The 72,089-nt window shown below is 34.5% G+C and overlaps 5 protein-coding genes across 5 annotated transcripts; 2 read left to right on the top strand and 3 right to left on the bottom strand.

The window, feature by feature from the left end:
- The first annotated feature begins 7,681 nt into the window (after positions 1 to 7,681).
- Positions 7,682 to 14,826, top strand: LOC139843255 (nuclear transport factor 2-like). The gene is made up of 9 exons (XM_071833324.1): positions 7,682 to 7,928; positions 8,028 to 8,162; positions 10,224 to 10,530; positions 11,451 to 11,821; positions 12,696 to 12,888; positions 13,355 to 13,476; positions 13,565 to 13,630; positions 13,806 to 13,887; positions 14,474 to 14,826. Exons 1-9 carry the CDS (start codon positions 7,890 to 7,892, stop codon positions 14,572 to 14,574), a joined length of 1,416 nt encoding a protein of 471 aa, XP_071689425.1. The 5' UTR covers positions 7,682 to 7,889; the 3' UTR covers positions 14,575 to 14,826.
- Positions 14,827 to 15,209: 383 nt separating this feature from the next.
- On the bottom strand, positions 15,210 to 18,701 carry LOC139841368 (uncharacterized). Its single transcript, XM_071831590.1, has 2 exons — positions 16,049 to 18,701; positions 15,210 to 15,804 (listed from the first exon to the last, which is right to left on the bottom strand). Exons 1-2 carry the CDS (start codon positions 18,699 to 18,701, stop codon positions 15,392 to 15,394), a joined length of 3,066 nt encoding a protein of 1,021 aa, XP_071687691.1. The 3' UTR covers positions 15,210 to 15,391.
- An 18,464-nt stretch (positions 18,702 to 37,165) lies between these two features.
- Positions 37,166 to 44,422, top strand: LOC139843952 (photosystem II reaction center Psb28 protein-like). The gene is made up of 3 exons (XM_071834137.1): positions 37,166 to 37,272; positions 42,850 to 42,886; positions 43,788 to 44,422. The coding sequence occupies exons 1-3, from the start codon at positions 37,231 to 37,233 to the stop codon at positions 44,246 to 44,248; spliced, it is 540 nt and encodes a 179-aa protein (XP_071690238.1). The 5' UTR covers positions 37,166 to 37,230; the 3' UTR covers positions 44,249 to 44,422.
- Positions 44,423 to 44,656: 234 nt separating this feature from the next.
- Positions 44,657 to 47,007, bottom strand: LOC139841367 (subtilisin-like protease SBT1.2). The gene has a single exon (XM_071831588.1). It carries the CDS (start codon positions 47,005 to 47,007, stop codon positions 44,698 to 44,700), a length of 2,310 nt encoding a protein of 769 aa, XP_071687689.1. The 3' UTR covers positions 44,657 to 44,697.
- Positions 47,008 to 52,423: 5,416 nt separating this feature from the next.
- LOC139843251 (NADH dehydrogenase [ubiquinone] 1 alpha subcomplex subunit 9, mitochondrial-like) lies at positions 52,424 to 56,759 on the bottom strand. Its single transcript, XM_071833320.1, has 13 exons — positions 56,600 to 56,759; positions 56,415 to 56,511; positions 55,692 to 55,756; positions 55,385 to 55,470; positions 55,202 to 55,286; positions 55,046 to 55,116; positions 54,737 to 54,868; positions 54,518 to 54,633; positions 54,300 to 54,423; positions 54,118 to 54,186; positions 53,675 to 53,795; positions 53,361 to 53,563; positions 52,424 to 52,673 (listed from the first exon to the last, which is right to left on the bottom strand). Exons 1-12 carry the CDS (start codon positions 56,682 to 56,684, stop codon positions 53,424 to 53,426), a joined length of 1,191 nt encoding a protein of 396 aa, XP_071689421.1. The 5' UTR covers positions 56,685 to 56,759; the 3' UTR covers positions 52,424 to 52,673; positions 53,361 to 53,423.
- Between the last annotated feature and the right edge of the window lie 15,330 nt (positions 56,760 to 72,089).

Genomic DNA, 72,089 nt, shown 5'->3' with positions numbered 1-72,089 from the left:
AGTGAAGTGGGGGATAGACAGATTACGGGTCCGGAGATTATACAAGAAACTACCGAGAAGATCATCCAAATTTAACAACGGTTGAAAACCGCCCAAAGTCGACAAAAGAGCTACGCTGACATTAAAAGAAAAGATATAGAATTTGAAATTGGAGAGATGGCCATGCTTAAAGTTGCACCTTGGAAAGGCGTTGTTCGATTTGGTAAACGAGGGAAATTAAATCCAAGGTATATTGGACCATTCAAGATTATTGATCGTGTCGGACCAGTAGCTTACCGACTTGAGTTACCTCAACAACTCGCGGCTGTACATAACACTTTCCACGTCTCGAATTTGAATAAATGTTTTGCTAAAGAAGATCTCACTATTCCGTTAGATGAAATCCAAATCAACGAAAAACTCCAATTCATCGAAGAACCCGTCGAAATAATGGATCGTGAGGTTAAAAGACTTAAGCAAAACAAGATACCAATTGTTAAGGTTTGATGGAATGCTCGTAGAGGACCCGAGTTCACCTGGGAGCGTGAAGATCAGATGAAGACGAAATACCCGCATCTATTTCCAGAAGATTCGTCAACACCTTCAACAGTTTAAAATTTCGGGACGAAATTTATTTAACGGGTAGGTACTGTAGTGACCCGAACTTTTCCATGTTTATATATATTAATTGAGATTGATATTTACATAATTAAATGTTTCCAACATGTTAAGCAATCAGACTTGTTAAGACTTGATTAATTGAAATATGTTTCATATAGACAATTGACCACCCAAGTTGACCGGCGATTCACGAACGTTAAAACTTGTAAAAACGACATGACGATATATATATGGATATACATATGGTTAACATGAGATTATGATAAGTAAGTATCTTCATAAGTATATTAACAATGAGTTATATACATATAAACAAGACTACTAACTTAAGGATTTCGAAACGAGACATATATGTAACGATTATCGTTGTAACGACATTTAAATGTATATATATCATATTAAGATATATTAATATATCATAATATCATGATAATATAATAATTTAACATCTAATTAGATATAATAAACAATGGGTTAATAACATTAATTGAGACCGTTAACTTAAAGGTTTCAAAACAACACTTACATGTAACGACTAACGATGACTTAACGACTCAGTTAAAATGTATATACATGTAGTGTATTTAGATGTATTAAAATACTTTTGGAAGACTTCAAGACATATATCAAAACACTCATACTTAACGAAAATGGTTACAGTTACTTTCCCATTCTTTTCTTTCATCAAGAATTCTAGTCGTATTCTTACCCGTATTATACACAGCTTCAAAACGTACTTACTATGGGTATATACCAATAGGAACTAGCATGGGATTCCACTCTTGATTATGTCATGTATGACTAATCAATTTTAACTTCTACCATGAGCTAGTCAACTAACTAGAACTCCTTTTAACCCCACTCACCACTCACCAATTACCACTCATCATTCACTCCATTTCACTTCCAATTCTCTTTCTAATTCTCTCTCAACACACACACACTATTATGAATGTATTTTTCCAGTAGTTAATCATCATCTTCATCAAAAATCACTTCAAGAATCAAGCTATAATCATCATAGGAAGAACACTTCAAGAACACTTCAAAAATCCCTTCAAGTTTACTAATTTACTTCCAAGCTTTCTAATCCATTCCAAGTAATCATCTAAGATCAAGAAACCTTTGTTATATACAGTAGGTTATCTTTCTTATTCAAGGTAATATTCATATTCAAACTTTGATTCAATTTCTATAACTATAAACTATCTTAATTCGAGTAAAAATCTTACTTGAACTTATTTTTGTGTCATGATCCTACTTCAAGAACTTTCAAGCCATCCAAGATCCTTTGAAGCTAGATCATTTCTTGTCACTTCCAGTAGTTTTACCTACTAAACTTGAGGTAGTAATGATGTTCATAACATCATTCGATTCATATATATAAAACTATCTTATTCGAAGGTTTAAACTCGTAATCACTAGAACATAGTTTAGTTAATTCTAAACTTGTTCGCAAACAAAAGTTAATCATTCTAACTTGACTTTTAAAATTAACTAAACACATGTTCTATATCTATATGATATGCTAACTTAATGATTTAAAACCCTAAAACACGAAAAACACCGTAAAACCGGATTTACGCCGTCGTAGTAACACCGCGGGCTGTTTTGGGTTAGTTAATTAAAAACTATGATAAACTTTGATTTAAAAGTTGTTATTCTGAGAAAATGATTTTTATTATGAACATGAAACTATATCAAAAAATTATAGTTAAACTCAAAGTGGAAGTATGTTTTCTAAAATGGTCATCTAGACGTCGTTCTTTCGACTGAAATGACTACCTTTACAAAAACGACTTGTAACTTATTTTTCCGACTATAAACCTATAATTTTTATGTTTAGATTCATAAAATAGAGTTCAATATGAAACCATAGTAATTTGATTCACTCAAAACGGATTTAAAATGAAGAAGTTATGGGTAAAACAAGATTGGATAATTTTTCTCATTTTAGCTACGTGAAAATTGGTAACAAATCTATTCAACCATAACTTAATCAACTTGTATTTTATATTATGTAATCTTGAGATACCATAGACACGTATACAATGTTTCGACCTATCATGTCGACACATCTATATATATTTCGGAACAACCATAGACACTCTATATGTGAATGTTGGAGTTAGCTATACAGGGTTGAGGTTAATTCCAAAATATATATAGTTTGAGTTGTGATCAATACTGAGATACGTATACACTGGGTCGTGGATTGATTCAAGATAATATTTATTGATTTATTTCTGTACATCTAACTGTGGACAACTAGTTGTAGGTTACTAACGAGGACAGCTGACTTAATAAACTTAAAACATCAAAATATATTAAAAGTGTTGTAAAAATATATTTTGAACATACTTTAATATATATGTATATATTGTTATAGGTTCGTGAATCAACAGTGGACAAGTCTTACTTCTCGACGAAGTAAAAATCTGTGAAAGTGAGTTATAGTCCCACTTTTAAAATCTAATATTTTTGGGATGAGAATACATGCAGGTTTTATAAATGATTTACAAAATAGACACAAGTACGTGAAACTACATTCTATGGTTGAATTATCGAAATCGAATATGCCCCTTTTTATTAAGTCTGGTAATCTAAGAATTAGGGAACAGACACCCTAATTGACGCGAATCCTAAAGATAGATCTATTGGGCCTAACAAACCCCATCCAAAGTACCGGATGCTTTAGTACTTCGAAATTTATATCATATCCGAAGGGTGTCCCGGAATGATGGGGATATTCTTATATATGCATCTTGTTAATGTCGGTTACCAGGTGTTCACCATATGAATGATTTTTATCTCTATGTATGGGATGTGTATTGAAATATGAAATCTTGTGGTCTATTGTTACGATTTGATATATATAGGTTAAACCTATAACTCACCAACATTTTTGTTGACGTTTAAAGCATGTTTATTCTCAGGTGAATATTAAGAGCTTCCGCTGTTGCATACTAAAATAAGGACAAGATTTGGAGTCCATGTTTGTATGATATTGTGTAAAAATTGCATTCAAGAAACTGATTTCGATGTAACATATTTGTATTGTAAACCATTATGTAATGGTCGTGTGTAAACAAGATATTTTAGATTATCATTATTTGATAATCTACGTAAAGCTTTTTAAACCTTTATTTATGAAATAAAGGTTATGGTTTGTTTTAAAAATGAATGCAGTCTTTGAAAAACGTCTCATATAGAGGTCAAAACCTCGCAACGAAATCAATTAATATGGAACGTTTTTAATCAATAAGAACGGGACATTTCATTACATACTAGGCACGAGTACTTAAACTTATATATGTGTGGGTTATACAACGGCATAAACATTCCCTTTAGCTCGGTAACATTTAATCATTGGTTTTTGAACCGTGAACGCGAATCTTAGATATGGATCCATAGGGTTTGACATCCCCACTCGGGCTAGTAGCGCTAGCATTTAACGGGTGTTTAATACTTCGTAGACATACGCACTTGCCAAGTGTACTTTCAGGGGGTATAAACGTTAAGTTAGTTACCAAGTGCCCACGGTTAACATATACTTTATCATACTGTTTTGAAACGCTCTTTGTAGCACTGAAATCTCGTGGCCTACCTTACTTATAGCTCACCAACCTTTGTGTTGACGTTTTTAAGCATGTTTTTCTCAGGTGTTTGAGGTTAGCTTCCGCTGTGTACTAGTCGGGCTGTAGACACCCGCTGCTTAGAGTTGTCATCGCATGAACTACTTTACCTTGCATTCAAACTTTAGTACTTTTGAACTATGACTTGTAATGACCATTGTGGTCACATACACTTATTATTTGCTTCTACTTAGTGAAGCATGCTTTTGAAATGTAAAACATTTGATGTCGGTTATGACATCACCTTTTTATCGTGAATGCAACTTCTTTAATTACAGCATATAGTACTTAACCTTGTAATGATCCTGTTGTTGATGATTCGTACACGATGGTTTTGTACGGGGCATCACATTAACCATCTCAATTATATCAATCGACATAATATCATGAGTAGGGAATCGAATCAGGGAAAAGGAAAGAAAAATAAATAAATATAAAGATAAATAAGTCAATAATATAATAGTAACTATATCAATCAAGGAGAATTTAACAGGAACGGAATAATACAGCTGCCATACTTGTTGGATTTTTATATCGACAGTTTCTTCAGAGTGGTATATCGTACTCCATTGTAAATTAGTGGTTGATAAAAGTTCATCGAAAAATCCCAAATTTTTAAATTAAATTCCTTTATTTATTTCAGTCATTATGGTATAAAATTTGATCATTAATTTATTAAATAGAAATTACATCAACTGTCCCTCTCGATTATGGTTAAAATATAAAAAGTGTTAAAATTTAATAACTAGATCCTAAATACATTTTTAGTAAGTCAAAAATTTATAGAACTCATTTTCGGATCACCGTTTATTTTAAAATTATATATGTTTGAATTTAACTTGCTTAATATCAATCGGAACATCAACGAATATTACAATCGTTTAATATTTATTTTTAATATACTTTATTTATATATATAAATATATTTTAAATAATAATTATTATAATATCTTATTTTTATTTTATTAATCTTAATAACAACATCATATAATACTTCAAGTTATATTTCAAATTATTATTTACATATATACACACATATCTTATTTACAATTAATTGTTCGTGAATCGTCGGAACTGGTCGAAGGTCAAATGATTACATGAATGTAGTTTCAAACTTTCGAGACTCAACATTATAGATTTTTTTTTTTTTGCTTATCACATCGGAAACATATAAAGATTAAAGTTTAAATTTGGTCGGAAATTTCCGGGTCATCACATTATGACCGAGTGACCATTTTTAAAAAGGGTAATGATTTTTCCAACATCGAAATTACTTTATCCACCACAATTATGCATTATTTAATTGTACAGTACAATTTGTTAATGCATTGTTTATAGTAGAAGGCGTATATATCAATCCCCTTTTAAAAAGGGGAGGGATATATCGAAATTAAGAGGAGTGATATGTACACAACTCTATTATTATATTATTACTACCATGATTATGGTTATTAATATTATTGTGAAAAGGATACAAATTACTATTACTTTCATTAATATTAGTACTCGTATCATTTTTATTTTTATTATTATTATTATTATTATTATTATTATTGTTATTATTATTATTATTATTATAATAATAATAATAATAATAATTATTATTATTATTAATTATTATTATTATTATTATTATTATTATTATTATTATTATTATTATTTTTATTATTATTATTATTATTATTAATTAATATTATCAAAATTATTACCATTATTATTACATCATACATTTTATTAAAAACTACTACTATTATTATTATTATTATTATTATTAATATTAGTATTAGTATTATCATTATTGTTATCATTTCAAATATTTTCTTGTATTATTAAAATACTGTTTTAAACAAACAAATGATTTTTATATATATAAATATATTTATTACATATAACATAACAAAATTAATGCTTTTACATTATAAAATGAATATAAGTTATTAATACAAAAACTATATCACTAACAATAATTAAATTTTATCCGATTACAAATATACGTTTTAATATAAATATACAAATGATATAGGTTCGTGAATCCAAGGCCAACCCTATATTTGTTCAATGACGTCATATGTATTTTTACTACAAAATACAGTATGGTGAGTTTCATTTGCTCCCTTTTTAAATGCTTTTGCAATATATATTTTTGGGACTGAGAATACATGCGCTGTTTTTATAAATGTTTGACGAAATAGACACAAGTACTCGAAAATTACATTATATGGTTGGATTATCGAATCGAATATCACCCTTTTAGCTTGGTAGCCTAAGAATTATGGAACAGACACCCTAATTGACGTGAATCCTAAAGGTAGATCTACGGGCCCTAACTCCCCCCATACTGGAAAATGGTATGCTTTAGTACTTCGAGTTATTAATACAGATGGATTTTTGTTTTGGGGATATTCTATATGCATTATGTTAACGTCGGTTACCAGGTGTTCAATCCATATGAATGATTTTTAAACATTTGCGAGTGTATGATTATTAAATAAAGAAAATCTTATGGTCTATTAAAATGATGAATGATTATGATAAACTAATGAACTCACCAACCTTTTGGTTGACATTTTAAAGCATGTTTATTCTCAGGTATGAAAGAAATCTTTCGCTGTGCATTTGCTCATTTTAGAGATATTACTTGGAGTCATTCATGACATATTTCAAAAGACGTTGCATTCGAGTCGTTGAGTTCATCAAGATTATTATTAAGTCAATTATAGTTGGATATATTATGAAATGGTATGCATGCCGTCAACTTTCGATGTAATGAAAGATTGTCTTTTCAAAAACGAATGTAATGTTTGTAAAATGTATCATATAGAGGTCAAGTACCTCGCGATGTAATCAATTGTAATGTATTCGTCCGGATGGATTAGGACGGGTCATTAGATTTATCAACTTTGACCATAAATATTTTTATTTGTGTTATATATTATTTGATAAAAGTTATATAAATAAATTCGCGTTCAAAAACCCAATTCATTCATATATATTTTATCAAATATTATATAACACACATAAAGATAATTACGATCAAAGTTAACAACAAAAAACTTTGAAAGTTAAATGTAAACACTTATAGTGAGATTAGAGGGAGCGAGTACAATTTATGTTGACACATATACTTTTTTAATTTAGTGACAACTTTTATGACCGAGTGACCATTTTTAAAAAGGGTAATGATTTTTCCAACATCGAAATTACTTTATCCACCAAACTTATACATTATTTAATTGTACAGTACAATTTGTTAATGCATTGTTTATAGTAGAAGGCGGATATATCAATCCCCTTTTAAAAAGGGGAGGGATATATCGAAATTAAGAGGAGTAATATGTTCATAACTCATTTTTATTATGTACAAAATCGCTTTATACTATCATACAATCCAATACTATAAAACATGATAGTTGTGTAAAAAAAAAAAAAAAAAAATGAGTTGTGCTCAAAAATCCTCCGTACACTTAAATCCCCAAATACAAATTACATTCTCCAAAAACCTGATTTCTATCAATCAATTTTATCAATTACACGAAACAATATATATACACTTCTACAGTATATGTTTACACTCTAAAAACCTAACTTACGCCTTAGGGTTTTAGGTTTTAATAGCATCGTCTCTTTTATCCGATTAATTATTAGTTATAAATTATGTCGAATTCGTACTCATCTTCTGTTACTGCATCTCAGGTATTATAAATTACAAGTTAATCATATATATGTAATTAAAATTTGAAAGTATTGATAGTGATTTAAATTGTTAATTTGTTTGTTTATAAATTTGTGTAGGTTGGTTCATACTTTGTTCAGCAATACTATCATGTGCTTCAACAACAACCTGAATTTGTTCATCAGTTTTATGCTGATTCAAGTTCTATTGTTAGAGTTGATGGTGAATCTACTGAAACTGCATCTGCTATATTTGTGAGTCTATTTTCAGCTAAATATTCTTTAAATTGTAGCATCAAGATATATGCTGATTCAAAATTAGTGTAAAATTGAATCTTGCTGATACTAACTTTTTTTTTCTCTCTCCTAGTTTAGTGGTGTTTGGATGTGTGTTTAAGGTGTTTCGAGTGTTGATGGTTGATAAAGTTTTGATTTTTAGTGTTTTGGTAATTTGTAGAAACTGATACGGTTCTGATTGATATCATGTAAAGTTGCTTTGGTTTGCTAGGGTTTGACAATCTGTTTATGAGTATTTAAGTTGTAGTGAACATGTTGTATGTTTATGTTATGTGCTGGTTGCAATGTGTAAGCTGCAGTTCTTGAGTTGTTAAAGTATTACAATGATATTTTGTTAGATATTTGTACATGCATCATTTGCGTTATACTAATATGATGAGTTGATGGAAGTTAGGATATTCTTTTTTTATATGTGTTGCGATAGCTCAAGTTCATTGTGTCACAAAGTGATTAGTGTTAGATAATTAGTTTCACATTCCTTTACAATGCTTAATTTGATTTTATAAATATTAGGACCAATAAAATCTAATTTACGCAAAACTAGCGAAGGCTTGCAATTATGTCTGGTTGTTTGTGTATTTACGGTTGTTTGTGTACGTATTGGTGTCTGGTTGTTTGTATGCGTGCATCTATGTTCGCATTATGTATGTCTATATTTGTATGTTGTATGTATGTTTTTGCATGTATGTCTATGTTTGTATGTTGTATGTATGTATGTATGTATGTGTAGGTAGGTATGCCCGTATGTATGTATGTGTTTTGTCTCTATATGTATGTGTGCTTGTATGTACGTAGGTATGGTCGTTTTATATATGTTTTACGTATGTTTAGGTACGATTATATGTACGTATGTATGTAGGTGTTTGCATGTAGATATGTATGCTTAGGTGTGTATCTAGTTCACTTTTAGCATGTTTTGGCTGTATGTATGTTTGTTTATGTTTGTATGTATGGTTGTATGCGTATGTAGTTATGCCCGTATGTTTGTATGTGTGTAGATGTTAAGTATGCATGGGTGCTTGTTTGTACGTAGGTATGTTCTATTTTTTGTATGCTTTACGTTTGTAGATTTAGATGCTTAGGTATGTTTAAGTTTGTTCGCATGTGGTCATATATATCTTTTTGTTCTTTTGTGTAGGTTTCCTTGATATGCCTTGAGCTCCGCTCATCAAATTTTTTATTTTTTTTTCTTTTTACGGCTCTTTTAAGTAAGGCAACAGCAAGCGCCGATTTGTTGGCGACTTGACGGCCGCTTAAAGCCTAAATTGAATCCCAGGCATGATCTAAATCCCATGAAAATTTGATTATACCATTTTCATGGCGTGTTTTCCATTTTATTTTATTATTATTATTATTATTATTATTATTTATTTATTATTATTATTATTATTATTAAAAAAATTATTTATTTATTTATTTATTTATTTTTTTTTTTTGGCCGGAGGTCCGTTGGAAGCAATCTCTTTACCCGTCGAACAGAGAGAGCTCTTGGAGTGTGTCACTCGGGGTGGAGAAATGACTTCTCTTTATTCAAGGATAGAGGAAGGATTGTCTACGTCTCACCTCCCCCATACCCCACACATGTGGGATTGGGTTTTGTTGTTGTTGTTGTTGTTGTAGCGAAGGCTTGCAATTAATAATGATCTTCACTGATAAATTTAATAAGTTATTTATCATTATAATCAAATGATTTGTTATTTTCATTCTTGCTAGGGTAATTATCAATTAAAAAACACACATTCAAACATCTCCCAACTGTATTTAATGATTTTACACTTTTCTGTACGCCTCTTTTTCATTTCTCTTTTGCTTCATGATGCTTCTTTGAAGTTTAATTTTAATCTTTTGCATTGAATAATGTGCTTAATCCATGTCGCTTATGTTTTTTTGTTTTACTATTGCACTTAGGTTTAACAAAAAGGTTTTACTCTAAATTTTGGTTAAAATTTTTTCATGCTTGTTGTTTGTTAGCATTGAGATACTAATATCTAGAATATTGTATTTGTTTTCTTTTTGTAGCAAATACACAATCTTATCCAATCACTACAATATAGTGGTATCGAGATCAAGACAATAAATTCTCTTGAATCGTGGAACCAAGGCATAATTGTGGTGGTTTCGGGTGTTGTCAGATCGAAGCTTTTCAGTGGCCGGAGAATGTTTCTTCAGACGTTTTTTCTTGCTCCACAAGAGAAGGGCTACTTTGTGTTGAATGACATCTTTCACTTTGTAAATGAGGAGGCTACACATCATCATCCGCCACCTGTGGCCCACGAGACCAAAGTTGACTCTCAGCCAATTAGTTCTGCTCCTTCTGAGTTACTAGGTATGACTTATTTGGTTATATGCTATTTACCATTATATGGATTCATATTATGTTAAACGGCGTGGGATTATTGTATGGCGTAGGGTTTTTTTTTGTAAAAGTTAACAGCTTTTTGAATGTCTATTCATGATTAGTAGTATCTTTATACCCGTGCAATGAAGCGGGGTAGCACGGTTAGAGTTTTAGGTGATTCGTAGTGAGCAATGGATAATGATTTTGAAAATATAAACCATAAAGTCATAAATTGTCAATCTAAATCTTAAGAAAACAGATAATGACAACAAGTAATAAACGTGTAGATCCCACGACTAAACAAAATTAAACAAGTACAGAGAAACATGTGGATTAGCAGAAGTGGAGACCAAGAAATATTTTATGAGGGATTAAAGAAAAAAGCAAGCAATGCTTTCCATATCAGTAAAATGACTAGATGTAATCTTATATATTACTAATTGATATCGAATTTCAGTTTTAAATATCTCTTGTCCAATTATCATTCTAAAGCAGACAATAACGATCCCCGTGTTAGATATGGAAGTAATGTAGTTATATTATCTCATTAACAACCTATTATCTATGCAAAACAATTACTTAGAAAGTTCGATGCATAAAAATACTTATTATACGATCTCCAACCCGTTTCATTATAAGGTAGTTATTCAAATTTATTGATTTGGAACATTGGGTATGCAATATAAACTCAATCCGACCCATTTTTTATGTATGGGATGAAATTGCCACCTTTTGTTATGTGCATATGTAAACCTAGTTATATTTTATATGCATGGTATGCATTGATTGCTTTGCTTAATACACGTGTGATGTAAAATCAACAAATGCTTTCTCATCAATTTGGATTTTGGGAAAATAATTTTTTGTTTTAGTAAATTTTGGGCTCATATTAGAAATGTTCGTTGTAGTCGGTGAAGACGCATTGGAGGTTGAAACAGGGGAAAATATTAATTCGTTACACTTGGAAGGAAATGAAGTTAATTACTACAATACCCTCGAAGAAACTCAACATTTACAGGAGCAGCAAGAAGAATACGAGAGTGAAGAGTATGATGAAGAACCAGCGTTAGAAGAACATCACAACACGAATGACTATGTACAAGAACAAGAACAAGAACAAGAACAAGAACAAGAACAAGAACCTATTTATCAAAACACAGTCAATGATGAATATGTTCAAGAGCCCGTGTATCAAAACACAAGAGAATATGCTCAAGAACCAGTTCCCGCTGTGGAAGAGCCTATTGCAGAGCCTGTGAAGTTCACATATGCTTCTATCGTACGTGTTAATCTTAAAAATTGCTATTTTTTCAATTTTAATAATTTAGGAGTCCTTTATGCATTGAAAGTACTACCTGTACAACACTTGTTCAACATGTTATTACTAAGGGGTGTTTGGGTGGGCTTATTATTATAGCTTATTTGCTTATCTTAACACAATAAACTTAGATTTTAGTGTTCGGATAAGTAAATTTTGCCTAGCTTTTTAGTGGAGAATTTGATGAAGTCTAAATAAGCTCAAAATTTATAGCTTATTTGCTATATAAGCAATGAACTCCCAAACTAAGCCCATCCAAATGTCCCCTATGCTATTTGTGTATTTTATGATGTGACTGATTAGAGATGGAAGATAATTTGAACGTTGACTCATTCTTAATATAAATGTGTTGAAATTTCTACCTCATATTGTGTCTATTTTGTATCTAAATATAAGCCGTTGGGATAGTTTTGTGCATGGTTTTTTAGTTGCTGTGATTAATTTTGTACCAGGACAAAATTGATTAATAATAAAATTACACATTATTTCTAATTTGGTCTATGTGATTGAAATTGGTTTTACTAAGCTACGTAGTTTCAATATCAGTTTTTTAGTCTACTAATCGAACTAGAAATGAAGTATATTTTGCATTGCTTTTTGTCGCATTTGCCCAAACCATAATCTTAATATTTTTTAAAAATCATCAGCAAATATATAACGAGTATTTCAATAATTCAGTCGGGCAACAGAATTTATTGTTTTGCTTTATCGGTGTCTATCATCTGCTTCTATTTTATACTTGCTTCTAGTATAACATATTTTTTGTTTTGCTATATATGTTCTTCATTTGGTTCTAACACGTTCATATTCTTCTGTGTTTGTTGAATATCAAAAGTTACAATTGAAAGGGAAGACGTCTTCATCGGTTCCCGCTCAGCCGCCACCTGTTACTAAGAATGTCACACCTGCCGCTACCGAATGGCATCATACTCCTGAACCCGTTGCTCAGCCGCCGCCACCTGCTTCTTACGTCTCCGAATCAACAACTACTACTCAGGTCCCACACGAATCATTCGCTACTGAAGAAGGTGAACAAACTTACCTCTCATTATCTAACCTTTTGTGTTTTGTGTCTTTCATACTTTTATATGCAATTTAAAAGATCTACTCCCTCAGTCCCAATTTAATTGTCCAGTTTAAGAAATTTCATTATCACACAGTACTTTTTGTAAACTTTGCAGTTTTGTACTTTTTTGTGAACTTTACAGTTTTGCCTCTTACTTATTACCTACATTTTTGTTTACATGCATAAATGAGGTATAAAAGAACTTTACATCATTATTTTTTTTTTCTTTTTTGGAAGTGTACAATTAATTTGGGACAACTAAAAGGATTACTGGACTATTAATATTGGACTATTAATATGGGACGGTGGTAGTATATTTGAAGGCCCAGTGGCCCACTAAAGATGTAAGAACTACATACATTTATCTTTGTTTTTTACGCGGCTTTTCGAAAAACTAATAATTGTTTGTACTTGTATTGTTTTTTTAGTTGATTCAAAGTCAGTTTATGTGAGGAACTTGCCAACTACTGTTACTAGCATTGAAATTTTCGATGAGTTCCAGAATTTTGGTAAAATCAAGGAAGATGGTGTATTCTTGAAGAATCGCAAGGTTATTGTCTTTTCTTTTATCCCATCACCTTTTTTTTTTGCCAAATTAAATCAAAGGCATAACATTAAATTAAATTAAATAATTACAGGACTCTGGTGTTTGCTTTGCATTTGTCGAGTTTGAGGACTTTAAGGGTGTTCAGAAAGCAATTGAGGTTTGTGCTCAATATACTTGTATCTTAAGAATGTGTAGTTTACAAAGCCTGTTGAAAGTATGATTCAGATGATTTTTCTTTTGGTATCGTCTATGTTATATTAAATTCCCCATTCCCCCAAGCTTAATAGCGTGCGTTTTTTTTTATTTTTTTTTTTATTTTTTGTGTGTTATAGGCATCTCCAATTCAGTTAGCTGGAAGGCAAGTATACATTGAAGAGAGGAGAGCCAACAGCAGTGGTAGTACACGCGGTGGAAGTATGTACCCGTTTCCGTTATACGCGGATTTATTTTTTCTGCTATTGCAGTTTTTTTTTTTTTTTTTTTTTGGACATCAGTTTGGGATCACCCAGTGGGGACTTAACCACCCACGCGTTCATCTCCCATAATTGCATAACCCGCCCCCAACTACTGCCCTAGAGGAAACCCGGACCAATCCGAGGGCATGTCCGGTAAAACCCCCATCCCCGCTGCCTTTGCACTCTAAGCGAAAAGCGACCTGGGTGGATACTTCAGGTCAGGGATAACATTGAGTGCAATATTGCAGCTCAACGGAGTCGAACTCCTGACCTTAGGTAAAAAATTTTGTATTTATTTATGTGTAATGTTTGATTCATTTAATACTAAAAGTCAACGTCGGTCAATGCTTGATTCGTCACGACCCCGTTACAACCTTGATATTAGATATTCAGTTATTAATTTTCATTACATATTGTCCTGTTTGCTTCATATCTGACACTTTCGAGCTTAAATATATTTGAAAATCAGATCTCTTTTTGTTAAACATTTAAACATAATGATATTATTATGCAAGTGTTGACATGTTGGTGGTTAATTTGAGCAGGAGGAGGAAGAGGAGGTGGAAGAGGACGAGGTGATGCGCCAAGAGGAGGACGTTACGGTGGTGCTTCTTACGCCAGAGGCAATGGCAATGGCTTTCGTTAAAGATGAGACAATGCTACTCTTTACTTGCTACAAGAACAAAATGACCGAGTTGTTGGTGGGTTCGTTTTTTTGCGTTTTTTGTGATAATGATTTTGGTTTTGGTTTATAAACAAAATGTTTGTATTGTGAATCTATGATGCATGCTAAAGAATTAATATCCGGTTATAGATACCGTGCAAGCGGTATTCATCTCTTGATTGCTCCAACTTTCATTGTAAGAGATGCATGTTTTTGATCATGTTGGTTTCACCATTTCTTGCTTACAACTACAAAGCTCTAAAACATAAAGTTAACCTATAAATTTCATTTAGCCACTACTATTAACACATTGTTCTTATAGCTGTAAATAGTTGCAACTTTGCCCCAAACCTATTTTCAGTAAGAATAAAGTAAAATTCAAATGTAACTAGAAGTCTGAAGAGTTGTCTTGTACAGTTGTACTATTTGCCTTTGCCTAATTGCAGAGTTAGATATGATTAGAATTACTGTTATTACAATAGTAATCTGGCTTTCAATTTTAACAATTTAGGATCTGCCTTTGTCCCTGGTTAATTATCTAACTTAACTCCTCACATTAGAGATAAAACTAAAGTTTTCTAAATTCATGTATTTCCATTTAAAACAAAATCTGAACTCATTTACTTATAAGAATGAGGTGGTATGATTACATTATTTTCAGTAAGAATCAACATACTTTTCTACACATAATTAACAAAAAAACTTACAAAATATGCATAATAACTACACATAATTAACAGAAAATCGCGCTCCAGCTGCACAAATTCTTCTCAGTACCATTCCGTTTCTTCAAACCCATTTACAGCAAATCGTTTACAGGCGACGTACTAAAAACAGGTTTATCTTTATCGTTACTTGTGGGGACTGTGTTGCTATTCCCGCTACTTTTTCTTCTCGGTCTCGCTTCCTCGAGCATGCTTATAACATCTCTCATCGAGGGTCGATCTTTCGGAAGCTTTGCAGTACAAATTAATGCTATTCTGAGTACTAACAACATCTCTTCTTCTACATGTTTGCAGTTTCCTACATTTTGATCTACTACTTCCGTTAACGGTTTGTTATCTCTAATTTTTCTCCGAACCCATTCTACTATGTCAACCGAATCACCAAATTCAGGTTCGATCGGATGTTTTCCAGTTATCAGTTCCATTAAAACCACCCCGTAACTGTATATATCACTCTTTTCATCGACCTTTAACGTGTATCCGTATTCTGCAATCAAAATAAGTAATTCTTAGTTAACCCGAAAAATTTAAACAAAATGTACTTTAGGTATATATAAAATTTGGCAGTTGTACTTTTATTTGGGTCAACAGGTACAAATCCAGTTACCAGGTGACCTGAATAACAGGTTTTAACAGTACAACTGACAAAAAGTACATTACCCCAAACAAACATTTTTAAAACGTAACGACTAGTTCAAGTAGTAACTAGATCTATCAATTTACAAACTTACCCGGGGCGATGTAACCATAAGATCCAGCAACCATCGAAACGGTCTCATTTTTCTTGACCATCATCCGAGCCAGCCCGAAATCCGCGATTCGGGCCTCCAAGTTCCCGTCTAACAAAATGTTATTCGGCTTCACATCACGATGGATCACTGGCGGGTAACAATCATGATGTAAATACGACAGCCCTTGAGCGACACCAACAGCAATATTATATCTCAAAACCCAATCAACCAACAACCTCCCAGGCCCATGTAATGCTTCGCCTAAACTCCCATTACTCATATACTCGTAAACAATCATCGCATTCGTATTATTATGAAGATACCCCAACAATCTAACAATGTTTCGATGTCGTAGTTTCCCCAACACGTTAACTTCACCGACGAAATCACCCGCACTGCTTCCCAATTCGATGTCGTTTTTAGTGCTCCATAGCTTTTTAACCGCCACGATAGTGTTCGTTCGCGCGATTTCAGCTTTGTAAACAACTCCAGTAGCTCCCATTCCAATCACATTTGATTCTTTTACGCAGTTCAGAATATCGTTACTGTTGAAATTCAGTTTCTGAAATGACATTAAACGCCACGGCCATTCGCCTTTTCCCATCTCGAATCTCTTTTCGAAACAACCCCCATTCGTATACCATTTACAGTACAACGTTTTACCTGCGAAAGCTGCCATTAAAACGGCTAACACGACAGACATACCGATCACCCAGCCGGTGATCATGTGTCTCGTGTGCAAACGCTTGTGTCGTGAATTGTGACTCGTGCTGCCTGTGCACGGAGGTAGTACGTTACCGCATAGACCATTGTTTCCGACTAGATCACTCGGGTTTATCGTTCTAAGCATCCCGTTTTCGGGAACCGGGCCTTGAAGTCGGTTGTAGGATACGTTTAACGACTCCAGAGCCGGCGAGTTCCCGAAGCTTTCGGGGATTTCTCCGGTTAAGGAGTTGCTGGAAAGATCTAAAACCGCGAGGGTGCCCATCATGGCGATGGGCACCGGGATTTCGCCGGTTAGTTGGTTACTTTTGAGGTTTAAGTAAACTAACTTTTGGCAGGAAGCAATACTAGAGGGAACGGTCCCGGTGAATTGGTTAGAAGATAGATCGAGGATCGAAAGAGAAGGACAGTCTTGAAATTGATTGGGGATTTTCCCGATCAGATTGTTTCCCGAAACGAGAAAGTTTTGAAGGTTCGGGATCAAGAGAATTGAAGATGGAAGTGACGATTGGAGTTGATTTCGGGAGAAATCGATGAACGAAAGGGAAGTCGATAAGGAAATGTCGTTCGGGATTTGACCTGTTAGGTTGTTGTTTGCTAGTTCGAGTCGTTGAAGTTTTTCAAGACTACCGAATCCGACTGGAATTACACCCGAAATGAAGTTGTTTTGCATACGAACGCGTACTAACGAATTACATGTTGATAGTCCGGTTGGAATCGGACCCGAAAACTTGTTATTGAAGAGAATAAGTTTCGTTAGATTACCTTGATGACATATGCTATCGGGGATTCGTCCTGTGAAAGAATTCGATGATAGATCAACCCATTCGAGAGGCGAGTTTAACCCGAGGTCATCGGGAAGAGACCCCGAAAAGGAATTGTTCCATAACTCGAGAACTCTGAGTTGACTCAGTTTACTAATTCCCGAAGGAACCGAACCCGTGAGTTTATTTGACATCACATTGAAGAGCTGTAAGCTCTTCAATTCTGATATCTCAGCTGGGATCTCGCCGGATAACAAGTTATCCGAGAGATCCAGCTGAGTCAAAGAAGTCAACTTCCTAATCTCGGAAGGAATCTTTCCTTCGAGATTGTTCTTATACAAGAACATTGCTTCCAACGCTTTTAAATTCCAGAGCTCCTGGGGAATTGAACCCCCGAGATTCCCATACGCAAGATCAAGATACTTCAAACTCGTCAAATTCCCGAACTCTACCGGAATAGCACCCGAAAACTCGTTATACCCGAGAATAATACTCTCCAAAGACGAAAGCTCCCCGATTTCTCTTGGTATCGGGCCCGTTAGATTATTCCCCGAAAGCCCGAGAAACTTTAACTTCCCCAAACTCCTGAACGACACCGGAATTGACCCTACGAAGAAGTTACCTCGTAAATCCAACGTCTCTAACACCGTATTGTTCGCAAGATCCTCGGGAATATCACCTGAAAAGTTGTTACTCGAGGCGTTAAGTAAAGTCAGCCCGATCGCCATTCCTAAACCTTTAGGAAAAGAGTCAACAAAATAATTCTGACTCAAATCAACTGTTTGAAGCTTCGTAAGGTTCGAAAATGATCTAGGCAACGGTGTAGCGAACCCATTACAACATAAGTTTAATGAAGTAAGACTCCGAAGATTTTGAATTTCATCCGAAATTCGCCCACTTAAATTCCTTTTCGAAAGATCAAGTTTTTCGATTTCTCCAATTGAATTACACACAATTCCAGTCCAATTACAATGTGAATTGTGTTCTTCAGTGATCTTCCAATCTTTAAGTTGATCTAAAGGATCAATAAGATGAGATTTAATCAATAACATAATCGAAGCTTCATCATTAACTTCCACCACCTTTGCAAACACTAAAGAACAGCAGAACAAGAACAAGAACAAGAATAAGAACAATTGAGATTGAGATTTATGTTTATATGACATAATGATAAATGCTGTTCTGTTTCTTGAATGTGTTGTGTTATGTTTTTTGTTGTGTTGATAAATTTGTGTCAAGTTTCAGTCATTTTTGGATCTAGATTGAGAAAATGAATGGAAGTGATCAAGTGATGATATAATTATATGTAAGTAGCAGTTAAGCAGATAACATGGGGAAGTTTGATAATTTTGTATATATTTTATTTTGATATTTTATTAATAAAAAAATATGAACTGAAGGAAATGGGACAGTCTGGGTAATTTTTGGAAGGATTTAATAATCATCCGACATGAACATGGGAGAGAATGTGTTTTCTTCTTACTTTCATTTGTCAACTTATTTGCAGATATACATCATTATTATCCTAGCATTACATAAATTATATACTCCAAATATACAGTTTATTAAGTTGCATTTTAGGAATTAAAGTGTTATAGTTATACTAGCTTAATCAAATAAATTTTAAAGATAACTCAAACACGTACAACAATGACACATATTTTTAACGAATGATGATAATTGCATCTTTAATTTGCCAAACTCAATATGCATTAAATGCTTGTACAATACAAGTATTCAATACATACAAGTCTATTCTCTCCGAATGTTGAAAAAGACGCGAACGGAATCGAGACGGTCGAGACCTTAAAACGTCGAGACGGGAGTTGAGACGGATGAGACAGGTCGAGAGGGGGTTCGAGACAGACGAGACGGGTGGAGACGGACGAGAAAGGTCGAGAGTCGAGACGGGGTCGGGACCTTAAAGCCAAAAAAAATTTCCATTAACCAGTTTATACCTATAATCGCTATTATTGTTATTATAATACAAAAAATTAACTTTAAACTACGTCAATTTTGATCGATTTAACCGACTTCTGACCGGCGTTGACTCGACCTTTCTGGCATTTGACCTGAATTTTGACCGTTGACCAGATCGAGACAGGATAGTCACCAAAACTTCGTAACGGGCGTCAAAACAGAGACGTCGTTTACAACATTGATTCTCTTAGAGTGCAAAATATTTAAAAAATCATTAGATACCCATAAACCTTTTTTTTTTTTTTTTTTTTTTTTTTTTTTTTTTTACCAAAAGTGAAATTTCATAAAAAAACAATTACCCGTTTCTAAATTCCTCGTCGCTAATCTCTAATATATTCTATTCTATTATTACTAATAACAATGAAAGCTATCGATGCCGTTTTGCAAATTAAACATTCAAACATTGAAATTTTGAATAGCCGCGAGAAATAAGGTTCGTCCTATTTCCCAACTGTCTTATTAATCCTTGGTCAAACATTGTAGCCAGTTAAAAATAAAGAATTTAAAATTTGGGCCAAGGCCCAATGACCTAAACACTAGTTAATAATATTACAAGATGAGCTTGTGATTGATGGTTATCATAGTGGTAAAATCATATAAGTCCAAATTTTACTCGAAACCCATTTTATTAAAATGTTCATAAAATGAATAGGATACATATGTGTCATCTTCGATTTTATCATGTTTCATATGTCTCCACTAAGTTAGACACATATGTGTATAATTAATCCATTATTATGTAACACGGATGATAAAAAATGAATAGGATAATTGACAAGGTTTTTCAAACAGAGTTCAGGGGTTCAAACCCGATCAGGGCTGAGAAAGAAATTGTCTTAATAAAAATGTATATGTATATTGTATGAGCTTTTTAACTAAAACAAAAATGTATTATTCTTCTTATTTTGCTTTGAAATGATGGCAAATTGTGGGTATACTTTGTAGTTTCTTATGAGTGAAGGGATGTACAAAAGTACAACACAATCTAAGCTTATAAAATCGTACTTAAATAAAGTTGAATCCTTAAAAACATTAATTCAATTCAAAAAGAAAACATTCTTAAAAGCTTCTTTAGGCTTAAATCCTAAGTTAGAACAAAGATTCATGATTTATGAGTCAAAAACACTTGATACCAACCCCACATTTATTAAGATGTAATATTAATTCTTTAAATTATATATTACACTAACAAATAATATGATTAAGTTTTTTGTTCTTCAACAGACGCTAAGCAGCAACAATTTGCGAGCTTTGTTTTTATACTATTTTTTCTTCTTATTATGATATTATTGACATGTTATACCATTTTATAATAAATATTCACATTTTTACTTTTTCTATATACATATAATGTTTTCATGTTAATAGTATATGTGAAAGTATTTTTATATCTTGTATAATAAAATATTTAATTTAAAGTTATTTAAGACATATGTGCATTTGTTCATAGAATGCATGGATTCTTGAAAAAAAAAAAAGGCATGATGTAGAATAAAGAAACTACGGGTGATGGGTATATATCATGAATTTTTGATGGATGCAAAATACATGTAAAATGCATAATATCACATGCTATCATGTGATTATGTATTTAATTAATAAAATAAAAAAGAGTGGAGTGTCACTTTGAGGCATCAAAAGGTTATGCCCATGTGAAAAGGCCATCTTTCACCACCTCCCTTCATCCTATTATTAGTGAGAGAAATTGTTATAGTTAGTGTAACCCAAATCATATATATTTAATATGTATGATTATATAAAATTATGTTATGTATATACGCATGTGTGTACATAACATATACATGTGTATGATAAGAAAAATAATCCTAATTATTTACACCTCTTATGATATGAGCAACCATTAAGGACGGAGGTTAAATTAGGTAACTGCCGGGTTTATATTTAAACATGTAAACGAATGAGATTTTTCTGTTAATATTTTCAAGAATGGCGAGTTTATATTAATTTGTGGATATAAGTACACTAAAGATCAATGTTTATAATAAGAACTATACAAGACTATCATATCATTAGGATCAATTTTTTTAGAAAGGCAAGCAATATTATTAAAAATAAACTCAAGGTACATGTACAACAAGGGGAAAAAAAAACCCAAGAAACTTAAACCGCACTAAATACAAGAAGCTAAATAATAAGGATGCTAAGATGGTGTCCTAAACTATTAAGCTTCATATAAGAACTATACAAGACCATCATATCATTAGGATCAATGTATATTAATTTGATGTCACACGATAAATGATTATAAGATACGAATGATTTTTAGATGGTAGTTTTAAGTAATTAGAGATAATTAAAAAAAACTGACATAACACTAATAGAAGTAGATAGTGGATGTATTTATATTTTAACTAACAAAATTGGAGATTGCGATTAATAGAAGAAGATGTAGTCACATGGGTATCACAACATACAGGATTAAGTTCCTACCCATCAAACCACCAAGATTAGATTTGCATAATTGTAGAGAGATAAAAGGGTTTTGAGTAGTGATCACTAGTGACCCACATGCTTACATTTTTAAAGGCATAACTCAGTATATTTGCACATATACATACAAATATATGAATATAGGAACCATCATTAAGATCTATGAGTAGATTAACTATATATAAGTTTTAATTAAAGCATGAGATTGGTACATATACTATAGCAATATTGAACTCTTTTTACACTTATGCATATCTCCTTGGCGATATTTGGTAGATCACTAAGCGTGCCTTCAATGAATTGTATCTTAACTTAATTTAGCGCCGAATGTTTACTCATTTAATATTCAGTGAGTTTGTTTGTAACATCTTATTAAATCATATTGAACAATATAACGATGTGTGTTGAACAATTTAGAATTGAAATGCTCTCTTAACTATTTCGTACATCCGTTTTCTTTAAAATATCCAGAATACTTATCAAACGATTATATTAATTTATTTATTATTTTTAACTGCAAACACACACGCACACATAATTACAAATAGTTCACCACGAAACTCCTCGAACTATAACTTTAATGTTGATGAGTTTTTTTTTCTGAACAACATGTAAGGAGTCACTGACGGAGCCCCCACATTGCATTAGGGTACTACCCACCCAATCACATCCGTGGCACTTTTCGGGGAAAAATCGCATTGGAATAAACCCCCTTCGAGGATCAAACCTGCGCCGAATTCCACCAAATAGCCAGAAATAATCGAGGTATCGTCCGGGCAAGGCCTACTTGGTTAACTGCTTTTTAGTTTTATTTATTCATATATAAGTTTAATACATTGATTTTACATCTTAATAAAGTTCAACTTAATAATGATCATACAGTTTATAATCAAGTTTTATCAGAATCTTTAGATTATTCAGATTTTGAATGAACAACACTTGATTATTATGTTTAATTAAACGCACCCAAAATCTAAATTAGGGCTGAAATATTAGTATACAACTTTGACTTGCCGTTTATAGTGTTCACGGTTTCTTGATGATCTAACTTAAGTGGTCTACTTTTAACTTTCTCACCTTATAAGTTTCAGCATACATGTGGCAAAGCTTGAGCCGGACCGGGCCCTAGAAAAACACACCTCTAAATGGTATTAAAATATATGGCCGAGCCCACTAGGCTATGCTTTATACGGAAATTGATCAAAATACACTTTTTTTAATGCCTTCAGACAAAATACACTTTTTAAAAAAAAAATTGTCTTTGTACACCATTCAGTAGACGGGTACATTCTTACCATGAAGCATACTTCGACAAGTTTCAGCAAGATGACGATTCTTACGTTCTGCCACTCCATTCTGTTGTGGAGTATTAGGGCAAGTTAATTGCCTTCTGATCTTGTGCTTCTCAAGATAGATATTGAACTCGGTTGATAAATATTCTCCTCCATTATCTGTGCGTAAGCACCAGATCTTAGTATTGAGCTCACTTTCTACCTTGTTCTTGAACTCTTTGAACTTCAGAAAAGTCTCCGACTTCTCCTTCATGAAGTAAACTCACACATATCTTGAGAAGTCATCAATGAATGTCACCATATACTTCATACCTCCAAGTGATGTTTGTTTTACTGGGCCGAAGACATCTGAGTGTATGAGCTCTAGTGGTGTCTTGGACTGATGCGCTGACTCCTTGAATGGCAATTGGTGAGCTTTGCCAAATTGACATCCAGCACATATTGTATCTGTTCGGATATTAATTTGAGGAAGCCCATTTACTATGTGTTTTACCATCATCTCCTTTAACTTGTTGTAGCCCACATGCCCAAGACGTTCATGCCAAAGATCAGCCGTCTCATTCTTTCGAGTCTTATCCACATATGCTGTTTCAGCAGATAGTACATAGACCGACTCTATTCTTCTTCCTTGCATAATTGGATTGCCAACCACCTTCACTCTCTTGAATACGGACACATCTTCTGGTCCAAAGAGCACATAGTTCCCTTCTGCTGTTAATTGTGGTACTGACAGTAAATTCTTCTTTAGGCCAGGGACAAGATACACCTTCTCGAGTTGGAGCTTATGAGAGTCGCCTTCATTTGGAATTATTGTCTTTCCAATGTGAGAAATAGACAACCTTGAATTATCGGCTGTCAACACGACTCTCTTTCCTTTGTAATCATCCATTTCTTGCAGCTTCGTCTCATCATTGGTCATATGATTTGAGCATCCAGAATCGATGATCCAATCATCTTTGTAGTTTATTGTTGACTTTAAGGTTGCTGCAAGAGCTTGATCATCCATGCCAGCTTCAACAGAAAATCCAGCTTCTGCATCCCATGTTTCCCCATTAATGGTTGCTTCAAATGTGACCTCTTTTTTCTCATCTCTTGCAGTGGCCACATTTCCTTCAAAAGTTCGCCTTTTGGGGAATTTACAATCTCGAGCAAAATGACCCTTCTTGCCACAATTGAAGCATTCACCATTCTTTCTCTTATCATTTTCTCCATGTTGTTGGCGATGATCTCTTCTTTGAGCTCCCCCTGAAGCGTTGCCTTTTGATTTTGGGTGACCCTTCCACCCATATGTCTTACTTTCTTTCATTGCCTCTTGTTTTCGAGATGTTGCTTTCTTCTTATTGGTGAAGAGTGCATCTTCTCCGTCTTTTATGGTTACTTCATTCATCTGCTTGGCTAATTCCTCTTGATTAGCCAATAAATTCTCCAGCTCTATTAATGATGGTTGAGTAGGTCATCCTCTTACAGCGGCTATAAATCCATTATACTCGGATCTTAAGCCATGGATGATAATTCTCTTCATCCTTGCATCACTCACTTTCTCTTCAGGAGCAAGTTGAGATATCTCACGACAAATAGATTTCACCTTGGTGAAATACTGAGAAATAGATAGACTTCCTTGTGAGATACCTGCGAGCTCATTTTCCAAGAGCTGGAGGCGTGCTTCATTCTTCTTTGAAAACAATTTTTCAAAAGTTTCCCAAGCTGCCTTTGGTGTTTTCTCGTCACGGATGTGCTCCAATAGATCCTCCTCGATTGTAGTCTTCAATATAAATAAAGCCTTCCCGGCCTTGATGTTCCATTTTCTCAAGGCTTCAGCATTTTCTTTCGGTGGAGGCGTTGTGTCACTGCCAGCAACTATTTTCCATAAATCCTGTCCTTGTAGGTAGGATTCTATACAAGTCCGCCAATAACCATAGTTGTGGTTATTAAGACTCTTGATTCCACTGCTCGTACTTGCAAGATCTGCCATCATGACGTCCAACGTCTAATAAGCTTGGTCCCAGACCGATGAGCTTTCACAGTTCCTAACTGTGCTCCGACAGAATCTCCCTTAGAGCCTTGGTGAAAACAAGTCGATGTAAACGTCCAACGTTTAACGATTTCCTCCACTAGAAATGGTCCCGAACGACCCGCTCTGATACCAATTGTTGGGAGCTTCGACGAGCCCAACACACCCACTATTGAGGACCTAGGTTATACTCACTCACTATACCAACACTTTGACGTTGGTTAGCCTTTAATTTTATGAATTCTTAGTGCACAATAATACTTAGGCGACAGTGTCGACCATATATCGTTCAGGCGGTATAACCGACCATGTATCACTTAGGCGGCAGAGCCGACCATATAATAAGAACAACACAAGTGCACTAAGAACTTAAACACAAACTAAGGCTTAACCGGGAAACTTAACAAAGAACACTTATATTAAATTACAATTACAATATTACTTACAAGCTTTCTCTTCTCTACTTTCGCTAACTCACACTCTTCTTCTCTTCTTCACAACTCACTTCTTATTTCACTCTCACAACTTCACACAACACAAATGAAATCTCCTCCCATATTTATACTACTACATGGAACATTCTAGAACCTAGATATTTCCATGGATATATAAATATCTAGATATTTCTACAACCTACAAATATCTAGATATTTTCTTATACATATTAATATCTAGATATTTTACCCATATACATTTACTAATTCCATATTATTCTAAATTTGCATTGTATTTTAACAGTCCCCCTCAATGCAAATTTTCTTCCAACGATGTCTTGCAGACCATTCCAAGTGCTTCTCTGAATTTTGTAAACTTCGGTTTACTTAGGCTCTTGGTGAATATATCTGCAACCTGTTCATCTGTCTTTGTTGGCATCATCTTGATCTCTCCTTCAAGGACCTTCTCACGAACATAGTGATAGTGCACTTCTATATGTTTTGTTCTCGCATGAAAGACTGAATTTTCTGCTAGACGAATAGCTGATAGGTTATCGCAGAAAAGCTTTACTTGATAATCTGTTGATTGATGAAGATCTTCCGTTAGTTGCTTCAACCACATAATTTCTTGTGTTGCTGATGCTGCCGATCGATATTCTGCTTCAGTGCTTGACAAGGATACTGTTGGTTGCCTCTTGCTGCACCATGATATTACTCCCGATCCAAGACTAAACATGTATCCAGTTGTTGACCGTCGTGTATCATAGTATCCAGCGTAATCGGCGTCACAATATCCAGTTACGTGACATTCTTTTGTTTTCTTGTATAAAATACCAAAGTTAATAGTGCCTTTAACATACCTTAAGATGTGTCGTACAACATCAAGGTGAGGCTTCTTCGGATTGCTCATGTATCGACTAACCACTCCAACTGCATAAGATATATCTGGCCGGCTTAGTGTGAGATAAATAAGACTTCCGACCATCTTTCGATACATGGTAACATCTTGAAGACTTTTTCCTTCATCTGCTCGTAGTTTTGTATTCGGATCCATCGGAGTTGAGATAGGTTTGCAATTAAGCATTCCGTACTTTTGTAAAAGATCTCGCGCATATTTCTGTTGTCCCAGAAATAATCCTTCTCTTTTCTGCTCTATTTCGAGTCCAAGAAAATGTTTGAGTTCTCCAAGCTCCTTCATATGAAATCTGATAGACAGATTCTCTCTTGTCCTTTGGATCTCCTCATAGTGATCTCCCGTGATGATTAAGTCATCCACATATACTAGCACTATGGCTAGTTTTTCTTGATCTTGTTTCACAAATAAACTAGAATCTGAAGGAGAAACTGTGAAACCACTTTGTACCAAGAACTCGCCAATCTTCCCGTACCAAGCTCTTGGAGCCTGCTTCAAGCCGTATAGTGCTTTCTTTAATTTGCAGACATGCTCGGGATGGATTTTGTTCTCAAAGCCTCTTGGTTGATCCATATAAATGTCTTTGTCAAGTTCTCCATGTAAGAAAGCGTTCTTGACATCCATCTGCCACAGCTTCCAAGATTTGCTAGCGGCTAAAGCTAGTAGAGCTCGAATTGTTGTGATCTTCGCCACTGGACTAAACGTTTCTTCATAATCCAGCCCATATTGTTGAGAAAAACCTCTAGCAACAAGTCGAGCTTTATACCTTTCAATGGAGCCATCTGATCGAGTCTTCACCTTGTAAACCCATTTACAAGATATTGATTTTACATCTTTTGGCTTTGGAACTAAACTCCATGTCTGGTTTTCTTTTAGTGCATTAATTTCTTCTTCCATCGCTTTCTGCCATTCTTGACTTTGTGCTGCTTCTTCATAAGTGGAAGGCTCAATAGGTATTGATTCATCCACATGAACAGCATTGGCATACCTCGGATTAGGTTGCCTCGGCCTTGTTGATCTCCTTAATTCTTGTGCATGCTCCTCGACTTCCATTTGGCTTGGACGAACCTCTTCGGATGTAGATTGATGTACCTCAGTTTTCCATAGACTCGTTTCCTTAGAGTACGATCCATCTCCTTCTTTAATTGGATCCGATATGTGCTCTTTATGTTCTTCTTTCTCTTTTGGAACTTCTTCTAATTCATGAGATTCTGGAAGCTCTATCTTTTGAGGTGACCACCATGAAGAAGCTTCATCAAATACCACATTTCTTGAAGTATGACACTTTCCAGTATTTGGATCACAACATCTCTATCCTTTTCTTGATTCATCATAACCGACAAAAATGCACCGAATTGTCTTCTTATCAAATTTGCTTCGTAGATGATCTGGTACGAAGACGTAACATACACATCCAAAAACCTTGAGATGGTTGACGGTTGGCTTGATCTTCCATAATCTTTCATATGGTGAAATATATCCCAACTTTGTTTGTGGGAGTCTGTTAATCACGTATGAAGCCGTCCTCATACATTCGGCCCAAAATCTTCCTGGTACATTCTTACCATGAAGCATACTTCGACAAGTTTCAGCAAGATGACGATTCTTACGTTCTGCCACTCCATTCTGTTGTGGAGTATTAGGGCAAGTTAATTGCCTTCTGATCTTGTGCTTCTCAAGATAGATATTGAACTCGGTTGATAAATATTCTCCTCCATTATCTGTGCGTAAGCACCAGATCTTAGTATTGAGCTCACTTTCTACCTTGTTCTTGAACTCTTTGAACTTCAGAAAAGTCTCCGACTTCTCCTTCATGAAGTAAACCCACACATATCTTGAGAAGTCATCAATGAATGTCACCATATACTTCATACCTCCAAGTGATGTTTGTTTTACTGGGCCGAAGACATCTGAGTGTATGAGCTCTAGTGGTGTCTTGGACTGATGCGCTGACTCCTTGAATGGCAATTGGTGAGCTTTGCCAAATTGACATCCAGCACATATTGTATCTGTTCGGATATTAATTTGAGGAAGCCCATTTACTATGTGTTTTACCATCATCTCCTTTAACTTGTTGTAGCCCACATGCCCAAGACGTTCATGCCAAAGATCAGCCGTCTCATTCTTTCGAGTCTTATCCACATATGCTGTTTCAGCAGATAGTACATAGACCGACTCTATTCTTCTTCCTTGCATAATTGGATTGCCAACCACCTTCACTCTCTTGAATACGGACACATCTTCTGGTCCAAAGAGCACATAGTTCCCTTCTGCTGTTAATTGTGGTACTGACAGTAAATTCTTCTTTAGGCCAGGGACAAGATACACCTTCTCGAGTTGGAGCTTATGAGAGTCGCCTTCATTTGGAATTATTGTCTTTCCAATGTGAGAAATAGACAACCTTGAATTATCGGCTGTCAACACGACTCTCTTTCCTTTGTAATCATCCATTTCTTGCAGCTTCGTCTCATCATTGGTCATATGATTTGAGCATCCAGAATCGATGATCCAATCATCTTTGTAGTTTATTGTTGACTTTAAGGTTGCTGCAAGAGCTTGATCATCCATGCCAGCTTCAACAGAAAATCCAGCTTCTGCATCCCATGTTTCCCCATTAATGGTTGCTTCAAATGTGACCTCTTTTTTCTCATCTCTTGCAGTGGCCACATTTCCTTCAAAAGTTCGCCTTTTGGGGAATTTACAATCTCGAGCAAAATGACCCTTCTTGCCACAATTGAAGCATTCACCATTCTTTCTCTTATCATTTTCTCCATGTTGTTGGCGATGATCTCTTCTTTGAGCTCCCCCTGAAGCGTTGCCTTTTGATTTTGGGTGACCCTTCCACCCATATGTCTTACTTTCTTTCATTGCCTCTTGTTTTCGAGATGTTGCTTTCTTCTTATTGGTGAAGAGTGCATCTTCTCCGTCTTTTATGGTTACTTCATTCATCTGCTTGGCTAATTCCTCTTGATTAGCCAATAAATTCTCCAGCTCTATTAATGATGGTTGAGTAGGTCATCCTCTTACAGCGGCTATAAATCCATTATACTCGGATCTTAAGCCATGGATGATAATTCTCTTCATCCTTGCATCACTCACTTTCTCTTCAGGAGCAAGTTGAGATATCTCACGACAAATAGATTTCACCTTGGTGAAATACTGAGAAATAGATAGACTTCCTTGTGAGATACCTGCGAGCTCATTTTCCAAGAGAGCTGGAGGCGTGCTTCATTCTTCTTTGAAAACAATTTTTCAAAAGTTTCCCAAGCTGCCTTTGGTGTTTTCTCGTCACGGATGTGCTCCAATAGATCCTCCTCGATTGTAGTCTTCAATATAAATAAAGCCTTCCCGGCCTTGATGTTCCATTTTCTCAAGGCTTCAGCATTTTCTTTCGGTGGAGGCGTTGTGTCACTGCCAGCAACTATTTCCCATAAATCTTGTCCTTGTAGGTAGGATTCTATACAAGTCCGCCAATAACCATAGTTGTGGTTATTAAGACTCTTGATTCCACTGCTCGTACTTGCAAGATCTGCCATCATGACGTCCAACGTCTAATAAGCTTGGTCCCAGACCGATGAGCTTTCACAATTCCTAACTGTGCTCCGACAGAATCTCCCTTAGAGCCTTGGTGAAAACAAGTCGATGTAAACGTCCAACGTTTAACGATTTCCTCCACTAGAAATGGTCCCGAACGACCCGCTCTGATACCAATTGTTGGAAGCTTCGACGAGCCCAACACACCCACTATTGAGGACCTAGGTTATACTCACTCACTATACCAACACTTTGACGTTGGTTAGCCTTTAATTTTATGAATTCTTAGTGCACAATAATACTTAGGCGACAGTGTCGACCATATATCGTTCAGGCGGTATAACCGACCATGTATCACTTAGGCGGCAGAGCCGACCATATAATAAGAACAACACAAGTGCACTAAGAACTTAAACACAAACTAAGGCTTAACCGGAAAACTTAACAAAGAACACTTATATTAAATTACAATTACAATATTACTTACAAGCTTTCTCTTCTCTACTTTCGCTAACTCACACTCTTCTTCTCTTCTTCACAACTCACTTCTTATTTCACTCTCACAACTTCACACAACACAAATGAAATCTCCTCCCATATTTATACTACTACATGGAACATTCTAGAACCTAGATATTTCCATGGATATATAAATATCTAGATATTTCTACAACCTACAAATATCTAGATTTTTCTTTTACATTTCAATTTCTAGATTTTTTTCTCATATTCTAATATCTAGATATTTTCTTATACATATTAATATCTAGATATTTTACCCATATACATTTACTAATTTCATATTATTTTAAATTTGCATTGTATTTTAACACCCATTGCAGGCCCAAATAACACTTTTGATGACTCCTACATTAATTTTTTTTTATTACCTTATCATATCAACCAGGAAAGGTGTGGCCGCACGTTGCTGCGGCTGTAGCGGCGATAATTGTTGTTTTCCAGTTATTAATGTTTATGTTGCTTGTTTGTTGTTGTCTTTCATGTGTAGCGTGATATATTTACATTGACAAAAATAGCTACAACACTGATAATTTCACTTATCGTGTTGCCTTTGAAACGCGAAAGGTAGTTTCATAAAGTATTTAAAAAAGTTGGGCAGACTTACATGCTTGAATAGTGTTTGCAGTCACTAAGTAGTTTGATACATTCTATTTACATAGTTGTGCTAGGAGGTTGCCATAATTTCTTCTGGATCAGCTGCCAAATAATTTTCTAGTGTTAGATTTAAAAAAGAAAAAAAAAAGAAATTCAAAGTGAAGTTAAAATGAGAATATGGGATGGATGGTGTATAAGCTACCCGTGTTGTAACAAGAATTCTTTTTTCTTTTTATAACTTCAGCCGCATCATAACCCTTTTTTTCAGTGCATGTTAGCCAGATATCTAAGATTGTAAAGGTACTAGATGAGGGATCTTTTTTGTCATTGGATGTTTAATATTGTCTTTTGTAGTAGTTTGTTGGTGAAAGTGTTCAGTTGATGGGGGCTTGTTTGCTGGCTCGATATCTGTAATCGTTAAATTGTTGTTTTATTTTTGTTTTTGTTGTGTGCTTGAGTGGTGATTGCTATATGCCTTTGTATACATGTTTTCTGGGACATGATTGTTGAGGTTGGTTCGGTAACCGGGACTTGTGGATCTGCTAGTATGTTGGTGATTGGAAAAATTGTCGATTTACGTGGAATTGGAAAATGTGGCAGGTGCTTCAACGGGTGGTGGGATCACGTATTGGTCAGTGTATTCCGTATCTGTCACTAATTTTTGGCACTCGACTCGAACAATGTTATCTGTGCCAGGTGGAAAGAATGTTAACCATGCAGTTGCTGATTCATCTGAGACTGGTGCTCTAAAACTGTAACCGAGTTTTTTATGTTTTTATTAGATATAGTATATCTGTTGATGGGTCAGTGTCAGTGTTGGAGGAGATGTAACCTGTGTTTGTAGTTTTTTTGAGGACCACCGGCTCGACATTAAAATGTTGGGAATTCGCTTTTTTTTTTTTTGTTGTTGTTGCAATTATTGTAAAACCACCCTCTGCTCAAAGGATATATAGACAATAGTTCCCTAGCAAGTGAATTAGTCAAACTGATGGGATAGTGATAGTTAGTAATATGTTTTGAGAAACTATGTTGTATCATATATGAATTAGAGTACCTTGTATTTCTCTGGATTTTGTTGCAACATACAGCGTGGCTAGTAAAAACATTATCCTCATATGTTCCTATCTATCACTAATGTCGGGTTGGCTGCAAATTTGATGTGGTACCTGTACAAGAAAATAACATATGTATAATGGGTCAAAAAGGAAACGTCTATTAATTATTAGTGATAACGAAATGTAGTTCAAGTGTATGTTACTGAGATGTAATAGATAATAGTTTGTAAATAATGTGCATTCTCGTTTAGTATCTGATCAAGGTCTCCAACAAGATACTACACATGCTACAAATGGAACATCAACTTCCATTCAAGTTCAACCAATTCATGCCTGAAACTCTGCTAAAAAAAAAAAGAATTCATGCCTGGAACTCTTTTCAAAAAAAAGAATTCATGCCTGGAACTACCTTATTGCAGTTTTCAAAAACTTGACTTAAATTATACTGTAATACCCAACCAATTCGATACATATATACCTAAGTCATTCTCCAGTTCCTTCACTATTTTAACATAACCATGCGTGAAGTACGCGAAATTATTGATTATAACAGCTTATATACAATAAAGCATACCTCAAAATCAGTCCGTTGACCACCAGATACTTCTAGGGTTTCGAAACCTAACGAATCGAGCTTCGATCGAGTCCAAATCAACCTATTGTCAGCTGCATTATCTTCATCTTCCGAATCCGTACCATTTCGTAAAGGCAAATCTTCATCTCGATCCATATCGATATCCAAATCATCAACATCCTAAAACACCCAACGATATGATTCGTTAGCTGGTGGATTTAAAATTGTCAAAACCCTTACTTTAGCGTGCAAGTGAAAAAAGTGTCCACGGAGACCAAATAGAAACATACATTTGATAACAAAAAACACAAATGCATACAACATTATACTATACACTAACTAATTATGTACAAACACCCACCAACCACGTCCTGCCACGTCATCAATTTCACTGTTATACTTTATCAGTACTGTAGCAGTACTGTAGCATTTTTTTTTGTGGGCAAAATAGACTCAAATTTAATTTAATTTGCAATATACTAATTATGGACAAACAACCACCAATCACGCCCCGCCACGTCATCAATTTCACTGTTATACTGTAGCAGTAGTGTAGCATTTTTTTTTTTTTTTTTTTTTTTTTGGCAAAATAGACTCAAATTTGATTTGAAACATATTTCCGGAACCATGATACAATCCTCTCTTGATGGTACTCAACTACAAATGTCAATAAACAAACCGGGGTTTAAAAAAAGGTTAATGGTCGGTTAATTAAACTTTTTAAAAAATAGTTAATAATCGGTTAGTTGGCCGTTTTTAAAAAAAAGGTTAGCATCAGTTAATTGAACTTCGGTTAGTTGGTCGTTTTTAAAAAAAAGGTTAGCATCGGTTAATTGAACTTTTTAAAAAATGGTTAACGGTAAGTTAATTGAATGTTTATAAAAAGGTTAACGGTCGGTTGATTGAACATTTAAAAAATAATTGGATGTATTCGAAAGTGGTATACTAATACAACCCTATCGTAATATAAGCCTAAAAAAATATAGGTAAAAAGGGTTATATTTTTATTTTTCATCACCTTTTTCAATATACTACATATTATTTGATTTTTTATCTTTTAAAAAACCAACTAAAATTATATGGACCATAAGGTTTTGACAAATAAGTAATTTGTTTAGAAGCCTCAAAACTTAAGCATTGCAACCCAGACTGTAACATATATCAAGTTGTTTATGTATTTTTCATTTATATAGTAGAATATTACCAAAACAGTTGTCAGCCATTGCGTACTTGGAAAGAGTGGACAACGTTTTGATGACTTTCAGGCAGAAAACTGTCTAACGATATAGTAGCGTTAAAATGACACAAATCCGCCGCGAAGCGCGGACCACAAATCTAGTTATACAACCAATAATCAGCAACAACATAATAACAACTGACCATAACACAAATGCAACGATGGAAAAGAATAAGGTTAATAGAGTGAAGTGAAAAACATACATTAAAGTAAAGAGCAATAGGCAACTAAAGGAACCTTCAACAACTAAAAAGCACAGATCACAACATGAAAATAAAATATGAAGAGAAACACTAATCATATGACATAAATCGTTGTTAAAAACAATTAATTTCAGAAATTTACCTTAAAGTTAACATCAATCAGCAAACAAACGAACCTGTATTAATAAGAATTACAGCATGCGGATGAAACCCTAAGTGAGACAGTAACAATATAACATTATTGGTTTGGAAAAGGTAATTTATTTGCAAAAAAATTATGCAAATTATGTGAATTTGAAGAAAAGGTAGTAGGAAGCGTTAGTCTTTCAAGTAGAAACAAATTTAAAAAATAAAAAATTCTAGAACAAATCCACCGGGCTGGACTGCTTTTTTTAGGGAGGTCAGGGTCTTAAAAACATAATTTCGGTTCCTCAATCGCCGTTTAAAAAAAAAAAAAAGGAAGGACACGTGGTTTAAACATTTTGCAAAAGGACGCGTGGAACTTTGGGTATTAATTTAATAAAGAGTAAATCATAGTCCTTGTAATATATTCAATATATATTGTTAGTCCTTTTAATTATAATATTATACTGCTAGTCCCTATAGTTTGATAAATGCACGTCACTAGTCCAATAGCTAACGTTAATTTAATTGTTCTGTCTAATAAATACATGTGCTAAACAGATGATGGGCAGGTAATATTATTTAAAAAGCGTCGGAGTATATTAAAAGCCGTAGGAGATGTGTATCTACTCTCATCTCTATAATTTTTCTATCTCCTTTCTCTAAAGCTGTATTCTCGAGTTTTTTTTAGGAAAGAAAGTAGTAGAGTGGAAAGGGTTTTGAGAGGATAGTGTATGAGGTTTTTTCCCTCATTATAATCATCTCAATTTTGAGATGATTGGAGTGGAAAACAATTTACATCTATAAATAAATGACTATTACTCATATTTATTAACTCTATTGTAACTTTTTGACTTTCACGTTTTTTTTCCTCCTCCGATCTTGAGAGGTAACATACATAAAAATATTCATGGAAATTAATATATTTATATGATTTACTAATATTACTCCGTAATATATATGTTGACTGGTGTACATGTATACTCGTAGCATGTAGCATATACATGATATAGATGATGCTGCCACATGATATAGACGATGTTTTGCTTTGTAAATTAATTTAGTTGTGAATGTAAGAATCGAGTACATTGTTAAGCTTTCTTATATTGTATATATAAACACATATATGGAGTATATATTTGCATCATGTTGAATTCGTATAGTATATATTTAGTTGTGTTTGATTAGTGTATCTGCTCATGTTTTTAGTTTTTATTATTATTTTAAAATTGAAATTGAATTGAAATGCTATCAGCTTTACAATTAACGATAATTTATATTTTCTAGTATAAAAGTTATAGTTGAAATATCATATATAAATAAATAATTCAATCTTTTTTCTTTCAATTTCCTTCTAACTCAAAAATACACTTAATCTATTTCATACTACATTACTTTCCATCCTTATTATCTCCTTCCCTCTCCACCCCACTCTTTTCCACTTAAAAAAACTCGAGAACACAGCGTAAGACAAATTTAGAGTTTTTAAATTTAGATAATTTAGTAGGAGATGAGAGCAGATGCATATCTCCACAGATATTATATAACACCTACTAAATAACATATAAAACGAGATTATTAATAACACAAGACGAGCAAAATTTGTGCGCGTATTAGTATATAGCTATAACTATAACAACTTTAAAAGTTGTCGTTGGAAACAACTCATTATGGGAAAATTATGTCGTTCATAATACATATAAATTAAAAAATAATAAGTTGTTTCGCCTAATCATCACAAGATAAATTAGTGGTTGGAGTTCTGACATCTTTGCAAGATGTCTCGAGTTCGAATTTTGTGGTGAACAAAGAAGAGTTGGAAACATACAGAGAATATTCTTTACGGGTTGCATAAAGAGATGAAAATGGATCGGATATGGATCAAGTGATGTCATATCAATATCCAGAGCCATTCAATTTTTTTTTAAAATCCATATCCATATTCATTTAAATACATTTTATCAATTCATATTCATATCTGTTGGATTAAACGGGTAACGGATATACGTTTGATGTTAATAAAATATCCATATTACGAAATGAAATCATCAAAATACTTTTAACATATAAAAATCTAATGTAATTTAATAAACTTTATACACAAATGTGTAATCGTTGTCATCAATTAAGCAAAATATGTTACCGTTAGTTAGTAATATCACGTCAATTATTCAATGTGAAATGCTCATGTGTTTTATTAATAATAACAAATTCATATACGTATAACCATGGTAAATAATACAAGTTCATAAACCCATTTTCTCTAGCAAGTGACTAGCACTTTTAGACGTGTCGAAACGAGACAAGAATATTAAGGTCGTTTGTTAAACAAGTCTTCAACGGTCAATCTCAAACTGGTCATTATATTTGAAGTATACCAACGCCTAACAAAAATTCGAAGACAAACACCTCACTACAGGCGTTTGTGAGACGTTTGTCTTGTCATCTCATGGTGGTTTGGGATTGAAACACATCATTATCTCTAGGCTTACAACCCCTTATTCATCATTGTCATGTCATAGCCATGACCCGAAAAAAAACTTGTTTATCCATTTTACGTTACTGTCACGATTATGGTCTAACAAAGTGTCAAGGTACACTGACTCCTCTACTAATAATTATGTTTCTGGAAAATAAAATTCTCTTATCCCTACAACTGAATGGATACCATTTGCACATATCACCAATTTACACTGCACCAACAATCATACTACCATATAAATCTCCTCTGTTTTCTCATTAATATCTAGAAGGACACAACTTTACATTTCAATGGCAACTCTACAAACTATGGCTTTTTCATCACCACACATTGATGGGAAAATGGTCACAACGGGCAAACTACAAAGCGGAAACAAACCCGTTTGACAAGCATTTCCCGACCCGTATGAACCCGTGAGGAAACTAACAAATAAGGTATACCACAATCACCACAAATCAGCCCCAATTCTGTCCCAAATCAGCAAATACGAAATAACAAAGCACACACAATACACACGAGACTTTTTACGTGGAAAACCCCGCAAAATCGAGAGTAAAAACCACGGGACTCGTAAGCCACTTAAATTCCACTATCATCAACAAGGAGAGCAATACAATAATCCTTCTCTAGATCAACTAGAGGTATACAACATCATCATACTCTTGAACAACAATAATCAACAAGTATATGAAGAAATTAAAGACAAAAAAGTAATAACATCGCCCAAAATTCTGCTACTGTTTGACCTGCTGTAACTTGAGCTACAGACCTCTTTAGACGAATTCAACGGTTGAAAACCTTGGCACTGATGTCAGGAAGACACAGCCCAAATTTGATGAAGATCCAACGGTTAGATCTCCGGGGATCCTCTCTTTTCTGTCCTGCTGTCACTGTAGACGGAAATGGAGTTTTTTTCACTCTTTTTCTTGATCTCAATCTGATCTCTCTCTCTCTCGTATCAATTGAAGATAGCTGGACACAATTCAAAATAATGCCCTCAAATGTTTGACCAAGTCAACAAACCATTTGGGCCTAAATTGTTGGGCTTTAGACTTTGGGTTAAAGCTTCATCATATTGGAAACCCACTAATAAACCCAACAAATCTCCCCCTTTCCAATTATGAGGAAGAGTTCGCCATCCCGGCGATCGAGCAACATACCTTGAGCTTCTCACTTGCTAAAGCCTTTGTAAACATGTCGGAACCATTATCATCGGTGTGAAATTTATCAAGTTCAAACGAACCATCTTCAAGACGTTCTCTAATCCAATGATACCGCACATCTATATGTTTTGTCCGCTTATGATACATAGAATTTCTAGCCAAATGAATAACACTCTCATTATCACAAAGAACCACATATCGTGATTGCTTAAACCCAAGGTCTTGTAGAAATCTTTTCATCCACAGTAGTTCTTTGCACGCTTCTGTTGCTGCCATATACTCAGCCTCGGTTGTGGACAATGCAACACACTTTTGTAACCTTGATTGCCATGAAACTGCTCCCCCTGCGAAAGTCATCAAATATCCAGAAGTGGATTTCATGTTATCTTTGTTTCCTGCCATATTTGAGTCTGTATAACCAACAAGCATCGGCTTTCCATTTCCAAATGTGATACCCAGCTTTGAAGTACCTCGTAAGTATCTCATAATCCATTTAACTGCTTCCCAATGCTTCTTACCCGGATTTGACATAAACCTACTAACAACACCTACCGCATGAGCTATATCAGGCCTAGTACACACCATAGCATACATCAAGCTACCAACCGCTGAAGCATATGGAACTTTATCCATCTCCTCAACATCCTCCTTTGAAGTAGGGCAATCTCTATCTGTTATCTTAAAGTTGTTAGTAAGAGGAGAACTAACCACTTTAGCATTCTCCATGTTGAATCTACTAAGCACCTTTTCAATGTATTGCTCTTGTGATATATGTAACGTCTTAGCACCTCTATCTCTAAAAATCCAAATGCCAAGAATCTGTTTTGCTGGTCCTAAGTCTTTCATAGCAAAAGACTTGCTCAATTCTCGCTTCAACTGCGCAATTCTTTTCATATTTTTACCAACAATCAACATATCATCAACGTATAACAACAATATAATGAAATTATCATCACCAAACCTCTGAAAGAAAACACAATGATCTGAAGTTGTCTTTCGGTAGCCTTGCTTTCCTATAACCGACTCAAACTTCTTATACCACTGTCTCGGTGCTTGCTTCAACCCATATAGACTTTTCTGAAGTCTACAAACATAATTTTATTTACCTTTAACCCGAAAACCTTCAGGATGCATCATGTAGATTTCCTTATCCAAATCACCGTGAAGAAAAGCAGTCTTGACATCCATCTGTTCAACCTCAAGATCAAGACTAGCAGCTAACCCAAGAACCACTCGAATAGATCCCATCTTCACGACCGGAGAGAAAATCTCATCAAAATCAATACCTCTTTTCTGGCTAAATCCTTTAACAACTAACCTAGCTTTGTACCTTGGTTGTGAAGTAAGCTCATCAGTCTTCACTTTGAATACCCATTTGTTTCTCAAAGCTCTCTTGCCTTTAGGTAACTTCACCAGCTCATAAGTATTGTTCTCATGCAAAGAATTCATCTCATCTTGCATAGCTTCACCCCACTCTTTCTTATGCTCATCTTTCATTGCTTCTGAATAACATTCTGGCTCTCCCCCCATCAGTAACTAATACATACTCATCAGCAGAATATCTAACAGAAGGATGACGGTCTCGGGTAGACCGCCTAAGTGGGACAAATGGGGGCACATCTAGTACTGGAATCTTTACCTGCTCCGGAGCATCACCAACATCAGTACCATGGTCATCATTCTGAACATCATCTCCAACATGTTGTGGAGTAACTGAATCCAAATCAACAAGATCAGTACTAGGATGAGGAACTGAATCTGTCTTCTCAACATCTTTTAACATCTGATCTTCTGTAAAAACAACATCTCGACTTCGTACAAGTTTCTTCTGAACTGGATCATATAACCTGTACCCAAAATCATCTTCACCATAGCCGAGGAATACACATGGCTCAGTCTTCATATCAAGCTTTGACCTCTCATCTTTGGGAACATGAACAAAAGCTTTACATCCAAAAACTCATAAATGACGGTAAGAAACATCTTTGCCGCTCCAAACCCTGTTAGGAACATCAAAATGCAAAGGAACACAAGGGGTTAGATTAATAATATGAACTGCCGTATTTAAAGCCTCACCCCAAAAGGAATCGGACAACCCTGCATGTGAAAGCAAACATCTAACTCTCTCAACCAAAGTTCTGTTCATCCTCTCTGCTAAGCCATTCAACTGAGGTGTCTTTGGTGGAGTCTTTTGATGTCGAATACCATTCTCCTTACAATAAGCATCAAATCTGCCAATGTATTCACCGCCATTATCAGTCCGAATACACTTGAGTTTCTTCCCCGTTTGCCTTTCAACTAGTGTATGAAATTCCTTAAACTTTTCAAATACTTGATCCTTTGACTTTAAGGTATAAACCCACACCTTCCTGAAATGATCATCGATGAATGTAACAAAGTAGGAACATCCACTAAGTGTCCTAGTCTTCATAGGCCCACAAACATCCGAATGAACTAGATCAAGTATGTTCTCCATTCGAAAAGGAGAATGACTCTTAAACGCAACTCTGGTCTGTTTCCCTGCCAAACAGTGAGAACACTTACTCAAATTAATATCACTAACACCCGACAACACATTCTTCTTAAACAAGATAGACATCCCCTTTTCACTCATGTGGCCAAGTCTTTTATGCCACAACTCAGTAGAATCAACATTGTCCACTGCGTTAACAATGTTCTGGATGATCTTTGGACGCGTGATGTATAATCTTGAGTCTTTCTTGCCTCTTCCCACTATCATAGAACCAAGAGTTAGTTTCCAAATACCATTACCAAAACCGTTATAATAACCATCATCATCAAGAATGCCTGTTGAAATAACATCAAGTCTCATATCCGGAACATGTTTTACATTATGCAAAACTAACTCCATTCCCGTGTCAAATTTCAAACAAACATCTCCAATACCAACGATCTTTGATAACCCGGCATTACCCATCCTAGCAAATCCATAGTCACCTGGAGTGTAAGATGAGAAGTGATCTCTACAAATTGCAACATGACATGTAGCACCACTATCAACAATCCAACTCGTGTCATCATGAGTAAGATTGATCATATCATAATCAATACAAACAAAGAACTCATCTGTGATAGCGTTAACTTCAACCTTATCATCATCACCACCATCACTTTTCTTTTGTTTATTCTTGTCATATGCCTTTTTCTTCTCATTCTTAAACTTTGGACAATACCACTTTGTGTGCCCCTTTTCATGACAATTATAACACTCAACATTAGCAAATTTGCCTTTGCGTGAGCTGCTACGATGATTGCCTCTTTTACCCTGACCTCTACTATGACTTCTCCCCCGCGTTTCTGTGACCAAGATATCTGACTGTGAAGAGGAACCTTGTGACTTTCTTCTCATCTCTTCATTCAAAATACTACCCTTAGCCAATTCCATGGTGATAGTACCATTCGGTGCAGAGTTGGACAAAGATGTCCTAAAAGTCTCCCAAGAGTCCGGTAATGTACCAAGTAACCAGAGACCCTGAATCTCATCCTCAAACTTGATACCCATACCTGCAAGCTGATTTATAATGCCCTGATATGCATTTAGGTGATCTGTAATAGGAGTCCCATCATGGTACTTCAAAGCCATCATCTGCTTAATTAAGAACAACTTGTTATTCCCAGTCTTTCGTTCATATAACTGCTCAAGCTTTTTCCATAAGGCTTTAGCATCAGTCTCCCCAGTAATATGGTTCACTACATTATCATCAACCCACTGCCGAATATACCCACATACCTGTCTATGCAAAATTTTCCATTGAGCATCAGATTTTTCCTCAGGTTTATCCTTAGTAAAAACAGGCAAATAATAATCTTTCACATAAAGAAGATCCTCCATTTTACCTTTCCAAACATGATAATTTGAACCATTTAAACTAATCATCTTACTTGTATTAGCTTCCATCTTTCACACAAGTCAAATCAAATAACCTAGCTCTAGATACCAATTTGATGGGAAAATGGTCACAACGGGCAAACTACAAAGCAGAAACAAACCCGTTTGACAATCATTTCCCGACCCGTATGAACCCGTGAGGAAACTAACAAATAAGGTATACCACAATCACCACAAATCAGCCCCAATTCTGTCCCAAATCAGCAAATACGAAATAACAAAGCACACACAATACACACGAGACATTTTACGTGGAAAACCCCTCAAAATCGAGAGTAAAAACCACGGGACTCGTAAGCCACTTAAATTCCACTATCATCAACAAGGAGAGCAATACAATAATCCTTCTCTAGATCAACTAGAGGTATACAACATCATCATACTCTTGAACAACAATAATCAACAAGTATATGAAGAAATTAAAGACAAAAGAGTAATAACATCGCCCAAAATTCTGCTACTGTTCGACCTGCTGTAACTTGAGCTACAGACCTCTTTAGACGAATTCAACGGTTGAAAACCTTGGCACTGATGTCAGGAAGACACAGCCCAAATTTGATGAAGATCCAACGGTTAGATCTCCGGGGATCGTCTCTTTTCTGTCCTGCTGTCACTGTAGACGGAAATGGAGTTTTTTTCACTCTTTTTCTTGATCTCAATCTGATCTCTCTCTCTCTCTCTCTCGTATCAATTGAAGATAGCTGGACACAATTCAAAATAATGCCCTCAAATGTTTGACCAAGTCAACAAACCATTTGGGCCTAAATTGTTGGGCTTTAGACTTTGGGTTAAAGCTTCATCATATTGGAAACCCACTAATAAACCCAACACACATTTCTCATTCTTCTCAAAAACCAACTTGTTTTCTTTCAGGTACTTACTTTTTATTTATGAACCTTCTCAATGCTTCATCTTTTAGCACAAATATGTAGTAATTCAAATCCCCAGATCTTGAATATGTTGTGACATGAAGAATTTTATAATATGCTCTTAATATATTTATACAACAACAACAACAAAACCCAATACCACATAAGTGGTGTATGGGGGAGGTGAGATGTAGACAATCCTTCCCCTATCCAAGAATAAAGACAAGTCATTTCTTCACCCAAAGTGAAAACACTCTCAAAAGTAGAGAAAGTCATCCCTATCTCTATTCGACGGATAGAGAGATTGCTTCCGAGTGGACCTCCGGCCAATAAGTAGGAAAAAAGTTTTTTAAAAAAAAAAAAAAAATTAAGACGCCATGAAAATGGTAAAATCAAATTTCCATGGGTTTTAAATCCTGCCTGAAATATAATAATATATTTATACTTATTATTTATTATTGTAATGATAATGTAAAAATGATCCAGTTTTCATTGTATTTGTAGCATAGTTTTAAACAATCAAAAACTAGTGTCACTGCTATGAGCCATAGATTGTTACTTACATTCTAAAGGATCACATTACATTATACATTATACATACAAATAATAAAAGGACTGTTTTTAATAGAAAAGCAAAAAGAGAGTAACTTTCACCTTTTTGTTATCTTTTTTTGATGAAAAGAAGATTTTTTTTTATTATTTTTTTATTTTTTATTTTTTTATGTATTTTGTCACTACTTTCTTCTGAAACATGTAAAATGGAAGTTAATGCTAGAACTTAAATCTCTATTTGAAATGTAGACAATGTGTATATATGTGTGAACTGCAAGTATATGTTATGTTGACCTTATATTAGTAGAGTATTTGATGTTATGTTCATTGTTGGTTACTATGTATGATATCAGGAATTGTTAGTCACAATTCACGTTCCACATTCGTTGGTCAAGCAATAACCATTACAATCTCGCATCAAACTCATAGGCAGCTAAAAACGTCCCACGCGTTTTCACTAACTATACAAATGGTAAAACCATCAATTCAGTTCATACCAGGTAGAGATGAACAAACAATACCAGATGTCAAACTAACAAAATCAAGAGATGGGACCAACGGTATGGCGATTTTCAAGTTTGATGAACCATCAGTCTTTGATTCATCTGGTGAAGTTGGAGACATTACTGGATTTTTCATGATTGATGAAGAAGGGACTCTGCAATCAGTTGATGTTAGTGCGAAATTCGTTAATGGAAGACCTGCAGGGATCGAAGCTAAGTATGTGATGCGTACTCCACGAGATTGGGACAGGTTTATGAGGTTTATGGAGCGATACGCTAATGTCAATGGCTTGCAGTTCGTCAAAAGTTAAAAAGACAATGTATATATTACTTCGTTTTCGTTCAATCTTGATGCGAACATTGTCTTCTTGTTTACTGTCATTAGGTTATTCGAAATGTGACATACATGATATATCATTTTAGTTGGATAGGTAAACCTAATGTGGTTTGTGTGTATGATTCAACACAGATTTTTGTTTCATTCAGCACCATTTGTCATTTAGAAGTTGCAAACAAACGCACTGAATTTTAACTATTCAGTATTCAGCGTTGAATCATTCCATCAAGATTCCATTAAGAGGTAATCAGGCAAACATTTAACCCCTTGTAGATGTTAAATTGAGTATATTGGCATCTTCAAGAACAACATGAGTGGAATGAAATAAAACATTCTTTATATTAAATCTATGAGTCTTTATCAAATGATAAAGAATACAAATTTCAATGAAATACAAACATCATTAGTTCTAAGCTCCTACATTTAATTATGAGTTGTGACTAAAACAGGACTTCTGATCTTGATTTTGTTATCCTTAAAGTTCATCCAAGTCAACTGTCCTTCAGCAAACGTAGACCGTTTAGACCCTGCCGATTTTCTCAAAATGAACCAAACTCGATAACTCAAACTCTGATTCGACCTTGAAAACGATAGCTTTCTTGGTCTGACCCGCACTTTAACACCTTCCGGTGCAACCACTTTAACCACGTAAACAGACTTAGGCTCACCCACATTCGTCACACGCCTTTTGATCATCTTACTACTCATTCCGGGCTTAAATATCACCGAAATCGAAGGGTAATTCAAGCCGAACCCCCTGTTCTTACTCATCAAATCGTGACAACTCACGTTCCTATGAGTAATAATAAAGATCTCCGATTTTGTGTACCCGAGTGTACACAAATGAATGATGTATTCGTTTGGAGTAATGTCGTAAATCAAACCAGGTTCTATAGCTTTTTCGGGGTTTACTTGTCCTGCTCCCATAGCTAAAATCCCGGCCCGTTTATTTCCATCTATAATTGGCTTCCCATAATGGTCTGTTATATCTGCAGTAGTCATAAGAGCCGATTTTATAGCTGCGGGGCTCCATTTTGGATGAGCAGACCGGATCAAAGCGGTTAGCCCGCCCACATGAGGACACGACATAGAAGTTCCGGACATGACCGTGAAATTGACTCTTCTAGAATCTTCCGGAAGGGCCGAAGGCCCTAAGTTCTGCGGCCAAGCGGCTACTATGTTAACACCGGGCGCTATCATATCTGGTTTAGGTATCACGGGGTCCATGAAACTGGGCCCGCGTGATGAAAACTGAGCCACTGATGGTCCTCTAGAGTTTCCTATTACAGTTCCACCGAATATTATGCGGCCCGTGGGTCGCATAGTAGAGTTGATGTAACTTTTTAGTTGAACCGCTTCTGAGTACCCGATCAATGTGGCGGGTAAAACATGTGCATCGATCGAGTCTTCTTCCATGTTTATCTCCGTGTTGGCTAGGATCATGGCGGCCCCACCGGACTCTTTAACGATTTGTCCTTTTTCGGCCCGCCCGTTAATACCCCGATCGCAAACCACCATTTTTCCTTGTACTTTTTTTCTTGGTAGAGAGCCCTTGAAGCAATAATTGCTTCCTCGTTCTCCACCGGATAAATAAACGATTTCCAGCTGTTTTTCGATATCGTGGTGGAAGTTCCCGGGGAACATAGATTCCCCGTAAAGAATCTTTCCATTCCCGATACGAACAACAGCTGGAAACCTCCGGTCAAGTGTGCTGGCACCAACGGTTGTGACCCATGGTGCCACATTGGCAACCGAGTTTTCTATGGGCCCGTTGTTGCCAGCAGCACATATGACCGATATCTTATGTTCCATAGCCCGATAACTACCAATCGCAATGCTATCGTCATAAAGTGGAATTGGGAACCCACCAAGCGATAACGAAAGAACGTCAACACCGTCTCGAATCGCAGCATCCATTCCCGCTAAAATATCAGAACTATAACAACCACTGAACCAACAAACTTTATATATAGCAATATGGGCTCCTGGTGCCATACCTCTAGCTTCCCCTGCACCATTACCAAGCACACTCGCCATCGCAACGGTGGACCCCGCTGCAGTTGACGCCGTGTGGGTCCCATGTCCGTGTGAGTCACGAGGCGACAGATACTCTGACATTTCATTTTCGGTTGGAGACACCGAAGCGATACGATGACCTTTGCTGAAAAACCGGGCACCAATCAACTTTTTATTACAATTCGAAGAATTAAAATTCTCACCTTGTTGACAAACCCCTCTCCATTTCTTTGGTACACGTGGCATATCTTGATCATCAAAACTCGGGCTTTCGGGCCAAACACCCGTGTCAAGTACTCCAATGATCGACCCACGACCAAACCCTGACTTAACCCAAGCACCACCTTCAGCATTCGGGCTTAACCCCAAGAACTTGTAAGAATAAGTCGTATGTAGTTTATGGACCCGGTCTAGTCTTATAGCCACAACGTGTTTCATTTTACGTATCAACTCTATTTCGGGCTCAGAGAGTTGAGCCGAGAAGCCCTCCATGGCTGACCTGTATGAGTACAGTAGACGTGCATCAGGGTCGTTTACGATCGTTTCAAGAAACGAGAGGTGCCAATGGAGCTTGGAAGCGAAAATCAAGCCCGGCATTGATTCGGGGTGGAGTTGAATAATGTAGGTTTTGAGGGGTTCATGGGCTAAAGTTTGGGTTGGAAAAAAACATATAAGTATGAAAATGTTGGTACAAACAAGGATGTTTTTGAGTGGCATTGTAATTGTAATATTGTAATGTAGTACTATGTATGAAGAAAATGTGTAAAGAAGTTGTGCATGAATGGAATATTTATGTAAGTGTATTTAAAGGGTTGAAAAAATGAAAAGGGATTCAAATGGTCTGATCAAGAGTCTGAGTGAAAAATGATAAAACTCGTGAAAATTAAGGGCTCTTCATCACGAGTATCTTTTGTTATTGTGTAGAGAGAGGTATTATTCTGTTTGTGGGGTTTGGGCTTTTTCAAGGGAGCTTGGTTTTCACGGATGTTTTTTGTTTGGGTTTATTACAGTTTTGTATCTAAATCTGGGTAAAGTTTGAGGTTATTTTAGTCATTTTACGGACTCTTTTTATTGTGTTGCTTCTTTATTATACCAATCCAAAACATTGAGGTTGGGTTTAGGCCGTATATAAATGTCTTTTAATGAAATACGAGTAATGCAGTTAAAAATTCAAAAATTAGACAATTCGAGTTCTCTGGCTCTTAAGTGACTGACTCTTGAATAACTTTAATTCTTAGAAGTTGTGTATCGACTCTTACGAGCTGTTTATTGACTATATCGAGTTGTTTCTCGAAGTTAATTGTTTAATCTTCCGAGATGTGTGACTATTATAAGTTGTGTGAATCTTACGAGCCATGAAATATAAACTTTTAGTGTAATATAATCTAAAAAAAGTCATACGGGGAAATTAAAAGAATGACTATAATCTATTTTGTATTTGATTGTTTATGTTGACTACCGGTTAACAATTTAACTATCAAATCTCACAACGTTTATTTCTCTTAGCACCCTTACGAGCCGCCGAGTTAAAAGTTAAAATTTCGAACCACCATATAAAATGTGTCTAAACGAATCATATACATTGTTTGTTTTTGGCTGGGTTGTTATACTCGTTAACTTGAAAACTTCTGTAAGATTATACAAAATTGTGAATTTTTAAAAGGCAAAACTATAAGTAGATTCGGAGTTTAAGGAGACTTGTCTGGGAATATTGGTGAATGAAAATAGTAGAGTAGGAGTACATTTATGGAACAAAGGGCTCCATCATTAATTTTTATACATATGACTGCATTTATTTCTTATCTGCGCTCCAAACCCTTTTTGTTTTGGCCATTTTTTTAAGCAAAGAATCAAGAATCAAGAAATATGGAAGGATTCAATTCATAAAATGATGAACTGAGAATGAAAAACAAGACAATGATAACAGGTCCCTTACAAAAGCAAAACAACCAATCCAAAATAAAAAATAAAAAAATAAAATACAATAGACAAAAACCAAATATTTATATTTATAAAAATATCATATTAAGTTAGATTTCTTTTTTGGTTCCGAGTTTGAAAAATTAAAAGCCAGAAACCTAATATTAGTTTCGTTTTTTTTTATTATCCGAAAACTGTTTTCTAAATTCAGGTTGATTTTAACTGGTTTGAATTCAATTCGGTATTTATATCTATATATCTAAAAGAAAGAGGTCAAGTGAATGGGGAAGTTTAGAAACTTCACAAACTTACCCTAAACTTTTTATTTTGTATAATTCAACCACACCATATATAATAGTAAATTTCATAATTTTTATAATTTTACCACAAACTTCTTACATTTTATAATTTAACCATAAAACTTCTCATTCATTATAAATAGTCCACACAATTTTTACTATATAACAACTATTCATTATCATTATCATTATCATTATTACTACTTAATCAATCACATAGTTTTCCACTTTATTATTGTTTAACTCTTTTTCTTATAATAAATAAACTACGTAACTCATTTTTTAATAATTGTTTTATTGTTATTATATTATATATATATATATATATATATATATATATATATATATATATATATATATATATATATATATATATATATATATAGTGGTAGGATCAAGGAGGAAGTGACCAATCGGGAGGAAGCGGGAGGAAGCAAAACTTTTTTTTTTTCGTTTTTTGAAAAAACTTTGTTCACGAACATTATAGATTGGATGAAAATATGAACATTTAATAAAGACACTTTGCGATAAAAGTTTTTATTTTGGCGGAAAAACGCTCAAAGAAGTAATATATAACAATTATCGTGTTTTTCGAGCGTATGTTGAGGTTTTAGATATTAGGGTTTATAGGGTTTAGAAATTTAGGGTTGAGGGTTTAGATTTAGGATTTAGATTGAGTTTTTAACACGAACGGTTTTGGGTTTAGGGACTAAACCCAAAACCCAAAACCCAAAACCCTAAACTCTAAATCGGGCTAAATTTTACTTCACAAAACATGGAAGAAAAAAAAAACGTTAACATTCTTCACGATCAATATTATTTTGAATGTTATTTTTGTCGATCGTTTTCCCGCCTAAATAATAACAATCATCACGAAGTGTCTTTTCTAAATGTTCATATTTTCGTGTGATCTTGATGCCTGAAAAAAAATTTCCAAAAAAAACGAAAAAAAATAAAAATTTTGCTTCCCCCGATTGGTTACTTCCCCATTGATCCTATATATATATATATATATATATATATATATCGAGAGGATCCAGTGAGAACTTTTTAGTGTGAGAACTCCAGAAACTCCAAATACACTCAAAATACACTGAAATTCGAACAAAAAGGGACACGGACGAGCAAAAACAAGTGTAGTCGAGCAAAAATACACGCGGGCGAACAAAAAAACATAGGTGGGCGAGCAAAAACACAGGGAGTCGAGCAAAAAACACGCGGGCGAGAAAAAAAAACAGGCGGGCGAGCAAAACAAAGGGTGAGTCGAGCAAAAAAGTGTGGCGGCCGAACAATTTTGGGGTTGTTCGAATTTCCTTTTTTGTTCGGTTCTACAAAAAATTGTTCGGTTCTACAAAATTGTTGAACCAAAATTTGTTCGATTTACTCTTTTTGTTCGACCAGAAAGTAGATGACTTTCTGTTCGCCCGAATGACTTTTTGTTCGCCCGCCATAATTTTTTTGTTCGACCAGATGAGTTTTTGTTCGCCCGCCATATTTTTTTTGCTCGACCAGATGAGTTTTTGTTCGCCCGCCATATTTTTTTGCTAGAATTTCGAGTTCTCACGGTTCTCAGGTTAAAAAAGTTCTCATTTGATCCCTCTAATATATATACATATATATATATATATATATATATATATATATATATATATATATATATATATATATATATGGTCATAATCAAGAGGGAAGCACTTTTTTGGGGGAAGTAAATTTTTTTCGTTTTTTTCGAATTTTTTTTTCAGACAACAAGTTAAGGTGAAAATATGATCATTTAAAAAAGAAATTTTGTGATGAATGTTATTATTTTGGCGGTAAAACGCTCGGAAAAAAAAATGAAAACATTCAATGCATTGAATGTTTTGTTTCTGAGTTTATTTGCATCGTTTTGTTTTCATCTTGTGTGAAGTGTTTTTTCGAAATTTAGTCCGATTTAGAGTTTAGGGTTTAGTCCCTAAACCCAAATCCCAAAACTCTAAACCTTTAACCCTAAACCATTCGTGTTAAAATATTCAATGTAAACCCTAATTTCTAAACTCTAAACCCTAATTTCTTAACCCAAAACCCTAATAGCTAAGCCCTAATTTTTAATCCCCTAATTTCTAACCCCTTAAAAAAAATCGGAATCAAAACATTCAATGCATTGAATGTTTTCATTTTTTTCTTCGAACGTTTTACCGCCAAAATAATAACATTCATCACAAAGTGTCTTTTTTAAATGTTCATATTTTCATGTGAGCTTGATGCCTAAAAAAAAATTCGCAAAAAAATGAAAAGAAATTACCTCCCCCAAAAAAGTGTTTCCCTCTTGATTATATATATATATATATATATATAGACACACACACACACACACACACACACACACACACACACACATATATATATATATATATATATATATATATATAGTTTTTCCTAGTTTATTAAATAGTTTGTAATAATCGTTGATGTACGTCTCACTTTATTGATTGAGCATTCAAATCTTTTCTCTCGACAAGACGAAAAGTAAAACAAAAAATGATGACTTTCACGCTTATTACAAATCAATCACATAACTATTTTTGGCCCTTCCTCGACAAAACGAAAAATAAAAAAATGATAAATAATTACTTTCTCAATAATTAGCTATGTAATTAATGTTATCAAGGGCGAAGAACCGGCGCAAAGCCAGGTCGCCCAACTAGTTTGAACTAAACGGTTTCAAACCAGGACACCCGTTGACACATCGTCATATGTCCAATTTTTTTTTTTTGATATATATTATTTAGTTGTAATCACGTGAATCCAACAATTTGCTTGAAATTAAAGAGACCAATCAGAGCGCGACAATCACATGTGATTGTGGAAAAAAATTATTTTTTAATTTTTTTCAATTTTTTTTTCGAAATTTGTTTTTTTTCAATTTTTTTTTCTTTTCAAATTTTTTATTATTTTTTTTGTTTAAATTTAGCCCGATTTAAAGTTTAGGGTTTTGGGTTTAGTCACGAACGGTATAACAATAAGTACTGATTCAACTAGCGCGAACGTGGGGAACGAATGCTTGAATGTGAACAAATAGCTGACTCTTGCAAGTTTGTGGCCAACGATCACCCTTTAAGTTATACGCTTGATAACGAACTAAAGGGCTCGAAGCTATAGAAGCTCTACAAATAGCAGTTCTTATGAATTTATAGCACAGTTCTTTAAGCTAGGTAAAGTAACCCAAAACTCTAAACCCTAAACTCTAAATCCGTTCGTGTTAAAAACTCAATCTAAACCCTAAACCCTAATTGCTAAACCCTAAACCCTAATTGCTAAACCCTAGATGTAGTTTATGGTTAAGAAAGTCAATCACATGTGATGGAGTAGTTTTGACTATATGTAAGAACAAGTAATTGTCGCGCTCTCATTGGTCCCTTGGATTTCATTGGTCCCTTGGATTTCAAGCAAATTGTTGAATTCATTTGAATATACCACATATATTATTACATTGGATATTTTCTAGAATAAGCTATGATAGAAATGGTTCTGTCTTGGTTTAATCTTAATTCAGTCTTGCAGTTTTGGAAGTCATTGTCCCAAAATAAATGAATTATTCCCTCCGTCTCAATTTAATAGTTCATATTTGACTTTAAGTCTTTTTTACCGACTTTAACTTAAATTATCTTTGTTTGTGTTTAGTTCATATTTGACTTTAAGTCTTTTTTACCAACTTTAACTTAAATTATCTTTGTTTGTGTTATATACGAGTATAACTTAATGAAATTTATAATAGTGAAAACACGTTTAAAGCCCAATATATTCATATAAATTTTATCAAATAATACATAACACAAACAAAGATATTTTAAGTCAAAGTTGGCAAAGAAAAACTTGAAGTCAAATGAACTAGTATTAAATTGAGATGGAATAAATTTAAAATCGGTAACCAATGACCCAATCCACCGAGGGTTCTAATTCAAGGATCTAAAAGCCGGTAAGTAAAAAGATCAAGTCCATAAAGAACATGTATGTTATTCTCAAGTTAGAGAAACCAAATTAAACTCACTTGTTTCTTTCTAAATAAACCACAATAAAAGGAATTTCAGAATTATACAAATCATGCAATGGTTTCAAGTAAAGACTTCATATCTTTTTATTCATCTCTAGTTTGTCTTGGAGAAAACAAATGCACCTGGCTACCTGATTATCAGATGCCACAATGATTAGTCCCGAAAACTTGATTTACCGTTTACTTCTTTCGTCCCATGAGAACGGTGACTTAATTTCAATGAATTAGGTGATGTAAAGATGGCATTTTCAATACAATTACGTTAAAATGTAAATCTCCAATGGGTAAAAATAGTGTATTTCAAATGTGTTTTAGAAATCAAAAGTCACCATATGAGTATTCAAATGCTCAAAACTTCCTACATCACCTTTTTAAAAGCAATAACACTGATTAGATCATTATCATACATGTTTAGTTTCGTAATCATATTTAAGACGAGTAATATAGAATACACTGACAGAAGTGTCAGTGAGTCAACCCAACTTGATAGACCCAACTTGTAAAATTACCCGTCTTGCCTATCTGCCTTGTTTCTCAACAAGCCCAACCCGCTCACGTTGCCACTTTAACTAATCGTCATATCTCAGAATACTGATGTGGGTCCAAAATCTCCTCTTTGTTTGAAGTGTATACAAAACACTAGTCAAACATCTATAACTTAGATGATCTTATCGGTTGGGTCAACATTTGTCTTAAATGATCTAAACTAAAACACGTGTAAGATCAAACATTATTACTTTCATGGGACCAAGGAAGTACATCAGATCGTCATGTAAGAAAACCACAAATAAGGAAAGAAATGGATGGGTGGGACATACCTGTATTAGAAGCTACCAGTTCGATCATGTACCAAGTTTCATCAATTTAAAGATCCGAAAAACTCAAGGATAAGACTCTGGATTCGCTCTTTCACTGACGGTCGAACCATAATTGGGACCACCCTTGCGATACTGGATAAGGAACTCAATAGGATATCCCTTCACCTTATGTGGCACTATGCCAAGATCATTGAATGTAAGAGCTGCAGAATTTTCAAATTATATTCATTGATCTGAAGGTTGTATAACATAAGGAAATTAATGTAAAATATAGTACTATTTAAATGGTTGGTCGTCAAATTTGAAAAACTAACCATCTTCTGAAACGAGTTTATCTGAGGAAAGAGCATTAATCATATCTAGATTGAATATACTCGGTGAGGGTAACGGGAACGGAACCTTATTCAGCAATATGTCTCGAGGTGTTGAGATTGCCTGAAAATAGAAATGTTGGTATAATATAGTTACAAAACTCAATAATAATGAAAATAGATCAAGTAAAGCAAATAGGATGTTGAATACACTATACACACAGTTGCCAGTTTGGTCAACTTTCAACCCTTTTCAACCATTGACTAGTTTTCTTTTTAGCTGAGTTTTTTCTTTAATTTTTCGCATGTGACCCCTTAGAGATCAAACATTACCCAACTCGACACATTTATAAGTAGATGGGTCGAAATTGCCACCTACTGTAGATTCACAATCACGGGAGATAAGTGTTATAACAACTCAATGACTGTCATTTGAATTTGAATACCTTAGCAATAGGGAGAGGAACATTAATGTAATGAGGCCATTCTCGAATCACTTCGTACATAATTTCAGCCTGCGAAAAAAGATGAAGGAAAGGTTTATACAGAAATAAGAAACTTAACCCAAAGAAGACAAGAAAGAAATGCCTGACAAGAAATCATAGAACGATAAAGAGCTAAAAATCACCAATTCATGAAGGGTATAAATATCTGGCCCACCAAGTTCATAAAGTTTCCCCATGCTGCTACCATCATCTTTCAAGGCCGCAACAACTGCTGAAGCCACATCAGCAACATACACAGGTTGAATCCTGTATAAAACACACGTATATGTGTAACAAATATGTTCAGAAAACTATCACATTTTCATTAAATTAAAGTTAAGGAAAGAACATTAATTCATACTTGGTAGATCCACCGTTAACAAGGGGAAGAAAGTTATATTTTCTAGCAAAATGAGCCCATGGGTTCAAAATCCGATCTTCTGTACCAAGCATCACTGCAGGTCTCAATATTGTGGCCTGAAAACATGCAAAACGTTTATCGCCTCATATATTACTGCTAAAAGATGATATGTACGTGTTTGTATAACATTTTTATAGCGCAAATCGAATTGTGAATGACCTCAGGCAATTCACGTAAGATGGATTCCTCAGCAGCAGCTTTAGCTTGAAGCATTCTAGATGGAGATGATTTAGAGGCTCCTAAACAAGAAAGCTGTATAAATCTCATTATTCCACCATGTTCTTTCGAAAGCTGCATATGACATACATGCAATTTAGAGGACAAGAGAGCCACATTAAAGCTGCATATGACATACATGCAAGAAAGTTGTATAACTCTCATTATTCTGATTAGTCAATATGATAGATTCATAATCAAATCACAGATCTAAATACCCCTACAACAGATAAAAAAGATGCACATACTTGCCTTTGCAAGTTGTTCAGCCATATGATGGTTCACTTCCTCAAAACTATAATTTCTTGTGTCATATTCCCTTCCTGCAAAACCCCATTACCATATCAAACAAGCTTCACCACTATCTATATAAGAAATCTCAACCAAACAAAGGTATTAAACATATACCTATGAGATTGATCACAACATTTGCCTTCGCCATGACTGCCTTAATTGAGTTTTCATCTCTTGGATTATATTTCATGGGAACAATCTGAATGAATTAAAAGATAACGTCTGGTGTAAGCAAGCCATGACATATTCTAGACCAAACCCATTAAATAAAAACAAACCTTGAAGGATCCAAGTTACCTGCCCCAAATCACCCATCAGTTTCAGATGGCGAGGTGAATCCTCAGAACCTCTAAAAGGTACCAATACTTGTGACCCCATTTTAGCTGCAATAAATACAAAATATTCATGATCATTATATATCACAAAACAAAACGTAACTCATTTTACGGCTTGCCCCCATCAATAAGAAATAAGAACTTTCATTTTAGAATAAATTGTTAAACGTGATATAAAAGAGAAAGATCTGCAAAAATACTTTCTCTAAATTTAGATTTTTAATTAATTTTTTAAAACAGCGCAGATATTCATATAGTATCCCACTCACCAAGCTCTTGCACCAGATAACGCCCGAGAAAACCAGTAGCTCCGAACACAGTAGCAACTATGCCACTGCAGATCATGAATCAAGAATACACCACAATTGCATTAGCATAATAATTTGGTAACTAACTTACCGTTATAAGTCCCAAGTGTAAGATACAGACCAACTAAAGATAATGAAACCACATTTTACATAAGTATAGACTACAGCAAAGATATAAATGTATAATAGATTAATCCTTGCAACTAAATATATGGTCTTCATAAATGTTTCACACTCGATGTTTAGCTTTCTATCACTTTAACATATTGAAGATTGTTGCCTCACAATACCAGTTCTGTAAACAAGTAAAATTCTGAATGCTAAGCAACTAAAATCTAGACTGCCTACAAACTATAATAACTGGTAGTGGACTACAAAAATGTGTAGATTTTACCCGCATCGTGTCCGATAGAAAGAAAAAAAATACACATTAACATTAACATGAACATCAAACGAACTACGTTTAAGCTTCCAATACGATGAAAAGACTCAACATACAACAGATGCTAACCATGACACACTATAACAAACATTTCTAACTTGCAAATGCAAATCATTAACAAAAATGCACAAAAAAAAGGTCATAAAATTCATACTATATAAGCACTTATACAGCTAATGAACCAAATCTAGGTGCTAATCGGAACACAATAACTAACAACTTAACAAAAAATGATTACCTACCTAACAGATGATCTACCACCAGTACCCTTACGAACCAAATGTCCAACACCTTTAGGTGTGAGTGTGGAAGCATAACGCCGATCATAATCACCGTAATCTGCATTTCATTACCTCAATTTAAGTAAAAATGCTGTATGAAACCCTAGAAATGAATATATAGATTATAGAGATAGAATATAGATTACGGTGATCGGAGAGAGATCTAAGAGAGTAAATCGCGGCTCGAGAACTGGAGGAATCACGAGCTAATCTTCTCGAAATAGCCTGCATCTTTATTAATTAAGAGATACAAACGGGGATGGATTTTGTTATGCGATGAAAATGCCCGGAGGTCTTTTCTAACTTGCGCCTGTGCAAAGCAAGAGAGATTAACATTAACATTAATTAATTAATTAACACTTTGAAAGTAAAAGCTTTTATCCGTCCAATACAGAAATTGACGACTTTTTTTTTTTTTTTTTCTTTTTTTTTTTGACAAAAATAACAGAAAACTTTATTAATAACCAAGAAAACATACAAAGACACAACACGAACCAACTAGACCGGCATCTAAACGCAACAACACTAAACAACCCGAAACCAAAACTCGCGAAACAAAAACCGTACAAATCCAAACGGAAAAAAAGATGGCAAGAAATCAGACCACCCGACCCGATTCCAAACCCTCTAGATTTCAAACGGAAACGACAAACAACATACATACATACCAATAAACAAACAAGACCCGACACCTAAAAAACAAATCAAATACCCTCAACATTGAACCTAGCTAATTCGGCTCCATGCACCTTTGTTCTTTTGGATTTACCCTTCTTTGGTTTTGGTGCCGGTGCGGGAAAAAGACGCTTTCCTTCAACACGAAGGTGTACAAATCCACATTCTTCTGCCGTCTGCTGCAAACTAAACGAACCAGACTTCCCTTTTATGTGCGTAGGGCTCATCGCCGACCCGAGATCACTATTAACACCCTTCCCACCCGATGGCAACTCTATGCCATCCGAAACCCGATCACAACCAGAAGTCAAATTATAATTAAGATCAGGAGCCATTGAAACTTCATTCCCCATCGTACCCGCCGTAGCCTCAATAGAGTCTTTAGCTCTAACCTTTCTCGATTTTGGACCGGGTTCGGGCCTAAGAAGTTTACCTTCCACCCGCAAATGCTCGAAACCCTTCATAGCCTCTTCAAAGAAACCGGTACTCTTGCTCGAAGAAGTACTACACCCGTCAAAACCAAGCGTTTGTAAAGAACACTCATCATCATCACTAACGGAGTGATTCTGTTGAAAAAAAACTTTGAGTCGCCTCACCAAAAGCAACATCATCTTCGTTATCTAGCAACTTAAACGTCACCCTTTTTCGGATCTTTTTAGGTGACGAAACTATTCCCGCCTTATCCAACTTAGGTTCTTCATTTTGCACAACACCATTTAAAACATACAAGTCCTTCACACCATTCACTACGCCATCCTCAACTTCCAAAATAGGATCCGACCCGCCAAAAACGCTCCACACAAACCATTTTCAAATGGAACACCATCTTCCGTGCCCTCATCTTGAACACCCTCTTCTCCATCCTCTCGACTCTCCACTATGTCCTCATTACACTCCACTGATTCAAGAATCACCAAATCAACAGGCCCTTCACTCTCTTTATGTTCACCACCTGCCATATTCGCTCCCTCTTTAATCAACGCTTTTTTAACCACATCCTCCGAATACCACACTCCTAACCTAGTCCCAACAGTCTCAGCACGATCCAAATCACCAAAACAACATGTAGCTGGATCCTCACCAAGCAAGATTGATCTATTAGACGTGGCCGTAAATTCAGGCTAATAACCTTTCGTTATTATCCGCTAAAAATCCGATGTCATCCCCATTTCGTTAACCCACACAGGGATTGTATCATCCGCAGGCCCATCAACATCCGACTCGACAATTTCATGAATGTGTTTCACTAAACTTGTTTTAACGAAAGCATATAAAGACCCAACGTTATCGAGAGTCGATGAAGACTTTGCAACCGCCAGCACCTCGCCAAAATGCCCAGCAATATTGTGAATGTTCTCTGGTGACGCATATAATACCGGAACCCCCCTGATTTCAACCCAGACTAGTCGAAAAAATGACTCAGCTAGCTAGGAAAAATAGGATACAAGCACGAAATCTTCCAACTTCAGCCCCGCCGCAATCACAGAATCAAAACCATCTTTTTTATGCCAGACAACAAAACAACCGAAGGGACTGAGCTTGATTAAAGTTGAAACAATAATCTTATGTTCAACAAGGAACTTCTTCACTTTTTCTTCCAATAGAGGGACCCGATCGACGATTAAAATACTAAACTCCAGCTTACCAGCCACTTCTCTATTAGGCACGATTTTGCACCGAAATTTTTTTGTACCCGAAAAAAATCTGTCCGTCGTACTCCGCTGACGATTCCGATTCCAGCGAGGCCAACCCACATAGATTGGGCGGCCGAAAGTAGTAGATTTGTTGAGACTATTGACAGCAGCAGCAACATGACTTGAATCATCAAAAGAGACAAAAGCATACCTCCTAAAAGGCTAGAATTTGACGTCGGAAATCGTACCAAATCTTGCAAAAGCATTCTCCACGATATGTCTGGTGCACTCCTTCTGCAACCTTCCGATGAAAATAGTTGAACCCTTCCTCGATTCAGGATCTGCATACGAATCCGGTAAACCACCACAAACGAAGTTCGGTAGTTCGCCAGAAACCAAAGAGCCTCGCCGTTGCTCGACGACAGAGTCATCAAGTGTTTGAGGAAGAACATAATCTGTTTGATCATTGTAAGATGATCGAAACTGAGATTCAATTGGGATTTGATTTACATTTGGGGAAGTTGAAAGGGTTTTTGAAAGTGACGACTTTTGAGAGTATTTTATCGATTTTTATTACGGGAAAGGATTGTCTACATCTTAATTTCTCATACACTACTTGTTTAGTGTTAGATTTTATTGTTGTTGTTGTAGTAGTTTGAAAGTAAAAGCTATTTTTTTCTTCTTTTTCTATTCCTATTTCTATTTCTAAATTTGTAATTTATTATGTCAAATTGACGACTATTGAGAGTGTTTTATCTATTTTTATTACGGGAAAGGATTGTCTACATCTTACTTTCTCATACACTACTTGTTTAGTGTTAGATTTTACTGTTGTTGTTGTAGTAGTTTGAAAGTAAAAGCTATTTTTTTTTTCTTCTTTTTCTATTTCTATTTCTAAATTTCTAATTTATTATGTCAAAAAAAAAAACATACAATACGGAGTATAATTTATCAAGGAAGTAGTTCTTCCGTCCCATTGTAAGGTGCTGTATTTATTTTAAGTACTAGTAAAAATATGTGTCGTTTTATAATTGTTAATGCTTTTGTTGTTATCGTGGGGGCCTTTCGGGTTGCATATTCATATCTAACGTAGCGTTATGTATTTACAAAATTAAAAATGCGTTGCTAAGGATGATCAAGCATATTTTCACGAGGTCAAGGTGAACCTACGCTTGAGTGCATAAAAAGGGGTTTAAGGACTAACAATATTCGAACCTCCGACCTTAGTCGTGGATAACCCACATCGGCATCGTTTCGATTCCGACAGGGTGACCGATTTGAGAGTCTACCAACAACCTAGCATACGAGGTTGAGTGGCCCAAAGACATGAAGGTTTCATAGTTTGTAATATACCTGAAAGTCTTTTCGTGAGTGATCGTATGAAGCTTGTTCGTGCGATATTGTGTATGCTGTGTTACGTATGAGTAATAGATGATTGATTTTAGGGTTTGTGAGCTATGTATTTATAGGCTCACGAATTAGGGTTTTGATAGGATCTCATCCCTAATTAAATGTGATTTTATCCCAACTAACTTTCGTTATTTAAGGAAAAGAATCCGAATTAATTGTACCGTACATTCTTCTAGAATATACTGGACCCTTATGCAAGTATACGAAACTCACATCATTCGGTATAGGCGCATAGAGTGCGGCTATACCCAGACCATGTGTCTTAAATGGTAATCAGTATGCGGGTCAGGACTTTGGATGCGTAATTCGTATGGTTATGCGGATATGTGTATCATTAAGTCCCCCCAGTTCGATGTTATATACAATAACAATAAGTGTATGACGTTGAACTTAGTAAGAAAAAAAATACTCTAAACCAACATACTTCGTTATTCATATGTGAATGCATAGTTGGATTCCAATTGTAACCAGATAGTGCATAAGATTATATAAATATATATGCGTAACCAGATACTGTATTAGCATTAAACGCAATGTATGCGTGCAGTCACTAAACTGTCTGCATTTCCTGCACCCGAGGTGACAACTGTCACTGTTTACCGAAAAGGTAATGATTGTAATTATGCAACCGTCTGTTAATGCTAACATGCACCAAGCATCTTAACAAAGTGTTTAGCTTAAGATTGACACACTTGTACGGTTGTAGTTACACGCTTGTTATTTTTTTACCTACGTATTTTTTTTCTATAAACACCGTTTTGGCAGATTTCATCTCATAATCTTTTCCATTTACAGTCATTCAAATCTTTTCATCTTCTCTGCCAGAAAAACCCTTTTTCAAGGTATCTGATCGCAAGGAGTTGTGTACCATACGCTTAAACTTTTTTGCATTCTACTATGTAACCTTAGTTACATACTGTGACTTCGTATGTATATTTTTTCAACCTATTTTATTTTATAGATGAAGATGGAATCTTATGCACATGTTCCTGCCGCCGACTCTGATAATCCACCTAGTGCTCCAGCTATTCGTTCGGAAACTGTACCTTCGCTTTATAAAACCCACGAAGTTAGAAGCCTTGGCAACCATAAGAGGTTTCTTGATGAAGGTATTTATTTTGACCATCTGACTTGTTCTTAAATTGGATTTTAAGCCTGTTATAGCGTTGTTGCTTACTTCGCATCTTATTAGCATGTCCAAGTGGTGTATCCCATGATTCTTCCTGTGCCAAGCGTGCATCCTTGAATCCTGATGACTCATCTCCATTGATCCCTAATGTCAACGATTTTATGAAAGTGCCACTCCCAGTATTTGCAGAACAATTTTCTCTTTTACAATCCTGTGCACCTCTTCAGTTAGTACAGAAGTTTGCTGACCTTTCTCCATCTGAAGAGCTCTATGTTGACGTTCAGTCGACAATATTCAATTTAGCCAAAGATCTCAACCGTCTTCACCAAAAGTCAGCTGCTCTTGCCAACCCACCGGCAACATCATCGACAGAATCAACCAAGAGAAACTTGTTAGAAGAGGACAATGCCAGACTATCTGCCCAACTTGCGGTTGCTGTAACTGCACATGTGCAGGCGGAGGAGCGCATAAACGTTATGATGTTAAAGAGACAGCAGGATCAAGATCAACACAACGCTGAGAAGAAATTCATGGAGTCTGAGATTGCATCTTTGTCTGCAAAGCTAAAGGAGGCGGAGAGCCATGTCGTCTTTTTGAATGAAAGTTTTAGTGACTGAATTGCGGCCCAAGAGTCATGGGGCGCAAAACATGATGCAATGAAGGCAGAGTATGACATTCTCTGAAAGGGTTTGCCGACTATCATCCAACATGCGCTTGATTGCAAAGCAGTCGAGCAGCGGTTTGGTGCAGCAACGGTGGATGCGCGTGCTTATGAGCACACTGTAACGACCCGCCAAAATCGCTATTGACGCAGTACGTTATTCACCGGTTTCATTGCGAGGTATTGACCTCTATATGATACGTTTTGTAAACATTGCATTCTTTTGAAAAGGCACACCATAAATGAATATCTAAATCCAAGGTTTTCGACATCTGATGATTTCTACATATAGACACTCACCGTAAATAATAGTTTACAATAATACATCCGTTGACAATACAGTCAAAATAAGATACATGGTGATGATTTTGTGAATGCAAAGTTTTCTCTAATAAAGCATGTATGACTCCATGCACATAGCTTGTATAACGTATAAGCAAACAGCGGAAGACTTCTAGGGACCTGAGAATAAACATGCTTAAAAGTGTCAACACAAAGGTTGGTGAGTTCATAGTTTTAATATTACGCATAATCTGTATATAAAGGTGGACCACAAGATTTCAGTTGTTTCATCCAAAACGTTTATCAAAATATTCTACGAAATTGAGCACCCTGGTAACTAAACTTAACGTATATATAATAAGTACCCCTGTTTTAACATACATGCAACCAACATGTACAATACACGGAATCTAACGTGTACTAAACTCAAATAGCATACGTCTGTTTTATAGTTCAGGCTAGGGTCTCTATACCTGGAACAGACGGGGATGTCAAGCCCTATGGATCCATATACAACTATTCGCGCCCACCAGTTCTTATAACTGGCAGTTACTAGTTACCAAAGCTAGGGGATTTTCGGTTCAAACTCGGTGCAGAATTTAGTATGTACTTGTATCCATTGCGTTTAAAATAAGGTGCATGTATTCTCAGCCCAAAAATATAGATTGCAAAACCAATTAAAAAGGGAGCAAATGAAACTCACGTGACAACTTCAGAAATAAATCACAGATATGTGATCGAATATCGGAATGCAAGTAACCGTAGACCTCAACCTAGAGAACATATGTTGGTCAATAAGTGTCTAATAAGCTAGATCGGTCCATAGGGTTCGTATAGTCCTATTGCTCTAGTCCGACTCATAAATTTAGCAAAAATTAGCAAAAGTCAACGAAAGTCAACAAAAGTCAAAGTAAGTCAAATGTAAGTCAATCGCAAGTCAAACACAGTCAACACAAGTCAACAATCTCATAATATTAGTCAAGTTGGTCAAATAGTCAAACATAGGTCAAACTTACGTAATTCATTTTCATATATAAAAAAATATATTATTTACATATATGTATTTTTAGGTATTTTGCAGCTGATTTCGTGTCCCACCAATTTCGATATAGTACCTTTGGTCATGACCATTGGAACGTATATCATCCCACCTTTCTATAGCTAGTTTATTTGACAAAAACGGAGTTACGGTTGAAAAGTTACAGCCTTGCGAAAACAGCCTCTTGAAACATAAAAAGCTGATAAAACTTGCTGTTAAGAGTTCAAAATCAGCAACGACTGCCCATTTTCACGCTTGTTTTAAACCCGTTTATCCTCAACAAAATCATACATATAATATACCATTTTAAAGCTTGTCGTAAAGACTTTCAATACCAAATGATAGTTTTTATCTAAACTTAACCGATTTCAACTTACGAGCCCTCAAAGTAGGCCCGAGAGTCATTTTGACACTTTTGTTAAAATACTAAAAATTTTCCATTGACACTTCAAATTCTAAACCATAATACTTGAGCATGTAAAAATCATGTCACAAGTCCAAAATGATATTTTAGACGTGTTAGATACCTTTGTTTCTCAAAATTTCGTATATGGATCAAAGTAGGTGCGTATGACCCAAATGGGTCATAAATACCCATTTTGACCAAAATATGGAAAAACTCATTTTTAAAACATTACAATATTCAAACTTACTTAAATTAATATATCGGACGTGTCCACGGTGCCCGTTACCAATTTTGACACTTTTTGGCTTAAACGGGACAAATGTCCAAACCGGCGATTTAAATTACATGATTTATATATATATATATATATATATATATATATATATATATATATATATATATATATATATATATATATATATATATATATATAATTACCACTTTAGAACACTCCACACTATATAAAATAGTTAATATAAGTGTATTAAGTTCATACAAAAAGTCTCAAGTCTCAAGTATTGGTCATTATTTTTATAACCCGAAACATTTGCAAAAATACAAGTTTAAAAACGTAGTTACAGCATCAACTTCTGTGAATTTTAGAAAAATCATCGCAACTCCAAATCAGTCACCGCCAATTGGAGATGCGGTGTTTTTAAGTGAAGAATCTACAGAAAAATTTCCATAACCTGGTTCGACTCAGATCAGACCCAGTTGCAGAAAACGTTAACAGTGGTTCGTGCAGTTTTCAGAATTCAAACAGCATTTTTATTAAAATGTACCAAACTTTGAATGAGCGTAAAAGTCAAAAGAAAATTCGAATCGACCCAATTATTGAGTCTAGTATCAGTCGTTTTTCAAGTCCAACAATTCTATGAACTCATATTAGCAGCTACAAGTCATTAACCATGTCAAAAACGTTCATAAACAACATATAAAAACATAACTTAAATCGTTCATAACTTAACTTCTATAAATCAAAAACATATGATATCTAAACGAAAAGTTAATAATTTTTCAAGCTCATTTCAAATATCATCATGCCATGATCAGATTATAAACTCAACTTTTCCAGAATCTCAGTTTCAAATACGAATTTTTTAACCCGAAATCAATTAATCATAACTTTTGATCTAGAAATCGAAATCACATGATATCTTAATGAAAAGTTAATAATTTTTCAAGAGGAATATATTTATGCACATACCATAAACTGAAAATATCATGTTCATATCAGTAGCATACCATTCAAATTCGTGATCATTCATAAAACGAGTTAAAACTTCAATTAAGCATAACATGAGCATACAGTAACGAAAATTCGAAATTCCAAAGCCCAAACTTATTAGTTTTTCAAGAGGATTCTGATTATCTCATAATATTATACATTTAACAAGTTCAAGTTTCTGACCTCACACAAAACAAATTCGTGATTAATCAAAAAGTCATCAATCGATCAAATTAACGAATAATATCATGCATACATACAAGGACTTGAGCACTAGACACTATATCTACCTTAGAATGTAACAAAAACATGAAAACCCAAAAATTAGAGTTTTTAAAACTTACTCTAATCAAGAAATTGTTGGGATGGATGTGTAGAGCTCTTCGAGAGGAATCCGAATATGTAAACGATTTTATGATCAAGTGATTTCTTGAAGGTGTTCTTGAGGAAAGAAGATCGATGATGATGATGAATAGTGGATGGGTGTTCTTTGAGAAAATTGTGTACGTGTGTGTGTTAGATGAAATGAATGACTGAATCAGAAATAATATAGATAAGATAGAGTCACGGTTTTAAGTTAGGTAAACACGGGTATTAGTGTGTAGTCACGGGTTTAATAGTAAGAAAATATAGATATAATATATTGTCAAGGGTGATAATTAAGTTTTATCCGTTAGTTAAAATCCAATGTATCCTATCTTAATATGATTCAATAATTGGTAAATTTTATATTTATAAAAAAATACATCTATATATATTGTTCGAAACCTTTTATATTTAATTCAAATCAATTATTAAGAATATATTTAAATATCATTTTTATATTTAAATTATATAATAAAGTAATTATAATGTTTATAAATCATGTGTTACGTAATTTATGGGAGTAGTTGGCAAGTGAGTCACGAATTTTGTATCTATTATCTAATATATAATAATAATAATAATAATAATAATAATAATAATAATAATAATAATAATAATAAACAGAATTATTAGTTTGAATTATTAGTGTATATAACTATGCACATACATGTAGAAACGTTTGTATAATATGCGTATAAATACTTGTTGAATACCAATAAAAATATAAGTATTGACATCCTACTTAATTAAAATGATTTTTAAAACTCAATTGTTATATAACATAATTATTAAAATTAATAATCATACGTTTTGTTGCCTTAAAATATATTTTTCTCGTTTTCACTAACCGTAGTGTTTTAAAAAAAAACATATAACCAATATTAATAATAGTATAAAAATTACATACAAAATTGTAAATTTTAATTAACAGTTGTTAAGTTTTTAATGAAAAGTTAACGTAAAAAGTCGGGTTATTACATTACCTACCCCTTAAAGAAAATTTCGTCTCGAAATTTTGGTTGGTGAGATTAAACGACGTTTAGGAAACAAGTGAGGATAGAAATGTTCGTCTTGACGTAGAAAGATCGAGCATCTTGTAGTTAAGTATGGAATTTGGGTAAAACGAGATCATGTTCCTTTGATGACGAATACCTTTGAATAAATTGCTCGGAGTGCAAGTATGATATGATAAGGATTGGAAGGGAATTATGTGTGACCTTAGATGATGTCACATATAGAGTCTTAGTATATTCAGATGTCAGCAGAAAAAATAAAGGAATCGTGTAACATGGTACATGGTGAAGGTAAGGTTGATCAAGTTTTACCCCCATCACGTTCCATTAGAACTTTCGCATGACTTACCATAATATAACCACGTTGATCGGGCGTCACTATATTACACTAACTCATGCTTCTATTCCAACACTACTCCAAAATATTTATGGATATGAAACAAGTGTCGTTTTCCAGAATTAATAAATCAAAATAATTTCAAAAAGAGGTGTACTAAAAATAGTACAGGAATATAATATTTATTATAATTAAAATATTGAAAGGGAACGTCGTAAGAATGTCTTTGAAACTACCGAGAATCTTCGTGAGCTGGAAAAGACTTCTTCCGATTCAGAATTCGAGATGTCCGGAATTTCTTAATCGAAGCACATAAGCACATAATATAACACAAATGATATCTATAAAAATATATAAGTAATAACTCACGTAGGAATGTCTGGAATTTCGAAAGTCCTGAATGACGCTTCCTGGTTTTTCAATAACCGGGGTTTTGAAAATGAACTCGCTTGAGCAGGAGAAGGTTTGTAATCAAAAGGAGAAATACTTTCTCACCGATAGTAATAATAATATTATATTAATATCAGAATATGCACATAATCACATATAAGTGTAACGACACGGTTGTAGACTAGGCCACTAATGTATCTAAACAGTCCAGGTTAGACACACTAATGCACCTAATTCCCTACAACCAACGCTCTGATACCACCTGTAACGACCCGCCAAAATTGCTATTGACGCAGTACGTTATTCACCGGTTTCATTGCGAGGTATTGACCTCTATATGATACGTTTTGTAAACATTGCATTCTTTTGAAAAGGCACACCATAAATGAATATCTAAATCCAAGGTTTTCGACATCTGATGATTTCTACATATAGACACTCACCGTAAATAATAGTTTACAATAATACATCCGTTGACAATGCAGTCAAAATAAGATACATGGTGATGATTTTGTGAATGCAAAGTTTTCTCTAATAAAGCATGTATGACTCCATGCACATAGCTTGTATAACGTATAAGCAAACAGCGGAAGACTTCTAGGGACCTGAGAATAAACATGCTTAAAAGTGTCAACACAAAGGGTGGTGAGTTCATAGTTTTAATATTGCGCATAATCTGTATATAAAGGTGGACCACAAGATTTCAGTTGTTTCATCCAAAACGTTTATCAAAATATTCTACGAAATTGAGCACCCTGGTAACTAAACTTAACGTATATATAATAAGTACCCCTGTTTTAACATACATGCAACCAACATGTACAATACACGCAATCTAACGTGTACTAAACTCAAATAGCATACGTCTGTTTTATAGTTCAGGCTAGGGTCTCTATACCTGGAACAGACGGGGATGTCAAGCCCTATGGATCCATATACAACTATCCGCGCCCACCAGTTCTTATAACTGGCAGTTACTAGTTACCAAAGCTAGGGGATTTTCGGTTCAAACTCGGTGTAGAATTTAGTATGTACTTGTATCCATTGCGTTTAAAATAAGGTGCATGTATTCTCAGCCCAAAAATATAGATTGCAAAAGCAATTAAAAAGGGAGCAAATGAAACTCACCTGACAACTTCAGAAATAAATCACAGATATGTGACCGAATATCGGAATGCAAGTAACCGTAGACCTCAACCTAGAGAACATATGTTGGTCAATAAGTGTCTAATTGTCACACCCCCAAAATAGGGCCTAGGGTATTTGTGACTAATTATATCAAATCACAGTTGTATATACGAGAACGACTCTATATGAGACGTTTTGAATAAAACATTTATTAATAAAACAACGGAAGCATTAAAAGTTTTACATCAAATTTAAACTGAAATAATAATAATAGTCTTAATGCAAAGTAAATGTAATGAAATGAAGACTCCATGTAGCAGCATTCAATTCATCAGGTAGCAATCATGGCAATCATCTTATTCGTCACCTGAGACAAAACATGCTTAAAGTGTCAACCAAAAAGGTTGGTGAGTTCATTAGTTTATCAAAATCAATCATTTCCGTTATAATAATAGGCCACAAGATTTCAGTTTCATAAATATCCGTACACTAGCAAGTGTATAAAAGCATTCTATAAGTTGTAGGCACCCGGTAACAAGCCTTAACGTTCATGTTTTACCCTCTGAAGTACACCAGATCAGGTGTGTTTAAAATAACCTCGAAGTACTAAAGCATCCCATAGTCAGGATGGGGTTTGTCAGACCCAATAGATCTATCTTTAGGATTCGCGCCTACCGTACATAGACAAGTAGTTTAATGTTACCAAGCTAAGGGTATATTTCTGGTTTAAACCCACATAGAATTAGTTTTAGTACTTGTGCCTATTTCGTAAAACATTTATAAATCAGCGCATGTATTCTCAGCCCAAAAATATATATAAAAAGGGAGCAAATGAAACTCACCTTAAATAGCAGTTGAAGTATTCCACGCAAGAAAGGAAAGTAAAGCAAGTAAGTGACCGAGATATCAACTAGAAGTAGTTCTTTAAGAGAGAAATGAGAGATTAAGGTGTAAGTTTGAAATGAGAAATGTATGTGGTATTTATAGTTGAAAATGTTAGGTAAAAAAAAAATTAAAATAAAATAAGTAAATCTTAAAAGAAAAAGTAGTTTGTATTTTTGTATTTATTTATTAAAAGTAGATATAGTTTTGATTTTTTTTTTGTATAAAATTCTAAAAAAAAAATTTGTTTAAGATATTTCTAAGAACATTTAACATTTTATTTCTATATTTGTTTAATTATTAAATACAAATTTTATATAAAAATTATTATTATATTTAGTTTTTATAAAAATTAAAATTTATGATTATTAATTTATAGTTTTTATTAGTTTTATAAATGTTATAATATTATGTATTATTTAGTTAATTATATATTCTATTAACTAAATAACAAAAGTAATATAAATATTATATATATATTCATTGATGTAATTATGTTATATTATATATCATAATCTTATTTATAATATTTATAATTATATTATTTATTTTAAGCGTACGTTTATTCGGTCAACGTTAAATTTATTCGTATATAACAACTCTAGGTATTTTAGTAAAATCGGAAGTCGAAAAGTGAGGGTTGTTATAGTACCTACCCGTTAAAAGAAATTTCGTCCCGAAATTTAGTTTTTGCCATCAATTAGCGTTGTTCGTACCTAAACGAGGATATTTACGTTTTATCTGGTCTTCACGTTCCCAGGTAGGTTCGGGGCCTTTCGTGAATTCCAACGGATAGAATATTGTTCTGTTTCATGCATTTAAATAATACGAACCCTAATTTCTTACAGGTTCTTCTATAAAGTGCATTTTATCATTAATGCGGAGGTTATCTAAAGGATTAATAAGAGTGTCATTTGACTAGGTTATCCTCAAAAGGGATGATGGTGTTATACGAGCATTTTAGTAAACTGAACACATGAAATGTGTTATGAATAGTATTGAGCTTATTTAAAACTTTGAGTGTTTATGTCACAATATTAGGGTAGACAAAACAGAGAGTAGTTCATGAAAATTATAGTCATGAAGTTTGATAGAGATCATCATTGTTTACAACAAGAATATTGTAATGATGAATATAAGTTGAAAAAATAAAGTTTTATCACTACTGAATAATATGGATAAAACGATTTGATTATAGGAAGCGTATAAACGAAGCTATTGTAAAAGAGTGAATGAGAAATTAAATGTTCGCCTTAACTTTTGACGTAGTCACGATTGATTTTTTGGAATTCAAGGGATTAAAGGAAATCTTCGTAATCCATAAGATTTGATTCTCCGGTAATTAAGGAATTTGAAATTTTCTTTGATTAAATGAGGTGAATTGCTTCAATTGCTGTGTTTGGAATTTTGCTATAAATTAGTTTCTTCCGTTTCATTATCTTCACCACTTCTATACTTTCTTCCTCAATTCATACTTCCAAAGATTGTGAGAATGCTCCATCCAGTTCTTATCCTGGATATTTTTCTGACTATCATTTCAGTCATTCTTCTTTTTCATTTACCACTAGAGGAATTTGTTTTCTTCTACTATTACCTTGGGGTTATAGTGTTTTTAATTCTCCCATGTCTTTACGTTGCAATACGTATTGATATACACGGTTTGTAATTTCGGTATCGTTATCGGGCTACATATTTTCCCTTATATGTCGGAGCTCTTTGCCTTTTTATTCTCCTCTCGACTCTAAGTAAAGCGAGTAATGGTCCAGAATTTGTAGGTATGAAGTTTCGAATGGACCTACTGTTCTAAGCGTAATATCACGATTTGATTTGGTAAATTACCAGAATTACTGAGGATAGAACTATCAAGAATATATTTGCTTGATATGTTCAGAGATTAAGTAGAATGTAAGAGTCGTGTAACATGACAAATGATGATTATAAAGTCTATGAATCATCATCTTCCATTAAAAATTTAGCATGACTTACTGTAATATAATCATGTTGGCCTGACGTCATTATATTATACTAACTCATGCTTCAATTCTCAACACTACTTCAAATCATTCAAAATTTGAATTTAAATTTTACGGAATATAGAAACTTAAACAGTTTTCCTTTATGATGTAATAAAGATATTACAAAGAGATAATTAATTGCGGACAAGAATCGTTATGAAGATATCTTTAGAAATATCGAGGATATTTATAACGAAAGATATGATGATATTTTAGAATTTCTAAAATCGATGGATAATGAAGAAATTCTTCTGTAAGGATTTAGAATGCGTAAAAAGATCTTCTGTGATTTCCTTCAGAAATCGAATCATCTAGATTCTTTGGTTATAGGTTTAGTCCTTGGGATTTGTCCTTGGTCTCCTTCATGTTTTGCTCAATCCGTCTTTCAATACCAGATATTCTTTTGAGCTTTTCCAACACACAATTCTTTATTATCAAGCTTCTGGTCATTAAGGCCATCTACAGCTTTTGCTGCTTCATCAGCATTCTCAAGGTTAACTGATCTGAATCATTGATTATCAATCTGATATGTTTTCAAGGATTTTGAAGAATGTACAATGTAATATATTAATGTGAATGTTAGATATTTCTTGGGTATTACCTAACCGTTAAAATATTTTCACAATCAACAGTTTGTACAAAAGAATTTTCAAATACAATCTTTATGAAAATATACATACATATATATTTTCTTCAGATGTAATTATGGATTTAATAAGTTAATATAATATTAAACTCATTTGATTTACGGTTGAAACGAGAATAAATAATCTCCAAAACTTTAGAGATTACATAATCGTCGCGGAATATTTCTTTAATGAAGTTATGAATCAATACTTCATCGTTCATTGTTATTAATATACCTCAGTATATGATGTTGATGCTCGTGGATTTCTTGTGAAATTCATAAGGCACAAATGATGTTTTCGAGAAATTTTCGAGTACATCGAAAATAGGAGTGTAAAATCACACATGCATTTGAATAATATACTTAGTTTATTATGAAATGGAGTTTATTGTACTGAAGCAGTGATTAATGAT

This window comes from Rutidosis leptorrhynchoides, chromosome 4 (genome assembly GCF_046630445.1).
Source record: "Rutidosis leptorrhynchoides isolate AG116_Rl617_1_P2 chromosome 4, CSIRO_AGI_Rlap_v1, whole genome shotgun sequence".
In the NCBI taxonomy this organism is placed as follows: domain Eukaryota; kingdom Viridiplantae; phylum Streptophyta; class Magnoliopsida; order Asterales; family Asteraceae; genus Rutidosis; species Rutidosis leptorrhynchoides.
Note: the sequence above shows the minus strand (reverse complement) of the source record. Positions and strands in the feature narration are given on the sequence as shown.

Coding starts and splice junctions, on each gene's coding strand:
- LOC139843255 (XM_071833324.1), top strand. CDS start 7,890: ATGTCGAATTCGTACTCATCTTCTGTTACTGCATCTCAG. Junction 11,822..12,695: donor AGTTCACATATGCTTCTATC/GTACGTGTTAAT, acceptor GAATATCAAAAG/TTACAATTGAAAGGGAAGAC. Junction 13,631..13,805: donor GTGTTCAGAAAGCAATTGAG/GTTTGTGCTCAA, acceptor TGTGTGTTATAG/GCATCTCCAATTCAGTTAGC.
- LOC139841368 (XM_071831590.1), bottom strand. CDS start 18,701: ATGTCATATAAACATAAATCTCAATCTCAATTGTTCTTATTCTTGTTC. Junction 15,805..16,048: donor TTATGGTTACATCGCCCCGG/GTAAGTTTGTAA, acceptor TTTTGATTGCAG/AATACGGATACACGTTAAAG.
- LOC139843952 (XM_071834137.1), top strand. CDS start 37,231: ATGGCAACTCTACAAACTATGGCTTTTTCATCACCACACATT. Junction 37,273..42,849: donor CTTTTTCATCACCACACATT/GATGGGAAAATG, acceptor CCAACACACATT/TCTCATTCTTCTCAAAAACC. Junction 42,887..43,787: donor ACCAACTTGTTTTCTTTCAG/GTACTTACTTTT, acceptor GTATGATATCAG/GAATTGTTAGTCACAATTCA.
- LOC139841367 (XM_071831588.1), bottom strand. CDS start 47,007: ATGCCACTCAAAAACATCCTTGTTTGTACCAACATTTTCATACTTATA.
- LOC139843251 (XM_071833320.1), bottom strand. CDS start 56,684: ATGCAGGCTATTTCGAGAAGATTAGCTCGTGATTCCTCCAGTTCTCGA. Junction 55,471..55,691: donor TTATCTGGTGCAAGAGCTTG/GTGAGTGGGATA, acceptor TATTTATTGCAG/CTAAAATGGGGTCACAAGTA. Junction 55,117..55,201: donor TGTTGTGATCAATCTCATAG/GTATATGTTTAA, acceptor GGGGTTTTGCAG/GAAGGGAATATGACACAAGA.